At 42.8% G+C, this 72,089-nt stretch overlaps 1 long non-coding RNA gene across 2 annotated transcripts; it reads right to left on the minus strand.

Annotated features, from left to right (window-relative positions):
* Positions 1 to 6,235: 6,235 nt before the first annotated feature.
* LOC123381710 lies at positions 6,236 to 54,102 on the minus strand. Of its 2 annotated transcripts, XR_006589049.1 has the most exons (4): positions 53,902 to 54,102; positions 49,603 to 49,814; positions 18,096 to 18,182; positions 6,236 to 7,516 (listed from the first exon to the last, which is right to left on the minus strand). It is a non-coding gene; the product is annotated as an uncharacterized LOC123381710 (long non-coding RNA). The 2 variants fall into 2 exon arrangements; XR_006589050.1 differs by lacking the exons at positions 6,236 to 7,516; positions 18,096 to 18,182 and adding an exon at positions 46,145 to 46,295.
* Between the last annotated feature and the right edge of the window lie 17,987 nt (positions 54,103 to 72,089).

A 72,089-nucleotide genomic window follows, 5' to 3' on the forward strand; every position in this document is an offset into this window, starting at 1 on the left:
CCTGCTTCGGATTCTGTGTCTCCCTCTTTCTCCGCCCCTCCTCCACTTGTTCTCTCTCTCTCTCTCTCTCTCTCAAAAATAAATAAACATTAAAAAAATAAATTAAATTTATTAATTTATAATTAATAAATTTATATAATACATATATATATATTATATATATATTTATATATATATATAATTAATTTAATTTATAAATTAAATTTATTTAAAATTAAAAAAATAAATGAATAAAGGAGTCCGGTGGTACAGGTTGGGATCGCCTAGCTGGCTCTGTTTCTCAGCGTATGGTCACCACCACATTCGCCAAGAGGCCAGCAGAGAACACGTTGAGGACAATGTTCAGGACAAGGGTGCCACTCGGGGCCCGGGTCACAGGTCACGTGGGGAACTTGCCATTATTCCACGGGTAAACATCCCTGGTTATGTCGGCCCAAGGTGCAGTGGATTTGGATCTCCTCTGATGATCAAAAGTCGATGGCATCAGGCTGCCACAGGTCCCAGTCCCTCCTTAGCATCTGAAATCCTGTTTCTATCCCGGCCCTCTGCCGCAGATGCTCTCTCACTAACTAATCAGTGTACCTAGAAGGCCAAGGCAAGAGCAAGTTTGACATTAAACCCTCAAGCAATTAAACCTTGCTAAAATCCACAGAGAAATGCAAAGAACTTAGAACAGCCACAACACATTTGGAAAATCAGTCAAAAATTCTCAAAGTGTACAGTGTTTTTTAATTTCTTTCAGCTATTTCTCGGGAAAACTTGTTTTTTAATGAGAGAACACAATGTTTGGGTATCATGAACATTCCAGACACAGCCCGCCTGTGCAAAGGCCCGTCCACGGTATCATTTACAACTGTGCCCCTCCCAAGCCCACCCAGCCCCAGAGATTAAGCTCTGGCCTGTGTTTGGTGGTTAGCATCCCCTTGCTAAAATATGCTTACTACAGATGTAGTTTAATGCTGTTGGATTTTGACCTTTGTATAAACCAGGTCACGTTCAACATATTCTTCTGTGACTTGCTATTCTAATTCTACAAATTTTTAGTAATATTTATGCACGATTGTGTGTGTGTCAGTAGTAGAGTACCTTCCAAAATTTTTTTTAATGTTTACTTTTGAGATAGAGAGAGCGCGTGTGAACGCGCACCAGAGAGAGGGCGGGGAAGGGGCAGAGAGAGAGGGGAACGGAGGATCCGAAGCAGGCTCCCTGCTAAAAAGGAGAGCCCAATGCAGGGTCTTGAACCCACGAACCGTGAGATCATGGCCTGAGCCAAAGTCGGACACTCAACCGACTGAGCCACCCAGGCGCCCCCCAAAATGTTTTTATTCACCCAATGGATATTTGTATCCCTTCCAGTGTTTTACGTTTCCAACATTACTGCTATGAATTTCTCCTGAGTATGTACTTAATCATAAACTTCCCAGGCACAGTATATGTGCATCTTTCTTTTTTAAATAATATGAAATTTTTTTTCCAAGTATGCATATAAGAGACCTGGTTGCTTTACATCCTCAACAACACTTGGTATGTTCAGACTTTCTAATGTTACCAATATGGGATATTGGCAACCAATAACATTGCAAGCTGGTCCAGCCTCTGCATTTCCAAAGATGACTTTTTTGCATGTCACTCCTCACTGCCACATATTCAGATGCCGAAAAGCAGGAAGCATACGGAATTCAGCTTCCTGGCTTCTGCACATACCCTTTTCTAGAACACAGGACCAGTTAATGGTGGTGGAGCGAATGATGCTAGCTTGTGAGTTTCCTAGTCTACCAAGGCTCAGAAGGGAACAAAACAGGAAACCACCGGTAGAACAGGGCAGCGAAGGTTGCCTGATCCCTCTCTTGCCAAGTTAGACCTCATAGATGGGGAGAGAAGATACAGGGGAACAGACGCACAGAGTGTGAAAGAAGTACTCTAGCTTCATTCTATTTCTCTTGTCGTTAAATCCTCTGTCGCCCGCACTGGGGTTAAGAGTGGAGGGGAACTGCTCTCCACTTCAGAGAGATTTGCACCCAGAACAAATAGGGATCGCAGGTTCCTCTGCCACCTTGACCAACTTCTTCATGTCAGGACAGTATCTGATGTCTGCCTCTATTCCTCATATAGAGACCAAAGAGGGGCGCCCTCCAGAGCGGGAGTGGCCAGCTGGGCGAATGCTAAGTCCCCTGAGAGCCCGCAATCTGCCATCGGGGGCGCTGGTGCTGGGGGGCTGGTGCTGTCACCCCAGGCTGCACTGTTAGACCTGGTTCCCGCTTGTCCTTCCCAGCCACCGGTGGTGCATTCCTGGCAGCTGCCTCTTTGCAGAAATCTGCACCAAAATTAAACCCATCAAGCTGTCAGCCCCGTTGCCGGGGCTGCTCCCATGTCAGCCCATGTCATGACAACCGATGATAGAAATTCAGGCTTCACGGGGAGCATCTGTTTCCTTTTTAAAATCGCTTTAAAAAGAAGCCTGAGCAAGGCGCCTGCTGCTCAGGGCAGTGCGGGATGCCGAAGCAGGCAGGCAGGCAGGCAGGCTCAGCACCTGCCAGGGGTGGCGCTTCCTCTAGAATTTAGGAAGCCAGTGGGGGAGGGGCGCCGCGTTCCAAAAACAGCAGCCTTGGGACAGAGGCGGGGGAGGAACCGACCGGAGTCACGTCTTCTCCTCTCTGGGGGCCTCCGCTTCTTAGACACCACCCAGCACATGCTTCTTCGTTAAGTCCAGCACTGTGGCCCAGGGTTAAAACGCAGTCTTGCCTTCTCAGGACGGACTTTGTCCCAAGACAACTCCAAAACCTCCAAAATATTGGAGATTCTCTCCTCCGACCACCTATAGAATGGAGAGAGGGCAGAGGAGAGCTGAAGGTTTCTTATCCCAAACGCTGTCTCTCCTTTGATGGGCCTGTGACTCAGGATTGCTCAGCAACATAAAATCTGGGGAGAAAACAGCATTAGTTAAATTCCTGCTGTTTCCCAGTTTACCCTGGCCTCTGCCCAGGATCGCGTGTGCTTGTGTGTGTGTGTGTGTGTGCATGCACACACATACACGCATACGCACGCACACACACACCCCACACACAATGTATATATTCTTGTGTTGACCAAAAAGCCCAAGACACAGATGAAGCACATTCATATTCAGCATCTGAGCATAGATATGGAAAGAATCTTAGCATCCCTCTCTCCCATTTCCCTCAGGAAACTGAAGCCCAGAGAAGTCAGGTGACTCTTCCAAAATTGCCCAGTTGGATACTAACAAACAGAGGAAGAGATCCCAGAATCTTTTGCTCCTGCCTTGCCTTCCCGGGCTGAGTCTGACCAGATAAACGAACAAACAAAAACCAACTGGGAAACTTTTCTCTAGAGAAGCCTATTGAAGCATGGCAGAGGAAAGGTTTGTCTGATATGATTTTGGAAATGAGAAAAGATCAGAGATCACCTACTTGAAAAAACCAGATGTTTTAAAATGTGTATGGGCCAACTTTACCCTACTGCAGACAGGATTAGGGTGAATGGTTGAGGGAATGCTTGTAACACGGGCAGTGAGTGTGGAGGTCTGAGACCTCAGTCTTCAGGGATGCGGAGGCCCCAGAGTTTCTTGGGCAGCTCGCTGCTGGGTGGCTGATCTTCCATGAGCAACTCCTGGGAGATAACCTCTGAGCTGTTGGGATATCCTGATGGACAAAATGTCTCTGTGTGCTTGGAGCCTCGGACCACACTCTATAGTTTGACCTCTGAGGGGCAGGCTGGGCACAGAGCAACTAGGGTCAGTCACTCGGGCGCTACGTGACTCGGTGACTGACTCCCCAGTAATGGCCCTGGCCACCCCGGCTCTAGTGAGCCTCCCTGATTAGCAAGCCTTCACATGTGCTGTCACAGCTTGGAGCCGGGCAAACGAAGCACTGGCGGTTGAGTACGCAGCTACACGGCACGAAAAGCTCACACCTGGCTTTTCCTCAACTCCACCCTCGGATTTGAAATCCGTATCCTTCCACTGTAATAAACTGTAACTGTGAATACAGCCGTGTTTCTAAGTCCTGTGAGTCCTTCTAGTGAACTATCAACCCAGAGTGTAGACTTCGTGAACCCCGACACAAGTCAACTCACCCCTCCAGCCCTCAGTAGCTTCGCATATTAAATAAGGGACTTGACCTACCGCTCTACATGATTTCCAAGCCTTCTTAAGTGCTGTCTTACACCCAGCTTTGCAACTGTCTGGTTTGGGGGGTGTTTTGTTGTTGTTGTTGTTGTTTTTTACTGCCCTGTCTGCGCTAGGGATTTCTCTGCTCCTGGTCCCTGCTATTACTCCCAAACAAATGAACCTTTACAGAGAAGGGGATGTTGTCAGGTCTCCAAGTCTTAAATATGTGTCCAAAAGTCTGCTGGCTAAGTCCCAGTATCCATTCTCCTTTCCTTCCCTACTAAAGGAATTCTATTTTAGCTGGGCACCTGAGAATCTTTATTGAGAATAAATGTTCCAACTAGTATGAACTGAATGTCTGTGTCCTCCCAAAACCCATTTGTTGAAACCCTACCCCTCAGTGTGATCGTATGAGGAGATATCATCTTTGTACCTCCTTCCCAAGGGAGCTTGCTTCCCTTCCCTGCTCTTCTCCGCGGGAGGACACAATAGGAAGTCAGCAACCCAGAAGAGGGTGCTCACCAGAACCTGGCCATGCTGGTACACTGCCCTTGGACTTCCAGCCACCAGAACTGGCAGAAATAAATTTCTGTTGCTAAAAAATCGCCCAGTCTAGGTATTTGTTATGGCAGCCTGAACTAAGATACCAGGATTCCTAACAACTAGATGTGGCCATGTGACTTAGTACTGGTCAATAGTGTGTAAGCAAAAGTGTAACGTGGGGCCCCTGGGAAATGCCTTACAGGAAGCGCGCACTCCCTTCTAATCTGTCCCTCCTCCGGGCTGGTGATGGTGGGGTCCGGATGATGTCTCTATCCGTAGGGAGGGAGCCATGTTCTAAGCATGACAGACTGGGGAGAAGGAGTCTGGTTCTCTGGGGATTTAATGAAGGCACCAATCAGCCATGAACTGTGTCCTCCATATTTCTTATTCACGAAAAACAAATAGCCTCCATCTTGTCTAAGCCATCTTTATTTTGGATTTTCTGCCACGGCGGCTAAGCCTTTCCTAGCCAAACACAGACTGCATCTCCCACCTAATGAGCGACTTAGCAGGGCTCCCCATCTGAGCCCATCTAGTGCCTGTACAAGAAAGCAGTGATGATTCATTTAAAAGCACTCTATTCAGAATACGATCTTCTCCTATTTCCTACAAATCAAATTACCAAGAGGCCAATTGGATTTTTCAAGTCCCTCAAAATGTTCTTTTTAGATGTTCTTGGTATTAAATAGTAAGAGAATTTAAATGGCATCAACAAAACACACAGACGTGACTGTGAGGATAAGTTACATAAATCTGTGACAGAAAGAACCTCACCAGAGCACATGGATGCAGCGGAGATGGGAAAACAATGAGCTGGAGCTCACAGATTTGCTTCTAGCTGCTGCCATCTTTTCACAGGTGACCATCTATTTGGATGGTCACCAGAGGCATCTTCCTCTGGTTTAGGTTTAGGTTTAGGGTGGTTTAGGGTAGCACAAGGCTGAGAACTTCCACACTCATTTCCTGAATACACATTATCTCTGGACCCTGAGCTCTTTGAAAACAGAAGCTGAAGTGGGGTCTCCTTCCTAATGCACATTCCTTGGGCTCAACGCAGTGCTGGCCACGGAATAAGCCCAATGGCAGGGGGCCTGCCCTGGAGCCCCAGCTATGTCAACTCCGAGCAGGTGGTATTAATGGGGTGATAAAACCTGAGCCCTTGCAAACACTCTCCTTTTTGTAACTGTTCACTGATCCCTTACTATGTGCCCAACATTTTATGCTCATCTTCTGTAATCTTCCCAACAACCCTATGAAGTAGGTACCATTATTTTTTTGAAGTAGGCACCCTCACGACCCGCATTTTACAAATGGAACAACTGAGCTGCAAAAGAAGGGAGACCTCTTGCCCACAGGTTTTCAGCAACCAAGGGGCAGACCATGGGTTCAAAGCCAGCAGTCTGACCCCAGAGTCCAGGCATTGACCCCACTGCACCGTGAGCAGAAATCCTGACACACAGGATGTTGTTCTTGTTCTCGTTCTCAATGTTACTCTTGTGATTGTTGCTGTCGCAGACTCAAGAGAGGGGAGGGAACTAACATTGGTGGGAAGTTGGTGTTGGCCTGGGCCCGGACTAGGCTCGATGTTTTATCTATACTGTTTCATTTCATCTACACAGAGGCTTATTCCCAACCTACTGAAGAGGTCATTGAGACACAGGAGGTCTAAATAAAGCCCTCAAGACTCTGCAGCTGTAATGGTAGCATGTGGACTTCTTTTCAGGTCTCCCCGACTTCCAGTCCCGCGCCGTCTTCATTTCTCCGTTCTACCTCCAGGCCCACTCCTCCTGGATGGGCCCTCACCACACAGCCCCTCACCATACCCCTCCCGCCATCTCATCCTCAAGAGCCAACACTCTTCAGTTGTAACAAAATGATTGCCATTGAGTAGAAAGCTTTTTACTTGTACTTACTAAGATCGTTTACACTCCCACCCATCCAAAAAAATATTTGAGGCAACACAAAAGACCATATAGAGATTAATAAAATAATTATTGCTAATGGGGGAACAAAGTGTTGCCGATCTGTCTTAACAAAATCAGCTGGGTCATGATCTGGCATAGTCGTGGTTATGGGTCCAGGTTGGTGGGTAGTCAGATCCCAAGACACAGAGGCTTTGACCTGGTACCATGTTTCTGCAGCTTTATGGAAGGATACAGAGCTGGGGATACCGGTGTAGCATTTTTCGCTCCCCTGGAGGCCCAGCACCCACCCAATGGCACAGCTTCTTCTACCTTCTCACCCACATGGGACATGTATGACAGCCAATGGTGGGAGTCAAGGTGAGTGGGGGTCACCTTGACACAGAGAAGCACAGAGCACCTTGGTCCCCCACCAATCTTTGGTACCACCCTCACCCTGTAGGCTCAGGGCCTGCATGCCCACTCAGCTCCCCCGACCGATGAAGTCTCCCCAGTTGGGGACCTCACAGACTTAACAGTCGCCATCTGTCCACCCTTGGGAGTTTCCACAGAACAATACTGTGAGAAGACCAGCTCTGAGGTCGCCTAGGCCTGATGTCAACTCTTGACTCCCAGGTGTCACACTAAGAGATAAAGACATTCAAAGGAGCCATGTTGTGTTGTGTAAGTTCTACATCAGTAAGAGGAGGGCTGGAGGGAACAAGGAAAGCCAGCTGATGTTTGCTTAACACACAGGGGTTTGTTTTCACACAGCAGAAGTCTCGCGATACAGTCCTGTGCAGCTGCTGGGGGGGGGGGGGTGAATCCTGAGGTGCCGACTCCATCCATGCCTGTTGCCTTATGATTGCGATAGAGATGCTGCACCTTCTGGTCTCCCATCAGCAGGACAAGTAGAAAGAAGGAGGGGGAAGGAAGTGGGTAGAACCTGCAACAGGAAGCAAAGAGTTTCCCCCAAATTCCCAGCAGACATCCTCTCTTATCTCATTGGCTCTAGCTACATCACACAGCTACCATTAGCTGCCAGGGAGTCCGGGAAGTGAATGTTCTTAGCTCAGTGCAGAGTTGCCCCAAACAAAATGGGGCTTTGTTAGTAAGAAAGAAGGATGATCAGGTAGAGGGTCAATGGGCAGGTACTCTGCAATTTCTACCACATATGGCAACCTCGAAAACAGTTTTCAAACCCACCAGGCCCCACATTTTAGGCAGCCTGCTTTCTGCACACGGGCCTCTTCCCGGCAAGCAATACCCCTTCCATCTGGCCCCAGTCTCTTCCTCCGGCCCACCACCCCACCCCTGACAACAGTGTGCTAAACAAACACAGGTCTCTGTCCTCAGCACACCCCTCCTTCTCTCCCCTAGCCCTCTGCCTTTTGGGGAAACCACCAAGGAATTTATATCTCCAGCCTCATTTTTAGAGCTTTAGCAAGGGCATGATTTTTACAACTGGAATTTAGAAAGAATGTTCAAGACCGCCATGGTGGTGGCCACCATTCTCTCAGGCAGGTCCCCGGGTACACATGGTTTTCTTATTTTGCCAACCAGATGCTGGCCCCGCAGACATACTTTAAAGACAAAGTGGCTATGGTGACCTAGATATTTCCTTGGGTATCTTGGAGCTATCCGCAGAGTGTATATTACTGTAGCCCTAGTTAAAGCTGCCTTGGTAGGTAGAGCTCCCAGATAATGAGACAGCCAAGACGTTGGCCAGACACTTCTTAAAGGCCGCAGAGTATGTGTGATATCGGAGAAAGGACGTACATTCCTTCTGACTCCAAAAATCAGTGGTTTGGATCTTTGTGGCTTGCCGTAGTTTCCCTCTTAAAACAGCATCACGCGAAAGTTGTGGGGCTCCCGACAAAGGGGAAGATGAGACATAGAGTTTAAAAATTGGGTTAAGGGAAGCTTGGTGCTAAGCTTGCCTTGTGGTTGGCTTGTGGAATTCTAGATGCTTCTGTGGACACCAATTTAGACATTTGTATTTTTTGTTGTTGCTGTTGTTTTTAATCTCCCGAGAAGAGGTGCCTCACGGTAACTTCATGAGGGTGATGGGTTGGTATCTGGCAGCTGCCACTTGAGGACTCCCCAGCCCGGCTCATATTTTAGAAGTTTTGAATTGAAAAGACAGGAAAATATTGTGATGATTGTTAATTCTAAAACTATCAGAATAAAACTGCCCTCTCCTCTCCTTCAAGTGGGGGAATCTGGGAATGAGAAAATATTGTTGAAGGCAAAAAAAGACAGCCCCGGCATGAAATTTTTTAAATCTTCATCCTGGAGTCTTAGATCCTGAAAGATCTCCGAGGAAGGTATGCAAGTTCCTAATGTTCTGTAGATCAAATCCTGCTGATGTGCTTCCAGATCCTAACGTGCTCTAAATCAAGTCAAAGCTGCTTCTACACAGTGGGTCTCAAGATCACAAAGTATATTTGGAAAGACAGATACATATAATTTTTTATCTACTGGAAAAATATTTAGGAAATAATAATCTATATGTAGTAGACTAATTACAAAAATGGCCTGGATTACTCACCACTCCTTGTACCCACAGTCTTTATCATGTGACTGCAGATCCTACCATTGAGAGGTAAAGTCTAGCCCTCCACCCTGGAGTCTGGGCCAGGACCTTTGGCCAAGAGAATGTGGCAGAAGTGATGTTGATCGGTCAATTCTAAGTCTGGGTCTCAAGAGAACTTGCTCGTTTCTGCTCTCATTCAGAACATTGCCACTGCTGTGTAAACCAACCCAGGCTAACCTGCTGGAGGGTACGAGATTTCACGGATGAGAGCTGAGATGTCCCAGCCAAGGGCATCCTAGATCCACCTACAGCTATCCAACCTCCAAAGATGTGAGAAAGACTGGCCAAGATGAGTGGAGATGCCTACCTGACCCATAGCTAACTTCAAATGCATGAAGGAGGCCATCCAGGAGCTGAAGAACTCATAGACTTGTGGGCAGTCTTAAATGCTTATTGTTTTAAGGCAGGGTCAGCAAACTTTGTCTACTAAGGGCCTAAAATATGGTCTCTTATTTTTGGTTTTTAAACACTTTAAAATATAGGAACCTCTTTAGCTTATAAGTCCAATAAAAACTTGCTATGGGCCAAATTTGGCCCATGGGCCATAGTTTTCCAGCCTGCCTTAAGCCACTGCGGTTTGGGATGGTTTTGTTTGTTTGTTTGTTTGTTTGTTTGTTTGTTTGTTTAATAACAGTGATAGCTGGCTAAGATACCACATGGGGGTTTTGTTGCTCTTAGATCTTGTTCCCCTGCAGATAGAGACTAAACCATGAGGCCTCTTGCCTCTGGGATGAGGAGGTTGGCTACTGTTAGAAACAAAAAGGCCACTGATCAACTCTGAGTCTCAAAGCTGATTTTCTCAGTTCCTTTAATAAAACAATAGCCTGAAAGCCAGGCTTCATGATGAGAAAGATTTCTAAATTTCAGGGACCACTGGCCAAGATAATGGGATTCCAGAGGAGAGTGCCAGCATGCAGTCCCAAAAACTCAGGTAAAACCAGTCTACGTCAGTGGGAACCATTACTAGAGCAAGACCAGAGCTGACATCCTACAGCAGGAGACTGGCAAGGAGCCAGGGTCACAGGAAGTCTGCTTCTTCCTCTAGGACCATGAAGTCATGCCAACCCAATCCTCTAAACTCTAGCTAGCATTTATGGAAATATAAGGAAAAGAAAAAGGAAGTAAGAAAGACTGAGCATCTATCTGAGTCATGCCTGTGGAGAATGAATAGACCATTTAAGTCATTCAATTGGACTGAGTTTACTGGATTGGACTAAATTTAGTTTTTCCTTGCTACTCAGTGGGTTGGAAACTTAAAAAGAAGATAGATCAGTCGCAGGAAATAAGTCTAAGTTGAATTGTGTCCCCAAAAAGATATATTGAAATCCTGACACCCAGTACCTGTGAATGTGAACTTATTTGGAAGAAGTGTCTTTGCAGATGTAATAAATTAAGATAAGGTCATTAGGGTGGGCCCTCATCCGATGTCTGGTGTCCTTACAAGAGAAGGAGATAGACACACAGGAGAAAGCCAAGTGGTGATGGGGGCAGAGACTGAAAGTCTGTAGCTGCAGGCCAAGAACCAGCAAGGATTCCAGTTAAACCAGAAGCTAAAGTTAAGTGAACTTAAAACTAAGCTAAGTGAAAGGCATGAAACAGACTCTCCCCTAGAGCCTGGGAGGGGGGCCCCAGGGGCCAAACGTGGCCCTGCTGACTCCTTGACTTCGGGCTTCTGCCCCCAGAACTCCAAAGGAATAAATTTCTCTTGTTTGAAATCACCCAGTTTCAGCAGCCACAGGAAACTAATACAATGTCCATTTCTTTCTTGGAAAAGCAGCCTCATCTTCTAACTGATAATTATTTCAACATTGTTTTTCTTAAGTCCCACTTCTGAAATTCAAAGTAGTCCTTAAGGGCCCCTCAAATACTGGCAGAGATAAGGGCTTGACCACCCCCCCACCCCCAGAGCAGGTTCAGATGAACTTGGACACCCAGGGTGAAGGCATATTCTCTGAAGACTTCTGTTTTGGTTTGGGCTTGGGTTTGAAGGGAAAAGCTGTGCATTAAAACCATCCAGAAAACAAAGACTTCTGAACCTTAAACTCAGATATTCTGATTCACTTTGTCCAGAGAATGAAATCCAAGAACCTATATCTTTAGCAAACACGTTCAGGGATTCTGGTGACGCAGACAGAAACATCCATGGAGGAACCCCAAAATTCAAAGCGGCATGGAGTTCCCTGCTCACTCAGAAAGCTGTCCCAATGTAGGGATGGGCCAGGGTGGGAGACTTGAACATAGTGGGCTTTTCATCTGTGGACCCCTCAGGGCAGAAAAGGAGCGAGGCAGAAGTAGCCGCCCCCACCCTCCCCGCGCCCCGGCCGGGACTCCCCTCACCCTTCCTAAATTTGGACCCTGCACAAGACTCCGGAGAAAGCCACTCCTGATGGCCAAGTTTAGTTTTCCAGGTACCTAGCAACGGGAACCATCGCCCCCACATAAATGGACGGCACTATATCAGCTACGCAGGGCAATGAAGCAACTTATTGTGATCTTGACTCATATGGCAATAAATATGAAATCGAAACACAGAAGCAGAACATCCACAGGAAATGGCAACAGCATTTTATGGGTCTTAAATTTCATAGCAGAAGAGAAAATCACTACCGGGCTCTGAAAAGCTGCAGCTAGAGTCTTTTTTCATTTTTTTTTTTTTTTTCAAATCCATTTCAGAAGAAAGCAAGACAAAACTGTGGAGTACAGAGTTGAGTTAGGGGGAGGTCAGGCGGAGCCAAGCCATTTGGAAAGAAAATCTCTGTAGTGTTAAGATGGAAAAATGTGAGCAACATAAATCAAAAGAAATTAAGATTCTTAAAACGCATTTGATTTTTTAAAAGCAGCCAAGAACTAGTACAAATAAATTGTGTTTTCTCCTTCCTATCCCATCCCACTGATTAGGTTACAAACCAGGAAAACAGTGAATCTCAAAATTCAGTCCCTATGCCCAGTCGATCCCTATCATTTGCAAGCACTTGATATTTGTGACCATTTCATGAGTTCACTGAACATCTACTATGTGTCCAACCCTTCACATGCATTATCTCTAATCAGCTGAGCAGTCCTGTTGATAGATATTACTTACCACACTTTTCAGATGAACAATTGACATTCCGGGGAGTTAAATAAGCTCACTAGCACTAAGGGGAAAAACTGGGATTCGGACTCAAGCCTTCCTTGACTCCAAAACTCAAGGCTAATCTCACTGCTCTGAAGAACTTGGAATGTCTTAAACCTCCATTTTCTACAATAAAAATAATACTGGAAATGGGGGTTCACATTTACCAGGCATGAGAATCTCACGGGGTTAATGAAGATATTCTAAAACTGGATTGTGGTGATGGCTGCACAACTCAGTAAACTTACTACAAAATCATTGAATTGCACACTAAAATGGGCAAAGTTTCTGATATGTCAATTGTATCTCAATAAAGCAAGAAAAATGCAGTATAAAAAGAATAATATACTGAAACCAAAAGTATAATAATAATAATAATATACAAGTCTAAGGGAGAGAGATTTGTTTCCCCACAAACTTGGGGACAAAACTAAGGATAGATCTGATGGAGTGATAACTGCTCACCACAAAGCAGGCCCAGGGCTTTATCATGAAGACAGACTTGGGCAATTTCAGCTTCCCTCTGTGGCTGAATTTCTCTCTTCAGTGACAACCACTTTTCCATCATATGGGAAATATGTGGCTCCTTGTTTTTTCCTTCCTCTAAAACCTATTTGCAGACCTTTGTTCATACTAAAGTGTAAATGACTGATTTGCGTTTAAAGGCTCTCTTTTCTGAAAAAAAAACCCACATAATTTTAAATTTCGAATCTTCCATCCTCCCTTCTCTGCTGAAGAACACGACAGACCACTTCAGTTGGATGTCCAAGTGACTTCAAAATCAACACACAAAATATAGACCCATTATTATCACGCCACAAATTATCCCACAAGTCAAACTGTCTGCTATGCCAACTTGCCAAAGCCTGCTTGTCGTCCATGTTTCTCTGGCTCCCTCCCTTCCCACCTGCTAACATAGGTCTCAACCCCTCATGATGCCCCCTAACTCCAAGTACTTCTGGGGAGCCCCAGAGAGTATGTCCTGTCAGTTCTCAGATCATCTGCCGCTGTCCCACAGCATCTGCCGTTTTTATCTTCCTCTGCTGCTCCAGCCTCCTCCGTTAGATACATCGCATCCTTGGGACACAAGCACCACTTTGCCATGGACCATCGCTCCCACTGTGCCCTTCCTTGGCCAGCTGGCACGCTGCTCTTGGGTACTTGCACATCCTCTGGACACGGCAGTCCGCCAGGGATCTCTGTCAGCACACGGAAGAGCCAGAGGGCCGGAGGGGCACAGCGTTCTGTGTAGAAGTGGGAGAGTCTCTTCTTCTTTCATGCGCTACACTGTTGGAAGGTCTCAAATCAGTCCTGCCTTCCTCCCATGGGAGGGAATCCAGAATTAAATCAAAGGATGATGTCTGAACAAGATCTTCTACCTGGAATGACCACCAAACACAGTGTCTTTCTTCAACGAATAGAAATACCACCAAAGGGCCATTTTTAATCTTGATGGACAAGTTATCTAAGCCTATTGCAGTGTGTTACCCAGAGCAAAATCACCCTGCAGTCAGCTTTTATAGCTCAGCCTGCAGTGACCCGTCCCTTTCCAGCAAAGCCTCAAGTTACCCCAGAGAAATTATCCGACGTTGTTTTAGGTAACCCCAGCCCAAGGCAGATATCCGAACAGGAGAGAAGGCTGCAAAGCTCCTTATTCATGGGGTGTTGTTTAGAAAAGCCCAGAGCAAAGCTGTAAAGGTATTCTCCAAAGACAATTGACAGACGATTGTGCCAATCAATTGTTTTAGAAAATTAACGTGGGGTGCTTGGGTGGCTGAGCCAGTTAAGGGTCCAACTCTTGATTTTGGCTCAGGTCATGATCTCTTCAAGGGATCGAGGCCTGCACTGAGCACAGAGCCTGCTTGGGATTCTCTCTCTCTCCCTCCCTCCCTCAACATAAACATTAAAAAAAAAAAAAAGAAAATCAAGTATTGGCATGCTGTGAAGCTACACTCCTTGATCTGAATGGATTGAGGGGTTTTGCCTCGGTTTTTCTCCCCTGATTTTAATCCTGGGTAACCCTCTGAGTCTTGCCTTTTCAATAGATCATTCTCCAGCAGCACTTGAAAAAATCAGCCTCACTTTTTTTTTTTCCTTCAGTCAAAAGAAGCAATAAAATCTGTTGATTTCATTTATGTCTCCCAGGGTTCTAAAGACTCTAAAAATATCGGATGCGAGCCCTACCTGTGATCCTGATGCTGGATAGTATGGTCTCGTGGAAGCATTTCTTTATCTGCACTTCCTTCTTGTACTTACTACCTGGTTCCCATACACACTTTCATTCTGGGGATTTCCAGTCCTCTTGTGCACCCCATTAATTGCTCCTTTCCTCATGGACAAGGTTTGCAATGTATTTTCCTAAAAAGCTTTCATGCCTTTGTTTCCATTGTTATTCCGAGAAGGAAACCAGATGAGGTCTTTGGAATTACCTACCATGTCTTAGGGAATGAGAAGAAAGCATGACCCCCAAGCAGCCCTGTCTCGCCCAGATCCCCACCCATCAGGACAGCGGTGAAAGAACTCACCGAATTTTCCTGCCCTGACCCTGGCAATCTGACAGCCTGCCGTATGGAGGCGGGGGCCCAGGCAGCCACAGACTAACACAGTCACCACGAAGGATCTGGCAGGCAGGTGAGACGCACCTAGCACTCTGTACACCATATAGAACACCCTGACACGATCTGTCCGATCTGTCCTCGTAGAAGGCGAAAGCATAGCTGGAGAAGTACAATCAACTTCTGGGAAACAATGAGGGAACAAGGGAGTGAGCACAAACCGATGTGGCAGCTGGTCCGGAGAAAACCAGGAGTTTGGGAAAATGGAGGGGGGTTGGAGGAAGCTTCTGGAAAAGCTGGGCTCTGAATGAGCAAGTTTAAAAGAGGCAGAGGGGGCCAGGGAGAGCATTTTAGGCAGTGTGTGAGCAATTACAGAAACAGTAGAAAGAAAGCTGGTATGGCGTGGAGTGGAATCAGTCAGAGGCCAGGAAAGACAGAGCAAGCCGCTGAAACACACTGTGGAGAGTAGGTTTAATAACCACGTGGTCTGCAGAGGTGGAGGCAGGTGGGGAGTGAGGTTTCCTCGGGCCAGCGACAGCAGGGAGCTGCTGTAGCCATGATCATAAGAGGACAAGGTGAGGGAGTGAGTCCCAGGGCCCAGAGAGGGCAGAACCTGGGTCTTGTAGAGAAAAGCAGCCCCCCCACCGCTGCCAAGGGGGAGCCCGCAGGGATGGGGCCTAGGGATGGCCCAGCCTGACCAACTGCTACCCATCACCATGCTCCAATCTTGTGCTAGTGGCTAAGCAGAGAGCAGAGAGCCACTGATGGCTGTAATGGTGAGCGTGGGACACCTGCTCGGCAAAAGGCAGAAAGTGCTTCTGGAGGGACAAAGGGGTGGGAGCCAGCAGACCAATCATCCCGAGGCAGCAGCACAGGTGAAGTCCTGTGGTTGGATGTGAAATGTAGTAGATGAGGCCCCCAAACAGGTGAACTGGAATTGGCCCTCTTGTCCCCCAAGTCTCTGCTCAGATATTACGTGAGCCCCCAAACCCAAACACATTCTAACACATCAACCCTGTTTTACTTCCCTCACAGCACCATCGAACACGGTCTTGTTCCCCTTTTTGTATCTGTCTGCCGCTGGGAGAGCACACATTTCCCCAAGAACCTCTCTGGTTTGTCACTGATCCACCAGCACTGAGAACAGTGTCTGCTGGGTCCTCACCTGGTGAAATCCACACTATGGTGAAATCCACATGATGATCCCTCAGAGAACAAAACACACAAGCCTGAGGCTCAAACTGTGCTAACAGCAACGTCCCAGCAAGGTCCCATCTACAAAGGGGTTAGGGAGCAGGGCAAAATGGGAAGGAGAGAGGAAGAGGGGGAAACTCCCTTCTGAAGGTCACATGTTCTGCCCCGGTCACAGCAGGTGGCCAGAATGTCTGCCAGTTTGAGTTCTGCGTCACCTCAGATTTCTCTGCCCCTTCTCAATATAGAGCTGGAGAGAGCCACCAATCTGGTGGCCCAGCCCCTGTCTTAGTGGTCCCTCTTGTTTGGCTGAAGCTCCTGGAGCAGGTCACTGAGCCCAGAGAGCCTTTCCGGTTGGAGAGGCCCCAGCCATACATGGATTTATGCCGCACCCGGTTCCTGGGGGAGGAAGGTCTGTTCTGACATCAAACAGTCCGTCAGCATCGCTGTTCCAGAAACTGTTAGCATGATGAGTGGGCCGCACAAAGGTAGCGGGGTAACGGTTAGCTCATCTCTAATTATATGGGATTTACGATTAGGCAGCAAGTTTATTTTGGAACACTGCAATAACAAGACGCACAGCAGTGGCGAGGACGAGGGGGCGGAGTTCTAGCTTGGCCTTTAGAATATAATAGCTTGTCATTGCCATGGAAACCAGCTCCCTGGGAGTTGCAGGCACCTTATTCTATAATTATAAGAGATCTGATAAGGGCTGGGGTTGGGGGTGGGGGGGATGGTGGTGTGTATTTTTTTTTTCTTTATAAATTGTATTTGGTGGCTGAAAATAGAAGAACCTGAGAACAAAGCCTGTTATTAACCACCATCTGCTAAAAGGCGTCTGCACTTCAGCTGCCGGGAGAGGCTCTTCCTGCAAGCTCTATAGAAGCACCCAGAATGCCAGGGGTTGCTCAGGACGCATGCGTGGAAAGGGAGGGTGTGTCCAGGCAGGCATACCACGTGCAAACGTGGCTTCAAGCTGAAATGGCCATTCTGGCTTGTTGGGACGGACTACACCCTGTATGAAAAGGCAGGCTCCTCCTGTCCCTCTTCGGGCCATCGTCAGGGTCTCCTTGTTTCCACTCCACGCCTGCCCCCTCCTTCCCAGATTTCATCTCCGGGTGGAATCAGAGCCATCCCAACCCTGGGCCTTGGGCCTGAGCAAACTTCTTAAGCTTTCTGAGCCTCCCTTCTTTTGTGATTGAAGATTATTTGGAGGATTGAATGAAGATGAGGGGGAAATGTTTGGCAAACTGTGAAGTTTGTTTGCACGCAGCTGGATTCTCTGAAGAACAGAGCCAAACTTGCCTTGGGAGAAAATCACCCTTCATCTAAAAATCAAACCCCCTATTTTCCGGTTGAATGATTTTACCAGTAATGCCACAGTAGATATTAAAGAGAACAGAAGAGCCCCTAATAATGATGATGATAATAATAATACCTTCCATTTGTATAGCATTTTATAGCTTAAAGTTGTCTTCACCGTATTCTGTGGTTGTTCGTTGCCTTGATGGAGTAAGCACTCTCTGTGCTGATTCATTTATCAGGAAGCCCAGGCAATCTAGAAAGCTTCTTTTCTAAAAGGGCTTCTTTTTAAAAAATGGGTCATGGTCATTAAAAACTGAATCCCAACAGCATCAAGTACGGCTGTGTATGTTAAGGGCACAAAGTCAATAAAATCACCAGGAGCTGTTTTCTAAAGCTATCCAAACTCTACAAAGTTCATCCAGTAGCCCTGCAGAAGCAGGAAATGAACGAAAAGAATAGAGAATGCTTCATTCTATTCATGACCATGGTCAGCCTGTTGTCCCACATTAATACTCTTTAAAAGCCAAAGACATATTTGGGGGGAAGCATCACTATTACATTTTGCTTCCCCTACTACACATGACTCCCATGGACTGACCATCACGTCTGGAAGCAGGACGGTGCTCACTGCTCAGTGGCCGCCATCAGGTAGGAACGATGGCTAAAATGAGGTAAAAATATGTCTCAATTAAAGCTCTGGAGGGAGACAGCACAGGGATGATATGGGGGTGCTACTCATCGAGTTCCCAGGGACCTAGCTCACCATTCTGTCATCTCCACGGCCTGGTCTCATCCTCACGGTCCAGAGTGGCAGCCAGAGCACTGGCCCTCACAAGTACATTCCAGAGAGCTGGAGAAGGGGCAAAAAACAAGGGAGAAAGAGTGTAAGCTGCCTACCCTTTAAAGAAGGTTCTTAGAAGCTTCCATATAGCAGTTCTGCTCACAGACCATTGGCTTGAAGTCAGGAGTTCTGGAAGCAGGAGACGTGTATATTAGGGGACAATCAGCAATCTCCGCCCAGATCTTTCACACTTTGACTTTGCTTCCACATCATTTTTTGCCAGGTGACACACTTGAGGTCATCTTCAACTGCAGGTTCAACTACATGGAGCCAGGAGCTAACCTGACGCCCTTGTACTAGGTTCCCAACAAACACCATCTCACACTCGGGGATGCACAGCCATGTTACTCTGAACCTGAAGTGAAGGTGTACTTTGAACCCCACTCCTATCCTCAAGGAGCTTGCCTTCTCTTAGGGTTCCTCCCCTAATTTCTCATGAGCAGACATCCCAACCTCAAAGCCCAGGTTGACAGTAGCCAGAAACTTACCCCAATCTGGTCTAAGCAAAAAAGGGGACTTTACTAGAAAGATGATGGGTTATCTGACTGAAGACAGACATAGGAGAAGGGGGGGTCTCAGGAGGACTGGAATCAGGTTCTGCAAAGCCATGCAGGCTCTCGTTCTTTCTCTGCCTGTGTATCTTTCTTGCTGATGGCCTGCTTCTTCCATGGAGGGAACAATTGGTCTGCTAACCACTTCTAAGCTTTCCGTATTACAGCTTCAGCCACTTACAAAAGAGAGAAACCAGATATTCTCTCTGGTGCAAAGTCAGGAAACGCCCCTTGGTCCAACTGAGTCAGGTGTTAAGCCTGGGTTAATCAGGTATGTCCAGGAGGGCATGGCCAGCTGAACCACATGGACAGAGCAGGAAAAGGGCAGTTCCTAAAAACAGGGAGCTTGTCAGACTAGGTAAGCCAATAGGTATTCATGAGAAGAGTCATTGTCTAAGTTCCAATAATTGATTTTCACCACAGGTCAAAATTCTCTGGGAAACAGCTACCGCGCAGTTGTCACGGAGTGCTCACTCGTGTACCTTTGCTCACACAGTTTCCAGAGCCCCAGGGCACCTCTATGTTTATGTTATGTTCCCAGATGAAAATAGGATCTCTGGGGGCCCCTGGGTGGCGCAGTCGGTTGAGCGTCCGACCTCAGCCAGGTCACGATCTCGCGGTCCGTGAGTTCGAGCCCCGCGTCAGGCTCTGGGCTGATGGCTCAGAGCCTGGAGCCTGTTTCCGATTCTGTGTCTCCCTCTCTCTCTGCCCCTCCCCCGTTCATGCTCTGTCTCTCTCTGTCCCAAAAATAAATAAACGTTGAAAAAAAAATTTAAGAAAATAGGATCTCTGGGCACAGCTCCAAAGGGTAGACACGGGTGCCCTCCAGGAAATGCTGGCCTTGCCCCGGGAAGTGTGCACCCTCCCAATCAGCAGCACATCAAATACCCGGGAAAGTATCAGACTAGATTGTTTGTCCCCGCCATATGGTTTAAAACAGACACAAGAAAAAGGACTGTTGAACAGTGAGCCCAAGTACAGTCACATCTACCCAGGAGAAAGTGGTACCTGGGCACTCAGACATCTCAGGAAACTGATTAACCCCCTGAAGGGATTCTGAAAATCCTCTGCGTTTCCACCTCACCATGGAGCAATGAAGCATCATGGAAAGCAGGTCAAATGAGTCACTCATGAACATTTTTAAAAACTGTATCCCCTGTCAGAAAAGGTTGACCCTGTAGCTCCTGGCTCAATACACTGCCTTAAATGGCCTCCCTCCACCCCCACCGAGGCCTGCCGGCCAGGATCATTTTTCCCATCTCCCGCCATTTTTCTCTCAGGTGTGAGAAAAACAAAAAGACTAACCTTGGCAGTTCAGCCACCCAAGTCATTATGAAGCCATAGTCATTATTCATTAATAGGCCGTAGTCAACTGTCACTAGACTATCCCTGCTTTCCCATGAGTGGCTCCCTTGAGAAAAACTTAGTTGTTATTTCTCAAATCACAGAAGAGCGTTCTCTGAAGAGCTGATTCACCGGCTGACAGAGCAGCAAGGGACCCAGAGCCCCACATGGACGTCTTACCCAGGCTACACTGTGTGGTCCTCAGGAGCTAACGGGGGAGCCTTCCTCCACCAGAGAGTGTCATGGCCGCTAGCATGGTGGAAACAATACTGGCTTAGGATTCAAGCCACACCTCCATTACTCTGAAGGAGACCTCAAGTCACATCACCTTTTTCATCCTTGCTGACTGCCAAAATAGAATAATACCTACCTCAGGGGTGACATGTGTGTATATGAAAGTATTTTGGAACTGTAGGTTTTTAACTGCAGATAACATGAAGCGTGTCGGCATCATAAGCACAGGTATTAACAATAGAGCTGTTGAAATGGAGAAATTCATACCAGAAGACCTCTGGAAGAAACGATAACTTATATGGGTTTTCCAGGTGCTAATGAGAGTAAAAACCGCATCAGAAATGGGGCCAGGGTCAGATCCCCAAATCTCATCTTCTTCATTCTCTTCCTGGGGAAGCTATGTCACAGAGCTCCTGCAAAGGCATATCCAGCTTCGTTTATGAATTAAACTTGTACTTTTTTATTTAAAAACAAATAAAAGAGCCCCTTTTCACTTTATATCAGTGCTGCCTACTCCTAATGTATAAATTCTCATGATAAAATCCATTTCACTGCCATTTGTAAGAATTCATTTTATCTGCCTTGTCTCTAGCCTTTGAAAGCGCCTGCCAGGTCTCTGAGCCAAGGTCACACAACACACAGGCGAGCTGCAGGTATCCCCATTCATCCACAGTAAATGCTTGAAGTGTCTCTTTGTCCCTCATCCACTTTCTCCTCAGACTCTCATCTTCACCTGTCAGTGACCTCCTGGCTCTTCAATTCCAACTGCAATCTTGCCTCTGGACTTTGAGACATATTTATTCAGAAAACAGTGAATGCCTGCTGTGTGCCAGGCACTATTTGTTCACAGTGAACAAAACCATCAAAAACCTGTGGCTTCCCGGAGTTCATGGTCTAGTTTACTCCTGATTCCTAATGTTAGAATCGTGGTTTCCTCGAATGGGTTCTGATGTGTCTGGACCTGGCACGGTAAACCCTTGGGCACCAAATTTCAATTGTCAATTCCAGCATCAAGAAAAGGAGAACTTGAACTCAACGGCACATGGAACTTTCTGGAAAGCAAGCTCAATAAAACCAAATAAACTACGATAGGGCACACTGGGGCATCTGGGTGGCTCAGTCTGGTTGAGCGTCCAACTTCAGCTCAGGTCATGATCTCACAGTTCGTGGGTTGGAGCCCTGCATCGGGCTCTGTGCTGACAGCTCGGAGCCTGGAGCCTGCCTCTGATTCTGTGTCTCCCTCTCTCTCTCTGCCCATCCCCTGCTCACGCTGTCTCTCTCTGTCTCTCAAAAATAAATAAATGTAAAAAAAATTCTTTTTAAATAATAAACTACAATAGGGCACACAAATCCAAAACATAAGCCTCCTTTTGTGGATTTTCAACAGAAAATGGCCAAGGTAACTTTCGCTCCTTTACATCCCCTCTTCTAGACGGATATGCTGGGCTGGGTCCCTTTCCCTCTATAATTACCTTGGATGTGTCCATTATGTTTCACAGGGCTGTCTCTCTCCGGAACCATTTAGAAAGTTAAGGAAGGGAAATAAAACAAAATACCTTCTTTAAAAATTTTTTTTCAACGTTTTTTATTTATTTTTGGGACAGAGAGAGACAGAGCATAAACGGGGGAGGGGCAGAGAGAGAGAGGGAGACACAGAATTGGAAACAGGCTCCAGGCTCCCAGCCATCAGCCCAGAGCCTGACGCGGGGCTCGAACTCACGGACCGCGAGATCGTGACCTGGCTGAAGGACGCTTAACCGACTGCGCCACCCAGGCGCCCCCAAAATACCTTCTTTAAAACAGGAGTTCTAAGTAATAGAAACACCAAATTTACTCATGTTCCATTCCTGGCAAACTTGATGCTCTGTCTCTGTTCTTGAATAAGAGTTTGGGTTAAAAACTAAGTAAAGAGCTTTATTTCCAGCTAATATTCCAGTCTGAATATTAGCCACTGGGTGATGGGTTTTGTTGGTTTGCTTTTTCATAAATTTTAAAATGTTATTCATTTGGCACATGTAGAGTTTAAAAGAATAGCAGAGTTTTCTAGTTAAGTTGGAGGCCAGCTCAGTGCCTCTGGATCCACATGTCCCAAGCAGCACACCAGATACTTAAGAAACCAGAAAGATGTCAAATTGCAATAATGCTGGAAACAAAGGAAATTAATATTCCAGTGTTCTCTGGGAGAAATTTACACTAACCAAACCATAGATGAAGCCCTGGGACAGAAGAACAGAAATGTACCCCTCATTGGACTCAAAAACTCTGGCTCAGAGACATCAAGTCTTTGCTGCCCATACAGCTGGTAACCACTGTCCTACTGTAATGAAACCACTTTCTAAAACAACTGTTGTTTGTTTCATACTGGACGAGTCATTAGTGCTGCCTACAAGGATCTCTCTCTTTCCTCCTGTGTATATGATAGGATTGAATTTCCTCGATTCCTTGATTACATATAGACACATGGCTCACTTTTGCCTCAGAAAGGTGATGTATGTCACTTCTGAATGGAGGCTTTAACTCCCAGAGCACGTTAGCCACACTCCTTTGTCTTCTGGTAAGGGGACCAAAAGCTCTCCAGATAGTGGCTGCTCCAACAGCCTGGAGTGAGAAACTAACCTATTGTGTCAAGGCACTGAGAGTCAGGGACTCTTTGTTACTGCAACATGACCTAGCCCATCTGACTTCTACTCATATATCTTAAACAAGGGCCTGCCAGATATTCCTAACAAAATATCAGAACCCAGTGGATGCAAGAGTGAAAAATATGCGGGCGTCTGAGTGGCTCAGTAGGTTGAGTGTCTGACATTGGCTCAGGTCATGATCTTGCTGTTCGGGGGTTCGAGCCCAGCGTCAGGTGCTGGGCTGAGTGCTCAGAGCCTGGAGCCTGCTTCGGATTCTGCCTTCCTGTCTCTGCCCCTCCCCCACTCACACTCTGTCTCTCTCTGTCTCTCAAAAATGAATACACGTTTAAAAAAAATTAAAAAGAGTGAAAAATATGCATTTAATTTTTTACTTAATCAAAAGTATTTACTTTTTTTTATAAAAGTTGCATTTTCAAAACTGCTCTTTTGTTTTATAATACCTAGACAGATCAGGGTTGGCAAGTTTTTCTGTAAAAGACAAGATAGTAAATACCTTACTTAGCCTTTGTGGGCCATATGTGTGGTCTTTATTGCAATACTCAACCCTGCTGTGGTAGCACAACAGTCATAGACATTGTACAAGTGAATGTCCATAGCTGTGTTTCGTTAAAACTTTATTTACAAAAATAGATGGTGGGCTACACTTGACCCACATGGCATGATTTGCCAACCCCTGATAGAGATCACTGAAATAGGAACAGTAAAAACTTTGTACTGACTTCCTCCACCATTTTGCTTCATTTATTGACTTGGCCATTGTTCATTACACTGAAAGATCTTTCCACAACTACATTTGGGAAAGGAATCAAAGCCTGAAAATGAATTAATCTCAAAAGTTTTAGAGCTTCTGTTAATTAAATAACCATGCTGGGCCCACGAGGAGAGAAATGGTATAGTTAAAGAAAGAACTTAATCATAAAGGGAATTAGGAAAGAGATGTTTTTTTCCTAAGTGAAAGCCATTAAAATTTTCTGATTTCATCATGGTTGGATATTTTCTACAGGAAACGCAGCATGTGTGGAGGCCACAAAATGCAATATACAGAATTACTCAAAGGACACATTTCCCTAGGTAACTTGCATAAACATTTAAGGCTTCTTTTTGTAAAATTTTCAACTAAATATACTGGAAAACAATTGCTTATACAATGCAAATGTAACTCTTTTCTTAAAAAGCAATTATTTTTATCAAGGAATTGAATTTTCTCAAAATGAAAGAAAGCACCAATTTATTTCTTATTTTGAGCAGTGAATATAATGAGTACAGAAATAAGTGAATAAAATAGAGACAAGCTTCTGGAACTGTTGGCTATTGTAGTAGGGTGTATTATTGGCTCATAGTTCTTGCTGCCTCCCTGATCCTTGCTGACATCTTCCACAGTTTACCTCCCACCCCATTGATATTGTGTGCAGCCAAGTAACTTGTTTTGGCCAGTGGAGTGTCAACAGAAATGACAGTGTGGTATTTCAGAACAGAGCCCTGTAACAACCTCTCACAAATTTGTTTCCTCTCTTGCCCTCTGCATCTTCCATGGGGAAAGATGGCCCTTTGTAGTTGCTGTCTCTAATCTAGAACACACAGAACAGATTGGAACTTAAACTTGAACCCAACACTTAGCCCAAAACAGAACCATTCCAACCAATCTACAGATCTGTGGGTGACAAAATTTTGTTGTTGTATGCCACCAAAATTCTGAAGTTTTTGTTATGCAGTATTATTACATTAATAGTTGATTAATAGAATTATTACTTACCATTTTATATTAGCTACCATTTTACTTTAAAATTTTTTCTTGCTTAATCAGAAACTATTTTGGGGGTGCCTGGGTGGCTCAGTCTTTTGATTTCAGCTCAGATCATGATCCCAGGGTTGCAGGACTGATCCCTGCAATTGGGCTCCACACTGAGTGTGGAACCTGCTTAAGACTCTCTCTCTCTCCCTCTGCCCCTCTCCCTGACTCATGCTCTTTATCTCTCTCTAAAATAAAAAAAAAAGTGTTAAAATATTCTTTACATTCCCTTATAAAAAATCATGACTTGTAAATAAATTGTCATCAGTTGAGTAAAAATGTCTCAACTCTCTTAATAAACCCGGCTATCAAGTGTGATTAAACCTAATAATTTCATGGAAATTTTCAAAGACGTCTTAACCTTACTAATCTTTACATGGTGCAGCAGGGTAGTTTTTTGAAATACTAACAAACGTGTCCTCAACTATTCCCTATGTCTCATTGAATTATTCCCTGTAGGACCTTTACCCAACCCAAGGGCTAGAAAAGAGACACCTATTAACTTAAGAGCTAATGCTTCAACTATGGATTGCAAATCATTAATAGAGCACCAAATGTATTAAGTAGGTCATAACCAAGATATTTTAAATGAAAAATAGATTAGAAAACATCCAGTTGTATCACACATAAAAGGTTAATATTATTTTGCAAATATATAGGAGAAAAAGAGAGACTGCAATGTGATGAAAGTCCAAACAAAAATAACAGGGAGCCACTGTCATAAAGAAAGGTTATTTTAAAAGAATTAGAGGCACCAAATATTTGGTTCTAGTCAATACTAGAACCTTCTCCCAACTGCAATTGCCACTTGACTCTCCGCATTATTCTGGGTCTATAACTACATATAAGGTAAAATAGAAAGACATCATTTACAACATGGAAAAGACCACAACAAATAGTATACTAAACAATGAATAACTAAAGTCATTTCCACAGGACCACAATAGGAATGTGGTCTATATGACCTCTAACTTTAAAAAATCTTTAGAAAGTTTTAGCTAATGCACTAAGCAAAAATAAACAGAAAAAAAAGAAATATCTTTCTTTCCTTATTGCCTTATTGATGACATTATTGGATTCCTAGAAAACTTAAAATGTAAGAGAAGGCAGAATTAATTTGGTAATGGGACTAAATACAAATAAATACATAAAATTAACATCTTTATTCAGATTAACAATAACCAATTATAAATATATGTGAAAAATTGTGATGAAAACTATATATTATATAGGAACAAGTGTGATTTTTTTTTTTAAGTTTTAGGACCTAAGTGATAAGACAAGTGTAAAAGATATTCACAAAGAACATATCCAACAAAAGAACTTATATCCAGAATATATTTTTTCAGACTCTTTCAAATCAATAAGAAAATGGCACCCAGTGCATTTAAAAAAAATCAAAAGGCAAGGGGTGAATAAAGCATCCAACTTCAGCTCACATCATGATCTCACGGCTTGTGAGATCAAGCCCCGCATCAGGCTCTGTGCTGACAGCTCAGAGCCTGAAGCCTGCTTCAGATTCTGTGTCTCCCTCTCTGTCTGGCCCTCCCCAGCTTGCTCTCTGTCTTTCTCTCTTTCTCTCAAAAATAAATAAGCATTTTTCAAAAAGGCAGAAAACTTAAACCAGACACTCTATAAAAGAGGCTATCCAAGTGATAAATAAGCTTGTGAAAAATATTTAACATCATTGGTCACAATGAGATACTATGTACTCATCAGAATGGCTAGCATTCTAACAACTGACAACCTAGGTTGGCAAGAATGGGGACATCTGGTCTGTCACAAAGTTGGCCGTATTGTCAGTTGGCAAGGGAACTTTGCAGAACTCTGGCATTCTCTGTTAGAGGTGAACATCTGCATACACTCTGCCCAGTAATTCCATTCCTGGCATATACTCAATGGAAGTGTGTGTGTAAGTGGACCAACACACATGTATAAGAACGGTTTATCATGTATAACAGCCAAAACTTTAAACAACCCAGATGTCCACCAAAAGGAGAATGGAGGAATAGAAACATAAAACGATGCAGCCACTGTGGAAATGGTATGATGATTCCTCAAAAAATTAATCATATGGTCCAGCAATTCCACTTGTGGGTACATACTCAAAAGAGTGGAAAGCAGAGATTTGAATGGATACTTGTACACCCATATTCCCACCAGCATTATTCACAATAGAAAGTGGAAGCAACTGAGGGCCCATCAACAAATAAATGGATAAACATGGAGAAAATAAAATGAGGGGAAAAACAAAAATATTCCACACGATGGAATATTTAGCCTTAAAAAGAAAAGAACATCTGACTCATGCTATAACAGATGATGGACCTTGAAGACATTACACTATGTGAAATAAACCACACACGAAGGACTGATATTATAGGATCCCACTTAATGAGGTACCTAGAGTAGCCAGACTCTCAGAGGCAGAAAGTGGAATGAGGGTTGCAAGGGGCTGGGGGAGGATACATGGGGTGTTTAGTTTCATGAACATAGATTTTAGTTTGGGGATGACAAAAAAGTTTCTGGAGATGGATGGTGGCGAGTGTTGCACAACGTAAATATACTTAATGCCACCGAAAGGTACACTTAAAAATGATTAAAATGGGGGCGCCTGGGTGGCGCAGTCGGTTAACCATCCGACTTCAGCCAGGTCACGATCTCGCGGTCCATGAGTTCGAGCCCCGCGTGGGGCTCTGGGCTGATGGCTCAGAGCCTGGAGCCTGTTTCCGATTCTGTGTCTCCCTCTCTCTCTGCCCCTGCCCCGTTCATGCTCTGTCTCTCTCTGTCCCAAAAATAAATAAACGTTGGGAAAAAAATGATTAAAATGGTCAATTTAATGTTATTTTTATTTTACCACAATAAAAAAATTTAACAGAAGTGATAAATTGTCATATAGTCATATAATGAGATAACATATAGCAACAAAAATGAAGACACTACCTTCATACAACATAGACTTTAATTTTTTTAAATCAAATAGCTAAAAAAAAGGGGGATGTCTGTGTTTGTATATAAACAGTGACAAAAAATAAATGCAAAAAGATACCTTTACATCCTTAGAAATGGAGAAAACACATTTTTAGCCATTTTAGAGTTGCATTGTGTTCCAGCTTTATCCCTAAAGCCTTCTGAAAACGGAGGCCAAGAAAATTTCAAATGATCAAGGCAAATATTATGTAACTTTTACTCATTTAAAAAAAATTTTTTTTCAACGTTTATTTATTTTTGGGACAGAGAGAGACAGAGCATGAACGGGGCAGGGGCAGAGAGAGAGGGAGACACAGAATCGGAAACAGGCTCCAGGCTCTGAGCCATCAGCCCAGAGCCCGACGCGGGGCTCGAACTCACGGACCGCAAGATCGTGACCTGACTGAAGTCGGACACTTAACCTACTGCGCCACCCAGGCGCCCCGTCATTTTTAATGAATATACAAGAAGCAGAAATGCCAATGTATCTAATTCCATCCTGGACCCTGACATCCCTTCCCCAGCTGCCCTGACAGTTCCCCCCTGCACCATTCTGGGATTAGAAGTACCTGGCTAGGAGCTGAAGGAGAAACCGCCGTGAATGTTTGTGTCTCAGGATGAGATTCGGAGCAAGGAGGGACAGAGTCAGGAATGGCCTGGGAGAGGTTTCTTGCAAAGACTGTCATTTTTTATTTACTGACTCTGATGCAGGCAGAATGATAGATTGTTTCAAGTGGCCAAGAAATACAATCCCTTCCAACTAGTCAACAGCCCTTTGGGTGAGAGAAGGTTCCTGTGCAATTCGTATGGGGGTCCCATCAAAAGTGAACCAAGTGGGATACGCAAGGTACTCATCCTGTCCCCTTAAGATCTGAGATGAGGACACTGACAGCATGGGTAGGCAGTTTGGGGGGCCAAGACCAACTCAGACCCGGAGCCAGGTCTTGGTCAGGCTTGACTAGCCGTCCACTGCTTCAATGTCAAGTGAGCAGAATAAAGCAAGGAAGGTCCAGAAAAAAGGCAACAATCCACTCAGGCTACCAAGGAAAATCCACGATGTTCATTTTTCTAAAAGAATGAGAAACACTCAAATAGGGAGAAAAATTATTCGTGAAACACGTAGCCCTATACTACTCTCCTAGGATTCTCTCCCAGAGCCTTTGGAAGGAGTGTGGCCCTGCCCACACCTTGATTTAGCTGCCAGAAGTGTGAGGATAAATTTCTGTTGTTAAAATGTGATGTTTTTATCTTTGTGATGTTTCATTATAGCAGCTCTAGGAAACTAACACAATGAGATACAGAAAAAAAAAAGTAGATATGGTATAAATGGACAGTTCAAAATCGGAAACAATAAAACACCCATTTATCCATGACCTAGCTTATGAAAGAAAAGTTACTGGTAGCTTCAAAGCCCTTCCGGAGTGCCCTTCCCCAATCACACCTTCCCACCCTTATCTCCACCGTCTGAAATTTTGTGTTAAACATTCCTTCCCTTTTCTTGTAATTTCTTCCTATATATCCCAAACAACATAGTATTTAGTTTTGACTGTTTTGAGCTTTTGTATACACTGAGTCATACTTTATATATTCTTCTTTATGTGCTCTTTACACAAAATTTTGTTTTTGAGAGTAATTCATGATGTTGTGTAATATTTGATATACCATCTATTTATTCATTTTGCTATGAATAACACTTCAATGGTGTCCTTTATTTTTGTTATTATAAACAATATTACCATGAAAATTCTTGCATATGTCTCCTAATGCACATGAGCATTATCTCAGAACTATAAAAACCTGAATTGCAATAGGCTTAGCATTGAAATAGAATATCTACCTATTCAGCAATTCTACCTAGGAGAATTGCTAGGGTATGTTTTGTTCAACTTTATGAAAAGTATTTTAAATACATAGGTAAGAGAATTAAGAGGGTCTTTTTAGATGTCAAAATCACAGACTGGAAACTAGAAAAGATGAGATAGCTTTAAGCCGGGTAGTCTGCTATCATTGTATTGGAGTTTCTTTATGTTTGTGATTAACTGATTTATATATCTGGGTGTTTTCCAGTGGGGGGCATAAATATTTACAACTGTTGGCACTTCTTGGTGGATAGATTCCTTAATTATGATATAACAACCTTCTTCATCTCTTGTTACAGTCTTTGTTTTAAAATCTAGTTTGTCTGTTATAAGCATGGCTACTCCGGATTTCTTTTGACATCCATCAGCATGGCGAATGGTTCTCCATCCCCTTACTTTCAATCTACTGGTGTCTTTAGGTCTAAAATGAGTCTATTATAGACAGCAGATAGATGGATATTGTTTTGTTTATCCATTCTGATATTCTATGTCTTTTGATTGGAGCATGTAGTCCATTTACATTTGGAATGATTATTGAAATATGAATTTAGTACCATTGTGCTGCCTGTGGAATTAGTGTTTCTGGTGACATTCTCTGGTACTTTGTAGTCTTGTTGCTTTTGGTCTTGTTGGTTTGGTTTTTTTCTCCACTTCCGCATTCAGAGTCCCCCTTAGAATTTCTTGCAAGGCTGGCTACTTTAGTAGTCACCAACTCCTTTAGTTTTTGTTTTTCTGGGGACCTCTTTTTCTCCCCTTCTATTCTGAATGGCAGCCTTACTGGATAAGGAATTCTTAGCTGAATATTTTTCTGATTCAGTATGTTGACTACAGCCTGCCACTCTTTTCTGGCCTGCCAAGTTTCTGTGGACAGATCTGCTGTGAACCTGATCTGTCTTCCCTTGTAGGTTCAAGACTTTAAAAAAACAATCAGTTAATAATTCAAAACATCTGACAAGGATAGGAAAAAAACACAGAAAAATCTCACTTATGAACATAAATGTGAAAATCATAAGTAAATATAAGCAATTCAAATTTAAAAGTACATTATAATAATATACCAAGTTGACTGTACTCCAGGAATGCATTCATGACTAAATATTATGAAAAATTCATATAATTTATAAAATGAGTCTAACTATGAGACATAAAAGTATACAGTCATCTCCATCAGTATTAAAAAGATATTTGATAATATTCAGAATCTATTTAACTTTTTTAAAAGACTCATTATGAATCAATACTAGAAAAACAGATTCTTAACGTGATGAAAAACATCAACATTAAATTAAGAACAAAGATAAAATGCTTTCACATCCATTACTCAAACGAAACTTTCTAGTCTATGTATTAATAAAGAGAAAGTGGGTATAAATATTATATAGGAGACAAAAATTAGAGGGGAGAAAACTTATTATTCAGAGATGATGTATGATGTGCAAGTGATTTTTTTCACCTAGATAACACAAGACTAAAAATCTTGTATTGTAAAATTACCATTGAAAAATCTCACCATAAAGGAGACAAACACTCCTAGTGGATACCACTAGGATACCTCTCACTAGTGTGTCCAGCAAAGACAATCTGTCCTACAGTATTGGCACGTTTTTAGTGGACCAACAGATTAAGTAGAAGACTGGTATTAATGATCCAGGTTATAGGAAAATTATTAACTACTGACACAGGCATCATGAAAAAATGGCCATATCCTTAGAAGAAATAGCCAGTTCACATCCCTTTTCACTCTCAGACATAACTTTATTGGATGGAATAGGGGATGAAATTGTCTAACATTTATATCATTATCTCTTTTCTCCCTTTCTTTCTCTGTGGTTTTTCTGACAGAGCAGACATTTGAATTCATGCACTTCAAATGCATATATAATCTAACATCATTATAATAAATAAAGCCTTGATATCCAGTTGTGCCCATTTGTAGAGTCTGCATTTGCTTTATACCAAGCATGATGCAAAATTCAGCTCGGCTCCAAATCCTATCTATCAACAAATAATCCTCTCACACCAAAAATACTATTGAAAAACTAGAATTTGCTAAGATATGGGTAGTGAGGGAGGCTTTGCATGTGTGGGGACTCGGGTATATAGGAAATCTCTGTACTTTTCATTCGATTTTGCTATGAACCTAAAACTGCTCTGAAAAATAAATTTTATTAATTAAAAAATTAGAATTTGCTAATTCTGTTGCAAAATTAAAAAGCTCACGTCACATAGCACATGCTATTTCCATCAGTCAATTCCTGTGGGCAACCACGACCCCAGTTCTTGGCCCCAGAATTAAGAGGCCCAATTCTGGCTTCTTCCAGCTGAACCCATGCCCATGACTCCAGGTCTAAGGAGTCAAAAAGCTGTGCTCTCTGGAGCCCATGTCCTCAAACTGTCCTTTGGTCCTTCACCTACTCTCTGTCTTCTTTTCTGTCCATACAACCTTGCCTTCCCTCTCTCATTTTGTTTTTTATTATCTTCATAAAAGTTTCTTTTTATTTTTATAAAACCCCCAAACCAGCCACACAATCATATTTACCCTCAGGCTTCTTTTTTTTTTTTTAAGTTTTTACTATTTTTTTTATTTGAGAGAGAGAGAGAGAGTTGGGGAGAGAAGCAGAGGGGGAGAGAGAGAGAGAGAGAGAGAGAGAGAGAGAGAGAGAGAGAATCCCAAGCAGGCTCCATGCTCAGTGAGGAACCAGACACGGGGCTGGATCCCACGACCCTGGGAATCATGACCTGAGCCAAAGTCAAGACTAGGATGTTCAAATGACTAAGCCACGCACGCGCCCCCTACCCTCAGCCTTCACAGAGCCTTTTTGCAGTGAAAACAAGCTCTACATATGAATAAAAGTTAACTTCAGCAGCCAAGATGCTAAAATAATCTTCACCTCATTTACATATACGACAATCAATTCTTTCTACATATCAGCATTAATTTGTTAGAAGTATTAAGGAAAAATTGTCCTCTTATATAGCAACCAAGACAAAATAACCTGAAGTCAAATCAAGAGAAAATGTGCAGGATTTATATGAAAAGAATTGCAAAGCTTTATTGAGGTACCTAAAGCTACAAAAGTAAAGAAATATACTGTGGTTCAGATTATAAGCGTCCCATATTCTAAGGATGACAATTATCACCAAATTAACATCCAATAGAATGAAATTCCAATCAAATTCTCGACTGGGTTTTTTCAAATTTTAAACAATGAAGATAAATAGGATAATAAAATATGTGCATTATCGTGTAGTGAAGAAGGCCCCAGAAGCACAGAATAAAATCCAAAAGCCATCTAGAAACTCTCAATAGACCGCACACATAAAAATTTAGAATTTTTGCATGGAAAAAAAAAAGCTATGACAAAGTAAGAAAATGAAAAGGCAGATGACAAGCTAAAATAAGTTTACAACATTTAGGACAGAAATAAGTTGACATATTTGGAAGAAGTATTTTTAATCAATAAAATATTAAGTAACTGAAAATAAAACAAAAAACAAAAAACAAGTGAAGAACATGACACAAATGGCCAGTAAAAATATGAAGTACTGTCCAACATCAATAGTCACCGAAGAATGCAAAGCATTCTTAAGATAATTATCCTTTATCACTAGGCAAAGATTTTTTTTTAAGTATTCTTAAAGATTCAGGAATTGCACATTCTCATACACCATCAGTGGGTGTAAACCTATATAACTTAAAAAGTGATTTGTCAGCACTCATAAAATCCATAAAATGTGCATAACATTTGACTTAATAGTCTTTCTTTCTTTCTGGAATTTATTCCATGGAAATAGTCATACAAAGGGTCTAACTATGTGAGCAAAAGAATGATTGTCTTGACCTGTATGAAAAGTGAAAATTTAGGAAAAGCTTGCATGTCCATCATCTGCCCAAGCCTGCTACAGTAAAGCATGGCAGGGTAGACTCCTGCACAGCCGTGAGAACTGATGCTACAGGTCCTGGAACCAGGCACCTGCCCTCTCCACCGCAGGCACCCCCACCTCCAAGATGCCCGGGAGTCAAGGGGATTCAGCCCAAAGGCGGTAAAGGAACCCCAAGCAATCAGCAAAATGGTCCACCGAACTTGTTTCTGCAAAAGTTGCAAAGAGCAACAGGGGGCACTCAATCTTCAGAGTGCAAACAAAACAGAAAAAAAAGGAGAAGAGGCTGAACTGGGTCACAAAAGAACTGTAGACTGAACTGCCAAAAACAGAACAAACAGGAGCATCCAGCCTCTGATGAAGCAGGAGCAAAAGAAGCCAAGTCTGGTGATGAATATCACATCCCAAGGCTTCTCCATGACCCCCACACTTCCTGGATTGTCCGACTGTTTTGTAAAGGCAAAAGTTTTAGAAGCCCTGGAAATAACTGAAGTAACTGTTAAGAGGTTATTATTTTTCTTTTTACATATTTAGATAAGTGCAAATGCTTTTTCTTAAAAAGTTAAATTAGCCCCTGTTGTTTAGCATTTCCGCACAACCAGGAATTACAGGAATATTGGATTAAGGAAGTCTTTGCCGTCTTGTGAACCAATCTGCCATTCTCCAGGCTGGTGGCAGGAAAGCCTATAGCCTATAATACAAAGCATAATTAAAAGCAATGCAGGGGCGCCTGGGTGGCTCAGTCGGTTGGGCGTCCGACTTCGGCTCAGGTCATGATCTCGCGGTTCGTGAGTTGGAGCCCCGCGTCGGGCTCTGTGCTGACAGCTCAGAGCCTGGAGCCTGTTTCAGATTCTGTGTCTCCCTCTCTCTGACCCTCCCCCATTCATGCTCTGTCTCTCTCTGTCTCAAAAATAAACGTTAAAAAAAATTTTTTTTTAAAAGCAATGCACACTCATCATCATGCACCTAGCATGTCTCAAACATTTCAAATTGCTAATCTTCTGTTCCCCTGTTCTTTGGTGGAACTATTTTCTCAAGGCAACTACTCCCTGACCTTGGCCCTCCCAGTGAGACTTGAGTGCCATCTGTGACGTCTTTGCTGGCAGTTGTCCAGTTTATCCTCGAGTTTTGCTAATACGCTGCTACAGATTGGATTTTTTTAGAATGTTCCAAGTATGATATTAAGTCATGGATTAGTGGAATGTTAGACTTTAACTGAAGTAACTGGGTAATTTTTTAGAAAAAGATGTCAACCATTTTGTTTAGATTGTTAGTGTACAATTAAAACCTTGGTTTGCGAGCATAATTTGTTCCAGAAACATGCTTTTAATCCAAAGCACTTGTATATCAAAGCAAATGTCAAGAAACCCTGGCTCTGTTGTGATCATGTAACGTTTGGTGTCACATACTACTCATATTGTAAGACATCGCTCATTTATCAAGTTAAAATTTATTAGAAATGTTTGCTCGTCTAATGGAACACTCGCAGAACAAGTTACTCACAATCCAAGGTTTTACTCTACTTGTATAAGAATTATGTATAGATTCTTATGTGTACAGATTCTTATATGTAAGGATTATATATAGATTGCTTATACTGTCTGTGAACAAATCAGGCAGAAGCCAATAATATCTCAATTATTAAAAAAAAAAAAAAAAAACCAACTCAAACACCTACATTTTTCACATAGGTGAAAATGCTAACTTCCTAACCGTCCGGAAATGCATGAACCCCAGCAAAGCTTCCATATAGTTATCATTTCAAATTCAGTTATGCACTTCATCGGTAGTAGATCCACCAAGTTTAATTGTTTTTTTTAAACACCTTTCAAAAGATTTCGCCATAACAGGCATTGGAACAAATTTACATAATGTATGCAGAAAGATAAGGAAACAAAAAAGCAAGGCACAAATTTAATATTACTGAAGCAAATAATCTTCAATGGAAGGATGAATACAATTTCATATTTGTTTTCTGGAGAAGACACAACCAAATGCTTAAGGGGACCCAAGAAAGAAAATACCCAGAAGTGGCTGAAGATAAGAAAATGCAAGAAGATTGCTTTCACACACCGTGCAATACAGCTGAAGTGTGGAGAAACTGGCCAAACTCAGAATAGATGAAGGAAATGTTAAAGCATCAAGAAGCTGGTTCTATCAGACAGAGAAACACAAATACCATATTGATCTCACTTATATGTGGAATTTAAAAAACCAAAAGTCCAAACTCATGGGTACAGAAAACAGATAGGTGGGTGGCCAGTGGTGGGGACGGGGAGTAGGCAAAATAGGTGAATGGGGTCACAAGGTACAAACTTCCAGTTATAAAATAACCAAATCCTTGGGATGTAATGTACAGCATAGTGACTATAATTAATACTATATTGTAGGGACCCCTGGTGGATCAGTCAGTTGAGCATTCGACTCTTGGTTTAGGTCCAGGTCATCATCTCGTGGTTTCGTGGGTTCGAGCCCCAGGTCAGTCTCCACTCTGAGAGTACAGAACTTGCTGGGGATTCTCTGTCTCCCTCTCTCTCTGCCCCTCCCAATTCACACTGCCTCTGTCTCTCTCAAAATGAATACAAAACTTTAAAAAGTAATACTGTCTTGTATATTTAAAAGTTACTAAGAGAGGAGATCTTAAAAGTTCTCATCACAAGGGAAAGAATGTTCACTATGTGTGCTGATGAATGTCACCTAGATTATCATGGTGATCAGCTCACAATACATACAAATATCAACTCATATTGTACACTAGAAACTGATATAATGCTATACACGTCAATTATACCTCAATTGAAAAAAAAATAAGCAGCAGGTTATGACACAGGACTAACAAAGCATTGTCCCACAATTTAATTGGCAGATTTTTTTTCTTTCTCAGCAGTACATAAAATAAGACTCTAACAATCAATGATACCTTACATTCAGTGAAATGTAGTTTCTTGGTTAACATGGAAAGAAATCCTTGGTACATTGTAAGTTTTCCTTTTAGAAGCACGCATGCTAAAATTAGAATGATCCAGGGTAGGACAGCACCTGAATAAGGGCAACATACAACCATGAAGTGTTTGTTCCACAGTCGTTCTATTTCTTAATCTAGGTGTTTATTTGTGAACATTCATCCATCTGTACACTTACGTTTTGTGCACATTTCACTAGGTGTGCCATGCTTTAATGTAAGTTTTCTTGAAATATCAGCATATAACACAGTTTCTATAGTATGGATCCCATTTTTTGTAACTGGGTGCAGGTGCCCGCACAGTCTCCCATTTGCGTGCATATCTGCGTATGTAGGCATAGAATCTAAATATCAGGAGGAATTATCAAAAGACAGGTAACTTTTACTTTCTTCTTTATGCTTTTATGTGTCTGAATATTTTTTACAATGCTTATTATTTCTCTTACAATCAGGAGAAAAAGACAGAAAGGCCTATGAGGACTTTAAAAACACGTGTATATAAAACAAAACCTGCATATGCTTTGAACAGCAATTGTGCTTCACAGAATTTGTGCACAGACATAATTAAAGATGTGTGCAATTTAGCTATTAGAATATTCATCACATTTCGTATTTTCTACCCAGTATATTCATCTCTGAAAATTTAGCCTACAAAAGATTAGAGATGTCGATAAATAGTTATTTATAAAATTTTTCATCATAGTGTTCTATAAAATGTCAAACACTTCCAATAACCTAAGAATAGTTAAATAAATTAATGTACATCACGCGATGAGTGTAACCAACCACTAATATGGGTGTGGATTTTGAAGAAAATGTGATGACATGTGAGATGTTTATTAACACTGTCAAATGAAAGTGTGCAATACAAAACTAAATGCAGCATAAACCAAATCTTGTGAAAAATGCATAAAATAAGTATATGAAATATATACATAAATTAAAAAGTGAGGAACATATATAAATGTTTATAACGGTTATCCCTAACTGAAATTGTAATTTTTTAATTCTCTTTTTATACCTTTCTGCATTTTCCAAATTCTATAAATTGAGTACTACATATTCCGTAATTTTTAGAAAGTTAATTTTTAAATCCCTGAAGTCAGAGACATTTATCCAGAGAGCAAACATCCACAGCAAAACAAAATGCTAATTCTACAAAGAAGCACATAAGGTGCCTCGAGCTCTGCTTTGCAGCCTTGCACTCAGCATAATTGAAGGATGGCCTATTAAAGCCTATTGAGTTCATTTAAATGCAGTCCTATTACACCTGCTCATCTCATTTTCTTGCTCAAAATAAACTATAAATACTGATGGAGGAAGGCAGAGGAAATTAGTTGTCAAGAGACATAAGGGGCACCTGGGTGGCTCAGTTGGTTAAGCACCCAGATTCGGCTCAGGTCCTGATCTCCTGGCTCATGAGTTCAAGCCCCACATCAGGCTCTCTGCTCTCAGGACAGAGCCAACTTCAGATCCCCCATCTGTCTCCTTCTCTCTTTTTCTCTCTCTCACAAAAATAAATAAACGTTTAAAAAAGAGCGAGACATAAAAATTCATGTAAAAGTCGGGAAGAAGAAAACAAAAAGTAATACTAGGCATTGCCATAATGTAGGGTGTTTAGTCACAGGACATAGAATCTTATAGACTTGAGGGCAACAGTGAATTAAAAACATCCACATCCAATTCCAGAACATGAGTCAAGTCATTAAAAACTTTTATATGCAGCGCTTCTCTATTAAAACACTCAAGTTATAAAATTTCATAGAAATGAGTAGAGTTACAAAAGATAGACCAAAGAGTTTTGTAATTCTCCTGAGTGTGCAAAAATAAGTATTTTAATAGGTTAATATTGCACTGCCATATTTATATAAAGAGAGAAACGTAAAAATATAATTTTTGAAGGATCAAACTTTGAAATATGTGTTTTACATCATAAGTGGGTCATCTTGGGCACTGATTTGGTTCAGAACTCAGCAAAGTAATGTCTATGATTTTTTTATTCACTCTTTTTACTACCGAACACTTCTTAAAACACAAGATAAATACAGAGAATCATTTTATTTACATTTTTACTGAGATTTCCCTATTTTTAAAAAGAAGGAGGAGGTAGAAATCACCGCGTGGTCAATAGTTAATTTATTTGTTACCTTATGATCTTCCTGACAATCTTATAAGAGATCAGAAGAACAGACCATACGCCTAGTCTAATACTATTGGATGAATAAATCAGGCAACATTTTGATACATAACAAAGCATCTCTTTACCTGATAGGCTTAAGAAAAATGAAAAGCAGAATAGATCATCTTCATAATATCTATACTGTTACATGTTATACGGGGAAAGAGGAGTATCTTTACTTATGTCTGCTCATGTCTTCTATAGGTCACAAATTTTTCTCAATGTAAGCATCTAGGATTTGGGACAAAGGAAAGCAATTTTTGTAATCATAACAACAATAATCATATATATGGATCTATCTATCTACCTATTATCTATATGAGTTATGCTAATATGTGAGCCCTATGTTACATAGTAAAGGGTATTTACACCTAGAAGTGATTATGGGCAAAGATGAATTAGAAATAAGAACTGTGCCAATAATTTACAATAGCATTTTTACCAACAGTAGCTGGCAAATTATGGGGGAAAGTATTCTAGTTAAGAGATATTTGCTTATTTTTTTAAATATTACATGAACAGCTGACTAGTTAATGGTTATCACTTACTAATATTTGTAAAAAATGTTTACATATTATGTATTTTATCCCAGTGTTTACAAAAGCATGAGAGATGCAACAAAGAGAGCCACTGTAGACAACAGGATCAAAGGCAAATGTGGCTCGGCCACAACAGTAGGGCACATGCAACACACGTAGGAAACACTCCTGAAGTACCAGATTCTGGTCAACAAGGGACATTGCACTGCAGGGTACTACGGAACCTCTTCTTCAAAAGTTCACTACTTTCAATGGGAAACACAGTGGACTTTCCTAACACATAGAAACAGACACAAGCAGTTAGACAAAATGAGAAGACAGAGGAATGTGTCCCAAATGAAAGAACAGGACAAAATCCCAGCAAGAGAGCTAATGAAACAGAAATAAGTAATATGCCTGCACAGATTTTAAAGCAATGGTCATAAAGATACTCACTGGATATGAGAAAAGAGTAGAGGATCTCAATGAGGCCCCAACAAAGAGATGGGAAACATACAAAAGAATCCATCAGAGATGAAGAACTCAATAACTAATATTAACAATACACCACAGGGAATAAATAGTAGACAAAAGGAAGAAGAAGAATAGATCAGTAGTCAGGAAGACAGAATAAGGGAAAGCAATCAAGCTAAACAGGAGAAAGAAAAAAAGAATAATTAAAACTGAGAACAGATTAAGGGAATTTGCCGATACCATCAAACATAATAGGGATCCCAGAAGGGGAAGAGAAAGTAAAGGATGCAGAAAATTTATTTGAAGAAATAATAGCTGAAAATTTCCCAAATCTAGAAAAGGAAACAGAAATCTAGATCCAGGAGGCACAGAGAGCCCCTAATAAAATCAACCTAAGACACACAGTAATTAAAATGGCAAAAAGTAGTAATAGAGAGAGAATTTTAAAAGCAGTGAGCAAAAAGAAAACATTTACATACAAGGGAAACCCGATAAGGTCATCAGCTTATTTTTCAGCAGAAACTTTGCAAGCCAGCGGGAATGGCATGATATATTCAAAGGGCTGAAAGAAAAAAAAACTGCAACCAAGAATACTCTATCCAGCAAGATTATCATTCAGAATAGAAGGAGAGATAAAGAAGTTCCCAGACAAACAAAAGTTAAAGGAATTTATCACTCTAAACCAGCCTTACAAGAAATGTTGTAAGGGATTCTTTGAGTGGAAAGGAAAGACCATAAGCAGGAGTAAGAAAAGTAGGAAGCACAAAATCAATAAAATTATGTATATCTATAAAAATCAGTTAAGGAATTCACAAAATAAAAATAATGTGAAGTACGACATTATTTGTCTAAAACATGGTGGGAAGGAAGAGTAAAAATTTAGTGCTTTTGGAGTGGATTCAAATTTGAGAAACCATGTATAGACTGCTATATACATAAGATATTATATGGCCATAAATTAAAAACTAGTAATATATATGCAAAATATAAGAGAAAGGAATCCAAGTATATCACTAAAGAAAGCCAACAAACACCAAGAGAGGAGAGCAAGAGAAGAAAGGAACAGAGAAGGACTACAAAAAGAACCATAAAACAAGGAACAAAATGGTGACAAGTACATGCATATCAATAATTACTTTGAATGTAAATGGACTAAATGCTCTAATCAAAAGATACACAGTGATGGAATGGATAAAAAAAAAACCCACAAGATCCATCTGTACATGCAGATTGAAAGTGAAGGGATGAAAGGTATTTATCATGCAAGTGGAAGCGAAAAGAAAGCTGAGTAGCAATACTTAGACAAAATAGACTTTAAAACAAAGACCGTAGCAAGAGACAAAGAAGGACAGTATATTATCATAAAGGGAACAATCCAGCAAGAAGATATAAAATTGTAAATATTTATGCACCCAACATAAAAGCACCCAAATGTATAAAACAGCTATTAACAAACATAAAAGAAGTAATTGATAATAATATAATAATAGTAGGGGACTTTAACACCCCACTTACATCAATGAATAAACTATCCAAACAGAATATCAGCAAGGAAAAAGTGGCTTTGGGGGCACCTGGGTGACTCAGTCAGTTAAAAGCGTCTGACTTGGGCTCAGGTCATGATCTCGCAGTTCATGAGTTTGAGCCCCAGATCAGGCTCACTGCTGTTAGCCTGTCAGCACAGAGCCCACTTCAGATCTTCTCGGCCCCCTTTCTCAGCCATTCCCCCACTTGCACTCTCCCAAAAATAAATAATTTTTTAAGTGGTTTTGAATGACACACTGGAGCATTAGAGCGATGGATGTAATGGGTATATTCAGAACACTCCATCCTAAAACAGAATACACATTCTTTTCAACTTACGGAGAACATACACCATATGCCACAAAACAAGTCTCAACAACTTCAAAAAGTCTGAAGTCCCACCAGTCATCTTTTCTGACCACAATGCTATGAAACTAGAAATCAACCACAAGAAAAAAACACAAAAAACTCATGGAAGTTAAATAACACGCTACTAAACAATGAATGGGACAACCAAGAAATCAAAGAGGAAGTCAAACAATACATGGAGACAAATGAAAATAAAAACACACTGGTCCAAAATCTGGGATGCAGCAAAAGCTGTTCTAAAAGGGAAGTTTATTGCAATATAGGCCTACTTCAAGAAGCAAGAAGAATTGCAAATAAACAACCTAACCTTACACATAAAGGAGCTAGAAAAAAAAAAAGAAGAAGAACAAACAAAACCCCAAACCAGTAGAAGGAAGGGAACAATAAAGATTAAAGCCTAAATAAATGAAACAAAAACTTTAAAAAAGCAATAGAACAAATCAATGAAACCAGGAGCTGGCTTTGAAAAGATCAACAAGTTGAGAAACCTTTAGCCAGAGGCTCACACACACACACACACACACACACACACACACACACACAAAAGAGAGAAAGAGAGAAAGAGAGGGAGGGGGGATTCAAACAAACAAAATCAGAAATGTAAGAGGAGTAAAAACCAATACCACAGAAATACAAAGGATTACAAGAGGACATTATGAAAAATTATATGCCAACAAATTGGACAATCTAGAAGAAATGGATGAATTTCTAGAAACATATAATCCCCCAAAACTGAATCAGGAAGAAATAGATAATTTGAACAGACCAATATTGAGCAATGAAATTGAATCAGTAATCAAAAAACTCCCAAGAAACATAAGTCCAGGACCAGACAGTTTCACAGGTGAATTCTACCAAACATTTAAAGAAGAGTTAATCCCTATTCTTCTCAAACTAGTCTTTAAAAAAAGTAGAAGAGGAAGGAAAGCTTCCATATTCATTCTCTGAGGCCAACATTACCCTCATACCAAAACCAGATAAAGACACTACAAAAAAAGAGAACTGCAGGCCAATATCTCTGATGAGCATACATGTAAATATCTTCAATAAAATATTAGTGAGCATATCCAACAATACATTTTAAAATCATACACCATGACCAAGTGAAATTTATTCCTAGGATGGAAGGATTGGTCAATATTCACAAATCATGAAATTTATTCCTAGGATGGAAGGATTGGTCAATATTCACAAATCAATCAATGTGATACATCATATCAAGAAGAGAAAGGATAAACACATATGATGATTTCAATAGATGTAGAAAAAGCATTTGACAAAGTACAACATTCATTCATGATAAACACCTTTAACGAATTAGGTTTAGAGGTAACACACTTCAACATAATAAAAGCCATATATGAAAAGCCCACAGTTAATGTCATACTCAAGGTGAAAAGCTGAAAACTTTTCCCCTAAGATCAGAGAAAAGACAATGATGTCCCCTCTCACCACTTTTATTTGACATAGTACTGAAATTCCTAATCACAACAATCAGACAAGTAAAGGAAAAAAGGCACCCAAATTGATAAGAAAGAAGTAAAACTTTCACTATTTGCAGATGGCATGATACTATATATAGAAACCCCAAAAGACTCCACCAAAAAAATACTAGAACTGATAAATGAATTCAGTAAAGTCACAGGATACAAAATTAATATACAGAAATCTGTTGCATTTCTGTACACTAATAATGAAATAACAGAAAGAGACATTTAGAAAACAATCCCATTTACACCAAAAATAATAAAATACCTAAGAATAAACTTAATGAAAGAGGTGAAAGTCCTGTATTTTGAAAACTATAAAACACTGATGAAAGAAATTGAAGATGACACAAAAAAATGGAAAGAAATTCTATGCTCATGGACTGGGAGAACTAACATTGTCAAAATGTCCATAGTAGCCAAAGCAATCTACACAATTAACACAATCCCTATCAAAACACCAAGAGCATTTTCACAGAACTAGAACAAAGAATCCTAAAATTAGGTTGGAACCACAAAAGACCCTGAATAGCCAAAGCAGTCTTAAAAAAGAGGAACAAAACTGAATATATCACAATCCCAGATTTCACAACAAAGCTAGAGTAATCAAAACGATATGATCTGGCACAAAAAAAGACACATAGATCAATGGAGCAGAATAAAGAGCCCAGAAAAAACTCACAATTATATGATCAATTAATCTACAACAAAGGAGGCAAGAATCTGCAATGGGAAAAAGACAGTCTCAATAGATGGTATTGGGAAAACTAGACAGCTACATGCAAAAGAAACTGGACCATTTCCTTACACAATACACAAAAATAAATTCAAGTGGATTAAGGACCTAATGTGAGGTCTGAAACCATAAAAATCCTGGAAGTGAGCACAAGCAATAATTTCTCTGACATTGGCTGTAGCAACATTTTTCTAGATATGTCTCCTAAGGCAAGAAAAACAAAAGCCAAAATAAACTTTTGGGACTACATCAAAATTAAAATCCTCTGCCTACCAAAGGAAACCATCAAGAAAACTAAAAGACTACCTACTGAATGGGAGAAGATACATGCAAATGATATATCCAATAAGAAGCTAGTATCCAAAATACATAAAGAAGTTATATAACTCAACACCCAAAAAACAAACAATCTAATTCAAAATGGGCAGAAGACATGAACAGACATTTTTACAAAGAAGACATACAAATGGCCAACAGACACACGAAAATGTGTTCAACATCACTCATCATCAGGGAAATACAAATCAAAACCACAATGAGACATCACCTCACATCTGTCAGAATGGCTAAAATCAAAAAACAACAAGTGTTGATGAAGATGTGGAGAAAAAGAAACCCTGTGCAGTGTTGGTGGGGATGTAAACTGGTGCAGCCACTGTGGAAAACAGTATGGAGATTCCTCAAAAAGTTAAAAATAGAATTACCATATGATCCAGTAATTCCATTATTGGGTATTTACCCAAAGAATATGAAAACACTAATTTGAAAAGATACATGAACCCCTATGTTTATTGCAGCATTATTACAATATGTAGATATTGTAATATATATGTACAATACGTATACATATTATAATATATATATATATATGCAGCATTATTTACAATAGCCAAATTATGGAAGCAACCCAAGTGTCCATCAATAGATTAATGGATGAAGATACACACATACATATACATACCCGTAATGGAATATTACTTGGCCATAAAAAAGAAAATATTGCCATTTGCAATGACATGGATGGATCTAGAGAGCATAATGCTAAGTGAGCTAAGTCAGAGAAAGACAAATATCACATAATTTCACTCATGTGGAATTTAAGGAACAAAATAAATACACAAAATAAAAAAGAGACAAACCAAAAAAACAGACTCTTAACCATAGAGAACAAACTGGTGGTTGTCAGAGAGTAACTGGATGTGTTGCTGGAAGGAGGTAGGTGGGGAGATGGGTGAAATAGGCAAAATGGAGTAAGGAGTACACTTATCATGATGAGCACTGGCTGTTGTATGGAAATGCTGAATCACTATATTGTACACCTGAAGCTAATATAACAGTGTATGTTAATTACACTGGAATTTTAAAAATTAAAAAAATAATAATAAAATAAAAGCATGAGAAACACTCTTTGACAAAGCAGTTCTGTGATGAAGTAAGTTTAGGAAATTCTACATCTTTCTTGGAAACTGACAGTGTCTTTAACATATCAAAGGCTCTGAGAAGGCCGATGGTAAATATTTAATCTAATCGAGAACTGTCTAACATGGAATTTCTCAAATGTATTTGACCACAAAACCCTTTTCGTGTGTGTGCCATCTACTAATATCTCATGGAACTAGTGTTCCTGGGACTCTACTAGAGAAACTTTATCGTCAGTTTCCAATAATGAAATTAGCCATGGAGAAGTTGAACAACCTGCCCAAGATTTCACAGCAAAAAGAGTTAACACTAGAATAAGTGTCCAGTCTTCTTGCCACATCCACAGTCTTCCCCTGACAATTTGTCCCTCACTCACTTTATGATTAATAAAAAAGAAGCCTGGCAGAGAAGAAATGTACCAATTCTCATTTAAAATACATTCTCCTTGTTTTATAATCTTGTTTTGTGATTTCTCAGTTAAAAATGAGTCTGCTCGCGGGGCGCCTGGGTGGCTCAGTCGGTTGAGCGTCCGACTTCGCTCAGGTCACGATCTCACGGTCCGTGAGTTCGAGGTCCGCATCAGGCTCTGTGCTGACAGCTCAGAGCCTGGAGCCTGTTTCAGATTCTGCGTCTCCTTCTCTCTCTCTCTGGCCCTTCCCCCATTCATGCTCTGTCTCTCTCTGTCTCAAAAATAAATAAATGTTAAAAAAAAATTTAAAAATGAGTCTGCTCTTGCCAATAGTCTTGTCAATTATTAATGAAAAAATGAGGGACTTGTAGTAGAAAAATAAATGCCTTGTGGAAACTGAAAAAGAAATGAGGGAGTACTTTATTCTGAACAAGATTAGGTTTTCTTTCCTTCAAAAACAAAAAAAAAACATTGAATGGTGAGCTTTCATTCAAATAAATTACAATTATACTTTATGCTCCAAAAACCGATTCTTGAAAGTATACAATGCAAAGAACTATAAGAACAATCACTATGCAGATCTTTTTCACGTATTGCTTTCTAAATGGCTCAAATAGCATTAACATTGTATTTCTTGTGTTAAAAAAAAGAAAAAAATAACTTTAGATACTAAGAACACTCTTACTGAGTTCCTGTGATATGCCAAGTACTTCATGTACATTATCTCCTTTAATTCTCAGTGGCACCCTGCAAGGTACATGCTCATATTCCCATCTGAAAGATAGGAAAATAAATGTTCAGGAAGTTAGCACAGAGATTAGGAGCTCAGAACTCCGGAACCCATGTGCCTCAGTTTAAATCCTCCCTGTCCCATATATGTTACCTCAGCAAGGCCCTGGGCTTCTCTGTGCCTCAGTGTCTTTATCAGTTAAATGGGAGCAATAATCCTCAAAGTTGTCATGACTAAATAAGCCTCAGAAAAAGTATGTTATTCCTGTTTCTAAGTAAGTTTCACAAGCTCATCAAGTGGAGGCTTGTTTTCTCTCATGAACCAGCTCCTCCCATCCTCTGAATTTATTATCCTGTAAATACTTTGAGTCTCAATTCCAAAGCAGTAATGTGAGTGGTACTGAATACAGTGCATCTAGGTCACAGAATGAGCACCCACATTTGGCATTCTATGCCCATCACTTTTTCTTTTCTTTTCTTTTTTTAAAAAAATTTTTAACTTAATTTTTTTTAACTTGTGAAAGGAGAGAGAACGTGAGTGAGGGAGAGAGAATCTTAAGCAGCTCCATGTTCAGCACAGAGCCCCATGTGGGGCTTGATCCCAAAACACTGGGATCATGCACGGCCTGAGCCAAAATCAAGAGTCGGACACTGAACCGACTGAGCCACCCAGGAGCCCCTCCATGCCCATCACTTTTATACACCACAGGAAACCATGGAGCCCAGAGTCCTGGTGCTGAAATGGAGGCTGGATGCCATAGGGCATAACCCCTGAGACAATGGACAAGCAAGGTCCCAAAACCACTGGCCTCCTGACTGCTGCAGATCCTTCCATGTTCGGTGAAGATGTGAATCAACAGAGCACACACCGGAAAACGTGGCCAATCCAAAAATAACAACAAAAATCTAGCAAGAAACGATGGAGAAGCTTGCATTTAACACGCTCAACTTTAATTTTCTCAAGTTTGTGAAGGTGGTGAGGAAGACACATCAGAAAAGCATTCAGACAGCTGACTGTGACCACGAGGAAAATTCACTTCAGCTGAGCAAATATTTATTGAGAGTCTATTTTCTCGGGCCCTGGAGGATGCAAAGGAGTGTAGGACTGGAATGTTAAGCAGTTTATAATTGGGCTTCCTATTAAATATGGCAGGTTGAACACCTGTGTTCCATCCTGAATCCCTCTAAAATGACTGTAAAAGAATTTTTCAAAAAGAAAAAGTTTAAACTCACCCCCCTCAGCTTACCCTCATCCTCACTCTCAGCTAATGACCTCACCTTGTGTTCCATGAAAACCCTGAAGCAATCAGAAAAAAACTCCCCCGGCCCCATCACAACTACCCCTCCAGCTGCCGCAATCTCTGCACGCATGCATTTTTCCATCCTGTGGATGGAACATGAGCTGAGCATGGGCACCTAAGGCCACATTCCAGTCATAAAGCTCCCCATGCTGTCAGCTAGTTCAGGGAACCACTCCAAAGTTCTCCCTGTCCTGCGTCACCCTCTCTGGGACCATCCTGCCAGCATACAAACCAGCTGGAATTCTCCTTCCTCCTTCAGCTCCCTCCATATTTCTCCATACAACAAGTCTGCAAAGCCATCTTACATACTATCTTATTCTAATTCTTCTCCCTTCTTAGGCCCACCCCAATCAGTCAAGTTTTCCACCCCACAATGACTACCAATGACATCCACATCACTTATTCAAACAGTCCTTTCCTTACTTGGCACAATCCATCACTCCATCCGACTTAACACACTTCTCTCCCTTCGCTCCTCTAACAAACACACTCTTCTGACTGCCCTGCCTAACTGATCACATCCCTTTCGGTAACCCTCTGTTCTCTCTTCCTGTTCCAGGGGAAACTTGGAGGCCACATGTTGAAGATGGTGGCATCAAGAGCTGGAAGGAACTTGAGTTCCTTGAAGGTGTGGAGAACAACTCTTTACTTCCCTGATGACCTACACTGGGAAAGAAATAAATCTTAATTGTGTCAAGCTAGCATGATGGGGAGGTTGTCTATTACAGGAGCTAGTATTATGTGGCCTGAATAATATTCTCAACCACTGTAATGAGAAGGCAATGAAAAAGATGATAAATCAAGAAACCGACATTGAAGAAATTACTTAGATATATGGATGTACACAGCAAAAAAAAAAAAAAAAAAAAACAGGTAAAAGTGGTACATCTGAGGACTGGAACTAGGGTGGGGTGGGACAGGTGACTGTTGGATTTCATTATAAGCCTAAGAGTAATACCTAAATTTTAACTATATGTATGTATAATTTAAATAAAAATATAAATTATTGATTTAAAAGAGGTTTACAAGTTTCTAGGAGTAGATATGAACTTAGACAATTATAGAATACATACTATAAATACCCAAAGTAAAGCATGACATGTTATGAGTAAACCACAGAAAAGTTCTTAAAATGAATCAAACACACTTGAATGCAATAAAAGTTGTGTTCAATTCAGTTAGGTTGTTTTGTTGTAGATTTGGGGTATGGCTTCACAGAGGTAAAAAACTTGGCAGTGTTTTCTTTCTTTTTTCTTCCTTTTTTTTTTTTTTCTTTTTGGTGGTAGGGGTGGTGTAAGAGGAAGATATTTTAAACAATAAGTGGAAGAAGGCTGAAAATCAGGAGTTTGCTACTACACGCTTCCCTTTATGCAAATCTTTTTAAAGTGCCCCTTCCTCATGATACTTTCATCTGTTGGAAAATTGCCTCTAACATACTTATGTTGTCAGAATGAGACACTTTACTGACATCTGGTGGATAAGCATCATAATAAATACTCAAGTTCAAATACCCATACCTGCAAAGTGAATTGCCCTCCTTACATGTGTAACTTGTTCCGTGCACAAACTGTATGGCTCATTCCTTGAGTGTTGTTGTTCCTAAAATATCTGTCGACTGCCCCAGGCCTTGTAGACTCTGGCCCCTCAAAAGATTCAATTGCTAGCTCCCCTCTTTCCCCTTCTCCTCTCCCTCCTCTCCTTTCTCTCTGGCCTCCTGGTGAAGAGTGCCTCTCCCCTCCAAACTACCACCTTCTTCTTTGGTTTCAGCAAACAAGACCTTTAAAGCTTCACATTCTATCCAGAGCTCTATCGGAAACTAAGATGTAAATCCAGAGTCTGTTGTTAATAAAACAAGTTCTTTTCTACCCCAATATACACGCAGGCCACAATTCAGTATGTGTTTTAATTTAATGCCCATGTACCAGGTAAATGAAGTCAGGGCGGGGGGGTGGGGTGGGGGAGGGGGTTACTCCCAGCAGAATCTTGCCCTGAGGCTCCCCACCTCCACCACAAGGACCAGGAACACCACTTTCTTGGAAGGGAGTATTTACCATGCCCACTCCAGTCATCTTCTAGGGTTCAACTCAACCAGTGTCCAGGAGGGCAAGAGTGTGCTTTCTTGACTTCTCTTAGGAATCCAAGTTGGTTTTGCTGATGCTTGCATATAGCCTCTGCCTGATTCAGCTCAGTTGATTAAAAGGAAAGCCTTCCTCATTTTCCTCTGCTTTCTCCTGGTTTACTCAAGGGATTGGCTGATACACACCTGCAGAAAAAACATACTTCATCCTTTCCGGGCCTAACTTCCCTCGTTCTCTGTGAGGAATTGAATGAAGAGGACTATGATCTGATAATGTAGAGTGGCCCGGTCCCTTTTACCCACGTGCATGGTTCATGCCACCAATTCTCTATATTACTTCCTAAAACCCATAATCCCAAATTGGATTAAAAGATTTATTGTCAGTGAATCCCTTTCTTGCCTTCCATCTCCCCTAACACTAGTAAAGGGAAATGAAGTGCCTTCAAGCAGGCAACCCGATCTCAGTGACTAGCTTCTGAATCATTTTGGTTCTTTTTTTTTTTAATAGATTTTTTTAATGTTTACTTATTTTTTGAGACAGAGACAGAGCACAAGCAGGGGAAAGGCAGAGAGAAAGGGAGAGAGAGAATCCCAGGCAGGCTCTGTGCCATCAGTGTGGAGCCCGATGCGGGGCTCGAACTCATGAACTGTGAGATTGTGACCTCAGCTGAAGTCAGACACTTAACTGACTGAGCCACCCAGGGGACCCTGAATCATTTTGGTTCTTAAACATGCTGAACTCTAGGAAACATTGTCTCTAAATCAGGTGCAGTATAAATTCAAACATTTTTGACCAATTTCAATCATAATCTGAGGGTAAGTCTTAGATAAATTTTAAGAAATTGGGTTAATTTCGTTTAGAAAGAAAAAACAAGTGAAAGAAGCCAGGGAAGGTATGAATACCTTCAGATATAAAAAGAGTTATTTTTGGGGGGTGCCTGGGTGGTTCAGTGGGTTAAGCACCTGACTTCAGCTCAGGTCATGATCTATCTCATGGTTCATGGGTTCGAGCCCCCCATCGGGCTCTGTGCTGACAGCTCAGAGCCTGGAGCCTGCTTCGGATTCTGTGTCTCCCTCTTTCTGCCCCTCTGCCACTCACACCCTGTCTCTCTCTGTCTCTCAAAAATAAATAAAATGTTAGAAAAAAATTTAAGAAGAGTTATTTTTTTATGTTTATTTTTGAGAGAGAGAGAGCAAGTGGCGGAGGGCAGAGAAGGAGGGAGACAGAATCAGAAGCAGGCTCCAGGCTCTGAGCTGTCGGCACAGAGCCCGATGGGGGACACAAACCCGTGGATTGCCGGATCATGACCAGAGCCGAAGTCGGATGCTTAACCAACTGAGCCACCTAGGCTCCCCTGCAAAGAGGTATTATAGGAATCTTACCATTCATTTTTATTTATGTCCAATAAGATTAGCTTAAGTGGCAATTCTATGGCATTCAGTTAGAGAAAGATTTTAAACGTGTGGGTGAACAATGTTTGGAAGACCCTCCTCACCCACACTGGAGAGCTTTTTGCTTTGAGGTACACCCACTGGAGGCAGGGGGATGAAGAGATGGCGTCCTGAGCTCCCTGGAGCCGTAAGTCTACACTGCTCATTCAACAAGCAGTAAGTGGGTGTCTCTATTTGCGAGACATTGACGAGACGAGGAGGACAGAGTAAATCCACTAAAATCCTTGCCCTAAGCAGCTCACGATCTGCCAGTGGAATCCAGTTTGCACGATTTTGAAACAGCTCAGTTTGTCCAACAGGTAAGAGGAAGTCACTCCCTGGAACTAAATTCCTGCCGATCTGAGCATCTCTCAGACCCACCTGCCAGTGTAAATGCAGCTGTAACTCAGCCCAAATCACTGAACACCAGGAATCCATGCCCTCCCTGAGAAGACCCTTTGGCTCTCTGTGAGCCAGCCAGCATGGGAGGAAAGAGGGTTTTGTACGTGTCCCAGAAGTACCTTTAGTTGTATTATACATTAGGGATGATTTAGGAGTAGCGGAGGGAAGAATTCTGACCCCAAATTGGAAAATTCAGCGCTGATCTGGATTTTCTGCAGCTTGACTGTCCAGGCTTACAAGGTTTGTAAGAAATCAGAGCAAGCCTAAAATCAAGACTGCACACACTGAAATCCGGACATGTTGTATTACCTGTTATAGTAACTACCCTTCTTAATCCTCTTACAATTAGGTCATCATTATCATGCTTAATTCATGATAATTTTTCATACGTCCTATTATCAGTTAGGATTCTGGCAGGAAAGACATGACACATTCAAATGAGCATACTTTAAGAAATATTAAACAAAAGAACAATTTTCAGGCACAGAGGGAAACCACAAGGAAGAGTGCAGTCCCTGGACTAATGGAACTGGTACTAGACATCTGAGACTCAGGATGGGAGGGGATGGAGTGGTCACCCACAAGAAGGTGTAGGTGGTAGAGAGGACGTTATTCGAAGAGGAGCTGTGACCTTTTGTGAAAGGGCACAGGCATCCAAGCCCAGCCCACAGGGAGCAGAGATCCGAGAGAACAAAGACCCCCACCTGTCCACCCTCCTTCCTTCCAGTCCTCCCCAGGTGGGAGATGGAGGGCAAGGAAGCCCATTGGTTCCATCAGGATTGTCAACAAAATGCAGAGAGCAGGATAGAGTAGAGGCGGACGGGCAAAGAAAACATCTAGCCCAGACTGCAAGGTGTGAAACTGATATCCACTTCCCTAGAGTTCCCCAAACAACCTTAAAATTAATTCAGTCCACCCCCAGTGATTAGAAAACAGATGTAGCAAATCCTCAGTCCAAACTGGACCATTCTTCTGACCCGCCCTCCTACCCACCATGCACTGTTTCTAACCGTGTATCATCAGATGCCGATGGACATTCTTAATAGGTCACCTGAACGTGTTCATTAACTTCCCGGGGGAGACCCTTTCCTAATGCATGCATCTATGAAATCATCATGTGGTACACTTTGAATGCCTAACAATTTATGTCTCGATAAAGCTGAAAGAAATAATAAAATAAAAATTTTTAAAGTACAAAAATAATAATAAGGCACCTGAAAAGATAAAGATATTGGCAACAATTTAATAAATGTATTTAATATTTAGGATTCAGGGTCAGAAGCATGATGAAGGAGCACCGGTAAAAACCTAAAAAGCTTCCACTACTTTTTCTTCTCATTGTTCTATATAATCTATATTGTTCCATCTGTATCTATAGATACATATTCTAAAATAATAGAATGAGACTTTACATTCAAAATAACCAAAGCATTGACTTTTTCTGTCAACCAAATCCCACGGAAATAATATAAGAAATACTAATAATTAAAATAAATCCATAGCAATTCCCATAAGCCAGGGCAGTGCCACCAGAAGACCAGACAGTGGCAAATTTAGAGGTAAAACAGAAGGGAAACAGCAGATGCCACACTCCATGGACCTGAGGAGCTCATAAATGCAGAGTCAGCAGAGAGGAGCATCCAACAATGGTGAGGAAGGCTATTCAGAACCTCTGTATAAACCCAAGTCAGCAATAAGGGCCTGGAGAAGGAGCCATCAGGATGCGAAAATCTAATCATGGGGCACCTGGGTGGCTCAATCAGTTGGGCATCCGGCTTCAGCTCAGGTCATGATCTCACAGTTCGTGAGTTCAAGTCCCACATCAGGCTCTGTGCTGACAGCTCAGAGCCTGGAGCCTGCTTCCGATTCTGTGTCTCCCTCTCTCTCTGCCCCTCCCCGACTCATCTCTTTCTGTCTCTCAAAAATGAATAAACACGCTACCAAAAAAAAAAAAAAAATTAAAATCTGATCATTGGCTCTAGCTTTCTGAAAACACTCTTCTGGTGTGGCAGCGACCCGGGGTGGTGGGTGGGGCCACCCGAGCTGATGTTTATAAGGAACAGGGTTGGAGTCCAGAAAACAAGTTACCAGCATGCCTGCCTAGCCACACACCTGGCCAAAAGAAGGAGCTCACCATGAGGGCTGCGGCACTGGCACCCACACTGGGACACTCTGGAGGGACTCGAAGACTCCAGGCCCAAACCAGCGGATGCCAGAACTTTCCCTAAGCCCAGGGAGTTCAGGAGGGGAGCAGAGGGTGAATGTAAACCACTGTAACATTCCACTTTCTAGCTGGCTGGCAGGGGTGGAAACATAGTTTTTGTTTTATGACTTACACTTCTTGCGTGTGTAAATACCTCATCATTTTTAAAGAACTGTAATTTTAAAAGAATTGTTTAAAAGAGTTGTAAAGAACTCTGGTGATTGAAAAAACATTTACCTGGGCACGTCCCTCAGTTTCCTTTCAGCTCCCTTTTCTAACAACTTCAAATGATATTAATCTCCATATCTATTGTTTTTAAAAATGCAACCCGTGGTATAATTGAGAAGGAAAACTGGTAAAAAGCAGATAAAAGGGGCCAGTCATATGTTCTGGCTGATACTCCCCTGGCATGCTCTTGGCTTCTGTAGTCTTGTTTGCCCCTTGGATCAGCCAGCAACCCGGAACCAGAAGCTTGACTGTACTAGCCCCGCCCATCCCGGAAGCTCGTATGTATAAAAGATCCGGTAAAACCTGAGCGGGATGCTCATGCTTTGGAGGTGACTCCACTGGGCCGGCACCGGTGCGAAGTCAAGTCTTTTCTGATTCCCGGAGTGCGTGTGGCTTGTCTCTTCCTGGGTGTCGAGTATTTGCTGCAACATAATCCCACCCTTCTGAAATTGTGTCTATACGCATGTGTGGGCACACACCCATGTGGATGCACAGAAATGTATCTTTTCATTCAGAAAATATGAACGCGGGTGTGTTGGGGATAGTTGGACCTAGTGTGATTGGCCATTTTCATTTTGTAGTTTTAAAACGTCACGTTAAATTTTTAAAGTGTTTTTTTTTTTTTTAATGTTTGTTATTGAGAGAGAGACAGACAGACAGACAGAGTGTGAGCAGGGGAGGGGCAGAGAGAGAGGGAGACACAGAATCGGAAGCAGGCTCCGGGCTCCGAGCTGTCAGCACAGAGCCCGAAGAGGGGCTCCAACTCACAAGCTGTGAGATGATGACCTGAGCCAGTCAGACACTTAACCAACTGAGCCACCCAGGAGCCCCGATCACGTTAATTTTTTATAATGAGCATATGTCATTTGTGGAGAACAACAATCATTAGACCAAGGAGCTGAAATCCTTGAGATCTGGACCACTTGCCCTTGAACATAATGCAGAGGGAAGGAACGTTCTCCCATTTTTTGAGGAATGACCAAGGCTGGTCAGGACACCAAACCTCTGCTAGTTCACTGAGAGAGGTATCACTTCAGTCAACATGGGAGTGCAGATATCTTTTTGTGATAATGATTTAGTTTCTTTCAGATAAATACCCCAAAGTGGAATTTCTGGATCATACAATTAAAAATACAGTTCTATTTTTAATTTCCTGGGGGAAACTCCATACCATTTTCTGTAGTGACTGCACCAATGTATAGCCTTACCAACTGTGCACAAGGACTGCCTTTTCTCCTTATCTTTGTCAAAACTTGCTATTTCTTATCTTTGCGATGATAGCTATTCCAAAAGGCGTGAGGTGCTCGTTGTGGTTCTGATTTGCGTTTCCCTGATGACTAGTGATGTTAAGCATCTTTCCAGGGACCTGTTAGCGGCTATTTGTATGTCTTGTTTGGAAAAATGTGTATTCGGTCCTGTGTTCGGTTCCCATTTTAAAATCTGATTGTTTCTTTTCTACTGAGTTGTAGGTCTTCTTTATATATTTAGATAATAACCCTTGTCAGATATGATTGATTTGCAAATATTTTTTCCCATTCCTTAGGCTGCCTTTTCAACGTGTGGATCCTTTGCTGTGCTGACGTTTTGGTTGCAGGTTTTTTTTTTTTAGTCTTTTTTAGTTTTGGGGGGTTTTTGTGTGTTCGTTTGGTTTGTTTTTTTATGTAGTCCTGCTTGTTTTTGCCCATGCTGCCTGTGCTTTTAGTGTCAGATCCTAAAAATCATTGCCAAGACTGATGTCAAAGGTTCTGGGGTTTCCAGTATTTAGTTCTCTGGTCTAATTAGAGTAAAAGGCATTAGTAAGTCTGCTTCTAGTGGTAACGAGAGGACCCGTCTTTAGTTGAGCAATAAAACAAAACAAAGCACTGTTTGCAACACACTCTCTTCTTTAGCGCTGCTCTGTGTCAACTGTTCCGTCTCTTGAAAAGTTCGCTCCAGACGTAAGATTGGAAATTAGATATAACGTTACTCTTCCAATTAGCTGTGCCTGAAAACTAGAGGTTATACATTTTAAAACATATGACTTTCATGTTTTTATTTGATTTCTTAAAGCCTAATTTACCCTTTCTCTTTATAAAATACATTCTATTTTATACATTTTATATTAAGTTTTTGTTACTTTCCTCATTGGTTCATGCTCTTGATTAACCCTATTATTCTATGTCATTTGGTATCTATTCACGCAGAGCCCTCCTATGGAAAATCACTCTATCCATAGCCCCTGTGGCCTAGTTTTAGAGCACTTGACCCTTTTACCCCCTAGCCTTGGCCTAGTGGATCAGAAAGAACCACTTAATCCAAGGGCACCCAATCCATAAACTTGCCAGCATACCGTAAGAGGAACTAGACTGAGCAGACTTTCTCTGTAATTCAAATTGGGAAAATCAGAGAGAGTGATAGTCACCTGCAAATTAGAGTCATGTGTAGGTAGAGCAAGCCTGTCCACAAATTTCATGGAATAAAGCAGGACACACAGAAAGCTACAGGGATCTTGGGAGCAGACTGGTGGCTCTTGAGACAGACTAACCGAATCCTGGGTGATGTTCAGTCTTTGCCACTTTTCCTTGTGTGCCTGTCCTTGTGTGCCTGTCCTTTTCCTTCCTTGCCTGTCCTTGTGTGCCATTCTCCTGAGTCATTTTCCTCAGATAATAGCCATCCAAGGTTTATCACAGATCACTATTTTCACTACTAATTAATAAACTTAAAAGACAAGCGACAAACAGAACTGTCACAAAAATGACAACGTGAAGATCAGGTGATCTGTAAATAGCTCTTACAAATCAAGGACAGAAACGCCAACACCCCAGCAGAAATATGGGCGAAAGAGAACAGACACTTCAGAAACAAAGAAGTACAAATTGTTAACGGACATAAGAAAATAATCAAACTCAATTGTAAAAGGAAAAACGAGTACACGATTTTTAATGTATCCAATAGCAACATTTAAAAATGAATGACAGAGAGAGGGGAGGTCCAGGGTTGGGGCAATCAGTGCAAAGTGTGCATGTGGGTGGAGGAGATTGCTCACTGAGGGAGTGGTGACGGAACGGAGGTGGTCGCCCAGAAGGACAGGCCCCTCAAGAGCAGATTATGCTGTAGAGGGGCCAGGCTCATCTCTCCTGGTGTCCTGGGGCAGAGCCCTCGGGACACCATTTCCCCAGAGTCCTGTTTGGAGTGGTTCCTGATAGTCCCCACCCATCTGCACATTCTCACCTCCTCTCTATCCTGGTGATGAGGGAGCGTAAGGCAGGCGGGGGCAAAATATAAGCTAGCACACACCGTGCCCCCAGGTGGGACACGTATGATATCCTTCGGGCACTCCCGGCTGCCCAAGGACAAAGGAAAGGAAAGAAAACAAATGGTTAACTGGTAGAGATCACAGTCATACACAACAGGAGTCTTCATCGGTTTGCAAATATCGTAGAAAATTACAAGAGGCACTCTTATCAATAGCCTAATCTTCAGAAACCTGTAGACTCCATTGCCTGGAGCCCCAGCATCACCCCCCTGTAGTGATGTGGGAAACAAAGGCGGAAGGAAATGGCAGACAGAATGAAATTTCCTTGTAACCTGCAGCCCATTGACAAGTATAGGAGGCAGGCAGAGCAGAACGTTTCTCCAGGAACTCCCTACTGTCTTAATGTTGATGCTTTGCTAGAGGGAAGAACAACCTTAGCTTGACAATAGCCAGGCCTCAGGTACCTTAGGAGTCCTCTTTAGCAAACCAAAGCCCCTCTGGAGGCCTCCCTTAGGCTTTCCCTCCCCACCTTCATAGTATATAACCAGCCACTCTTCACAACCCCAATGCTCCTCTTTCTGCCCACGGGCCCTGTCCCCGTGCTTTAATAAAATCACCTTTTTGCACCAAAGACGTCTTCAAGAATTCTTTCTTGGTCATTGGCTCCGGACCACCCCCTCATCACCCCAAAACTTCATCACTGGGACATGAAATCTTTTGAAAGTTGGAAGCAAAGTAGCTGTCCATACTTAAGAATCTGTTTGTTTGTTCATTTGTGTTTTAGATGCCACACGGAAGTGAAATCATATGGTATTTGTCTTTGTCTGACTTATTTCACTTAGCATAATCCCCTCAGGTCCATCTGTTGTCACAAATGCATGATCTCATCCTTCTTTCGGCTGAGTAATATTCCATTGTATATATGTACCACATCTTATCCATTTGGCTGCCAGCGGGAAGGTGGGGGGGGGGGGATGGGTGAAATAGATAAAGAAGATTAAGAGGTACAAATTTCTAGTTATAAAATAAATAAGTCACCAGATGAAAAGCGCAGCGTCAGGAATATAGTCCACAATACTGTAATAATGTCGTTTGGTAGCAAATGGTGACTACACTTGCCATGGTGCACCTTGAGTCATGTGTAGAATTGTTGAATCAATATGTTGTGCACCTGAAACTAATATAACATTGCATGTTAACAATACTTGTAAACAGACAAACAAACGAATGAATAAATAAAGCAAAGTTGCTATAAGCCTCCTATGAACAAACGAATGCAGGACATCAGTAGATTATGGACCTTGCCAGTCAATCGTCAACTTACTCTATCCTTCCTTGTCTGATTCTCTTTCTCAAATGGTGGAGACACCTTTCTTTTCAAGTTGTTTTGTAATAACATTAAGCAAGTGACTGTTAGAGGGTTGGTTGGAAAAATCCATCAAATGCCCTGAGTGTTGCTAGCTCTCCGAACTCACGAGCTTTGTAAATGTTTTTGAGACACAAAGCTTTCTCCCATTTTGGGGGTAGACACATCGGATACATCCAGCATTGGATTCAGAATTTACGGTTTCACCGGAGAGGAAAAAAGGAAAAAGGAAAAAGAAAAAATTACCCGCAAAGACATTGCCTCTGGGGAAGATCTGGTAAATATTTAAGACTCTAATCTCAGCACAAGTTGACATCCTCTCCCCTAATCCCACCCTGTGGGGCCTTGTCAGCTAATTCATCACCCTTCCAACCGTGAAAAGAACATTCTTTCTCTCAGAAGAGCTCCCAAGAACCTCCAAGGCAGGGAGGAAAAAAACATCTCCACAACAATAGTTTCAGGGGAAATTTACGGAAGGAAAATCTGCTCAGAGGAAGAGGAGCAATGGAGCTGCTCTTCAGCAAATCTGTAAGAATTTGGAAGAATACTGGGAGGAGGGAAATTTGAAGTGGTCCCCCAGGCTGCAAACAAGGAAATGGAAACTGAGCGGGCAAGGAACGAGGCTGGAAACTCCCCTGTGAAGTTACTTGGAGGGGGGTGAGCATCACAAAGAGTGGAAGATCGGAACACGTTTCAGGTCTTGAAGCAAGTGTTTGAGACACCCAAGTGAGTCATCCAAGTGGCGGAGCTTTGTGAGGAGGGAGAACTCAGATTCTGAGAATGCGTCAAGGTGGTTCATCCAGAGCCTTGCTCACACCAGCTGGAAGGTATCTTCACAACAGGGTACGCTGAGATCTGAAACAGGAGGGCACAATGGTTTAAAGCAGCTTTATGATGCTAACAACTTCAACATAAAGGTAATTTACGCTTAGCTGTGGGGAAGCCACGCTGTGCCTCACTGCGGGCCTCCTGCAGCTATCAATGCCCATGGCCACAGCCAGCAGTGTGACATCGGGGCATAGGTGCATAAGGACACATTCTCATGTGGAACCTATCCTTTATGGCAAGCTCAGAAGAGAAGTTTTTGAATGAATAAAAAAAAGGGGGAGCTACATTTTGAAGAGCCACTTTGGGATTGTATAAGCGACAGTGCTGAAAGCATTTCCAAACAACTTCTAACAGTGGATCTTGCTCCCAGAATCACATCTGAGGAACTGTTGGATAACCAGTGGCTAGCAGGCAATCCGCTTTCTTGGGCAAGATCGGCCAAGGGGCTAGAAATGACCTAAGAATGGAAAACCAGCCCAGGGACTGATGAGGAAAACAGCAGACCAGTCCTTCCATTTAAGGACCGCTGAAAGTTACCAACCCAGGAGACGTGTCCCTGGTTCATAAGACTGCAATTGAAGTAGAGGAAAACCAGCCCTCTACTTGTGAAAATGGTCTCCTATGACCCGGAAGGAAGGCCCAAATGGACAGTGTGGACGTGTTCTCTCCAGGCTCCATATCTAGGAAACTCCTTTCCAGCTGGTTTGAGGAAGCAATAGAGAAACCCTCTGTGACTTCGAGCCAAGGAAGAGCAAACAAAGGCAATACGTTTGATGCCCTGCGGAGAACCGAAAAGAAAGGTTACCGTTTCCTCCCCTGCTAACCGGCTGCTCTTTCTGGCCCTAAAATGGGAGGGCAGGAGGGGGAAAGGAGAGACCGTGCCAAACCCGTTAGTGCTGCTGACCCCCATATCTGCTTGCATCCGTAGAAAACTAAAGCTAGTCATCTCCAAAGCAGCGTGACCTGCACAGGGGGCGCTGAAGGATAGACACCACCTGGCTTGATGGCGGACTGCAATGGGAATCCAGTGAAGCCAGATCCACATTTGTCTAGACAGACACCTTCAAGGCAGCAAAGCCAGGTGGGGAGGCTTCAGAAAGCACCCGCTCAGTTTTACGTAGATTTATTTTACATGGAGTCACAATGATCTGTAGGTGAATCCGAGCGGCCAGAGATGGTCTTGGAGGTCACAGATGAGGTGCACTTCACATTCCAGGACTTTGTTAGAAAATTGCCAGTACCCTTGCTGCAGTCATTACACAGGCAAGTGCTTTGCCACTTACATGTGTTCTCATGGTTTGGGGTTGCCAGAGATTGCTCGAGGCGCCATATTTCAAATTTAGAAGACTAGGAGAATTTACAACCGCTTGATATTAACCTGCCGCTAAATTAAACAGTATGGTGATTAAATCAATCAAAACTACACGGTATCTATATCACCCCCCCCCAAAAGGAATGCTGCAAGGGTGTGGTGAGACTCACCACTGGTCATAACGCAACGCAGAGCAAATTTTCTGAAAAGTAATGGAATGTGCAGCAAAACCCTTAAAAGCATGCGTATTCTTTGCACAATCTCCCTCGACCTCAGGTTTCTCACTGTAAGGTGAGGACAATGACGCCCCCTCCTCGGATTGCTGGGCCAGCTGAAAGTCTGTGTTCAGATCAAGTGAAAGGGACAGCTGTTCAATAAACGCCACTTCATTTCTCCCTTCCCTCTGTTAAAACCCCATCTTGTTCACCACCCGTGTCCCTTTGCTGAGGTCCCACACGTGCATAGCAATCCAGTGGGTACATGATTAGCTGTGTTAGCACGTGAGACCTGGGGCCATGTGGCATAAGTTTTGAGATGGCTTTTCTTTATTTATTTTTAATTTAATTTATTTTTTTAATTTACATCCAAATTAGCATACAGTGTAACAATGATTTCAGGAGTAGATTCCTTAGTGCCCCTTCCCCACTTAGCCCATCTCCCCTCCCACAACCCCTCCAGCAACCCTCTGTTTGTTCTCCATGTTTATGAGTCTCTTCTGTTTTGTCCCCCTCCCTGTTTTTATATTATTTTGGCTTCCCTTCCCTTATGTTCATCTGTTTTGTATCTTAAAGTCCTCATGTGAGTGAAGTTACATGATATTTGTCTTTTTCTGACTGACTAACTTTGCTTACCATAATATACTCTAGTTCCATCCATGTAGTTGCAAATGGCAAGATTTCATTCTTTTTGATTGCCGAGAAATACTCCATTGTATATATACACCACATTGAGATGGCTTTTTTTTTTAACATTTATTCATTTTTGAGAGGCAGAGAGAGAGTGTGATCAGGAGAGGGGCAGAGAGAGAGGGAGACACAGAATCCGAAGCAGGCTCCAGCCTCCGAGCTGTCAGCACAGAGCCCGATGCAGGGTTCAAACTCATGAACCACAAGATCATGACCTAAACGGTAGTCAGATGCTTAACCAACTGAGCCACTCAGGTGCCCTGAGATGGCTTTTGAATAGGGAAGATGACCAGTTTAAGTCTGAGGCCAAGAAGTCGGTTGCAACCAGCTGATGAAACATGAAATTAGTGATGCCCCCCCCCCCCCATGTTAGCTTTAAGTTCTGAACAAATAAACCAAGGGGAATAGAAAACACACTGTGAACATTTTTTACATACCCGGTACTGTCCCATGTATTACCTTATTTAATCTACAACAACAACCTGAAATAAAGCATTCACTCCACTGCACAGATGAGGAATCTGCAGCTCAGAGCAAAGAGGTGGCTCCCACATAGTGGTCAGAGGCATATCCAGAATTTGGACCTAGGTCTTCTGACTCTTGAGACGCATCCAGGGTATTTCCTCCCCCATGCCACCTCAGTGATGCTCCTGATTCCATCTGACTCCACTGACCCTACATGCTGTGCCGTGGTGTTGCAGAGAGGGCAGTGGCCTGTCTTCTTCCATCTTTCATCAGATACTAATTGAGCATCTTCTATGTGGGCGCCATGATAGTTACTGGGAATGCAGAGGTCAATGAGCCAAAGCCCCTATTCAGCACATGGACTTATATTTCTATTGGGGAATCGGCTTGTGGGGAACTGGGAATGGGGTGAGGGAGGCACTTGGGATGACACAGCTACAGGATCCAATGGGGGCATGTGTGAAATGAGATCCAGAAGATTTGACCCTGTAAAGCTCTGTAAAGGTGGAGAGGTCCAGGCAGAAAAGTAGAAACTGCAAACGCACTGGGGTGGGTGGCCGGTGAACAAGGAGAGGATCAAGAGGATGCTGGTGTAGCCGGAGTACAGGAAGGAGGAGAGTGATGTGAGAGAGGGCAGGAGGTGAGCAAAGTCTCATCAGCCACAGCCTTGTGGGCCACAGTTGGATCATGCTCTAACATATGGGGGGAAGCCACTAAAGGGTTTTGGGCAGGGAAGTTACACCACGTGATTCATATTTTTAAACAACATTTCTGGCTTTTTGTGTGGAGAACGGAATGAGAGTAGTAAGACCACCTAGAGGGTCATTATAGTTCTTCCTGAGTGAGCTAACAGCAGTCAAGACAGAAGCAGTAAAGACGCAGGAAAGCGGACCATTTTGATACCTACGTTAGAGATAGCACTGAGGTCATGTGCTAATAAACTGAGTCTGTGACTATTGGGAGTGAGGTAGGGGCAGGGGAAAGAAAGAACTTGAGCAAGGTGGATGGTGAAGCCATTAACTGAGGCAGGGAGGCCTAGGGGAGAGGCAGATTGGAAGCTGGAAACAGGGAATTCTATTTTGGCCATTTGAGATGCCTCTTAGAAATCCAAATGAACATGAAAAGTAGGCAAGGGAATTAGCCTTTTGCCCTGAAGACTGGTCATCGTTGAACTGGATCAACTAGGAAGTGAGTATAGAGAAGAGAGGGAGTCTGGGTCCTTGTTTACAAAGTTGGAACAACGATTCCTATCCAGCCTACCTTAAAGATGGTCTTCACTAGGGCTGCATGGGGGGAGGGAAGATCTCTGTTGCAATGCTGGGAGTCATCACTGAGTTGTAAACACCACCTTCACAGAGGTACAGTGGCTGATGAGGATTTTCCAATATGGAAAAGCCCTCCAATAGTGAAGAGATTAGAACGGGAGCTGGAGTGACCTCACCGCCCCTCCAGGGCCTGCTGGCTTCTCTGAGCCTTAGCTTCATCTCAGTGACCCTGGAACAACTTAGAATGAGCCCACGTTCTTCCCCATCCCATCCTTGTTTCAGGGACACCTGTCATCACTGCAGTGAAATATGTAGCACAACAGAGCCCATCATGATGTTGAGATGCCCACGGAGACATTGGGCAGTTGGTCTGAGAAGTTTGAGTAAAGCCAGTGCTTGCTTTTTTCAAACTTTTAGAGGCACATTTTGTTTCATGGACAACTGAACATATGGAAGGTTCCATTCTGTAATTGCCAGATGTTCTTCTGTTATCTGTGAGGAAGACAGATCCTTTCTATTTTCTTTGCTTGCGTGTCTCACACACACACACACGCACACACACACACGCACGCACGCACCCTTCCTCCCACCTAGCTGCAAAGCAGAGAACATCTTTTTCTTTGGTTTTTCATCTCCTGTCCCTGTGAACGAAGACCCAGCATGGCAAATTTCCAGCCAAAGGAGTGATTCTTCCCCAAGCCGTGATGCGAGCAAGGACAGGGTGGTAACGAACGAGCGGCACGACGTACACCTGCACGCACTGCTGCGGGCTCATTGCTCATCCTTGCTGCGGGGCGAGCACTGGTCTGGGTCTGCTCTGTAGTCACACCTCCGCAACTTGTCCAGCCTTTTGGCGGCCCGGGGCCTCACTTCCCACCCTTCTGGCGAAAAGGATGAAAGCATTTGCTTCCTCCCCAGGGATGCTGTGGAAAATGCATGGGAGAATCCACAATGTGTGGTTGTGTGGGCTGAGTCACTCAACGACGACGGAAAAAAAGGGAAGTATAAAATAAATGCGTTAGGGAAGTCTTCTTTGATCTTGGTGATTAAATACGTCAGTATCACTCACTCAATACAAGGTTCTCCTCATGCCCTCAAAAACACTACATTCAAATACATAGTGCGTGTATATGTACATCTATTTACATAGACACACTGCTACATTTACTCCTTTGTTAAATTTTCTTTTAATGTCTATTTTTTAGAGAGAGAGAGTGCGAACAGGGGAGGGGCAGGGAGAAAGGGAGACACAGAACCTGAAGCCGGCTCCAGGCTCTGAGCTGTCAGCACAGAGCACGACACGGGGCTCGAACCCACGAACCGCGAGATCATGACCAGAGCCGAAGTTGGACGCCCCGCTGACTGAGTCACCCAGGCGCCCCCACACTTGCTTCTTGCGCGCAATTACACACAAGGGGCTACAGCTTACATGAATATGTTACACGAAGCCCTACCCTATGTCAGGGTCTATGCTGGAGAACTACTGATTCAAAAATGAATAATGCACAAAGTCCCTTTTCTTTTTTTTCCCCCCAATGTCTTTTTTTTTCCAATATATGAAATTTATTGTCAAATTGGTTTCCATACAACACCCAGTGCTCATCCCAAAAGGTGCCCTCCTCAATACCCATCACCCACCCTCCCCTCCCTCCCACCCCCCATCAACCCTCAGTTTGTTCTCAGTTTTTAAGAGTCTCTTATGACAAAGTCCCTTTTCTTGTGGGGTTCACGTCTGATAGCAGGTACAGACTTCTAAACAATCTTGGTCTGTTTATCAAATACAGCATGAGGATTTTTTTCAGATTTAGAGGACGTTCAGAGGACAGACAGGGCAATGCAATCTGGCAGAAAAATAGGCTGAATAAAGGCCCCCAAATATATCCACATCCTAATCCCTGAAGCCTGTGAATATGTTACCTTACATGGACCTTGCAGATGGGATTAAGGATCTTGACGTGGGGAGATTATCTTGGATTATCCAAGTGAGCCCGATGTCATTACAAGGGGCCTTAAAAGAGGGCAGCACAGAGGATCAGAGTCAGAAAAAGACGTGAGGACAGAGGCAGAAGGCAGAGGGCCTTCTTTCTAGATGGGCCACAAGCTGAGGGCGTGGCAGCCTCCAGAAACTGGAAAAGCCAGAGAATGGACTCTTCCCCTGACGCCTCCCAAAGGAGCACAGCCTTGCTCTCATCTTGAGTTTAGACTTTGAAACTCCAGACCTGAGACAGAATAAATGTGTGTTGTTTTAAGCCGCTAAATGTGTAGTAACTGGTTAAAGCAGCAATAGGGAACTAATGCAGAAGGCTAGGAAGGGGTACCTGGAGGGGACCGGAAACTAAGTGGGATGTTTCCGGAAGCCAACGCAGGGGTGACACGTTGCGGCGGCTGGGCAGAGGACCATGGGCCGAGGTTTGGCTTTCATTTTAAATTTGGTTCTGCTGGTAAAGGTAGTAGGGAGGGGGATGAGGTGACACTAAGCGGGCAGAATGGCCCCGAATTAGGACTATCAGTTACCTATGGCCACAGTGAGGTTAGGTAAAAAGCCACCCCAAAATTGTGCTTCCCAACACCATCCACTCATCATTTCTCACAAATCACCGGGTCATCTGGGTGGTTCTACTGATCTGAGCAGACAAGGCTGTTCTAGCTGGACTCGCTCATGTGTGTGCAGACAGGTCGGCTGTGGGCTGGTTGGTGCAGCCTGGCCCCAGCTGGGAGGCCGTGGCTCTCCTCCACCTGGGTCTCACAGCCTTCCAGGGGCTAGCCTCGGTATGCTCTCTTAGTAGTCGCCGGGGTCGAAAGAGAAGAAGCACGGGGCACCTGGGTGGCTCAGTCGGTTAAGTGTCCGACTTCGGCTTCGTGGGTTCGAGCCCCGCGTCAGGCCCCCGTGCTGACAGCTCGGGGCCTGGAGCCTGCTTCTGATTCTGTGTCTCCCTCTCTCTCTACCCCTCCCCCTCTCACACTCTGTCTCTCTCTCTCTCTCAAAAATAAACATTAAAAAAAAATTTTTTTTTAAAGAGAGAAGAAGCAGAGGGGTGCCTGGGTGGCTCAGTCAGTGGAGCATCTGTCTCTTGATTTTGGCTCAGGTCATGATCTCACACTTTGTGACTCGGGGCCCCACATCAGGCTGTGCGCTGACAGTGCTGAGCCTGCTTAGGATTCTCTCTCTGCCCCTCCCCGGCCCCCCTCAAAAGTAAATAAATAAGTCTTTAAATAGAGAGGGAAGAAGGATAAACTCACAAAAACCTTCTCAATCTTCTGTCCGCATGAAGATTGCTACTGCACCATTGGTGAAAGCAAGTCACGTGGTATATCAGTTTGCTACGGCTGCCATAACAAAGTATCACAGATTGGCTGGCTGAAACAGCAGAAATAGATTTCTTCACTATTCTGGAGGCTAGACGTCTAAGGTCAAAACGTTGGCACAGTGATTCCTTCTGAGCTCTCTCTCCTTGGTTTCTGGGTGGCTGTCTTCTTCCTGTGTCTTCACGTGGTCTTCCCTCCGTAGGACCTCCATGGGGTCCTAATTTCTTCATCTTATAAGGACACCAGTCCTATTGCCTTAGGGCCCACCCTAATGGCCTCATTTTGACTTACCTTTTTAAAGGCTGTACCTCCAAATATGATCACATTCTGAGGTACTAAGAGTTAAGACTTCAACATACGAATTTGGGGGAGGGGGCGCGATTCAGCCCACGACACATGGCCAAATCCAGGGTCATTGTCGTGAAGGGAGAGTATCATAGGGCACGGACCCAGGGGAAACATGCAAATGTGGGGCCATTAAAGTAATCAATGCACCACATGGAGAACTGAGAATTTTTATTTAGATCCATGAAATGATTAGAAGTCTGCAAATTATTAACTGGGAAGTATAATGATGTTTTTAAATGTTTTTAAAGAGATTATAGTTCCAAATATATTTTTGTTATACAGAACACTATTTACAGAACATTAGTAAGAATGGATTCTAAATGTCATGGCTCTTATCCAACATACTGATTTCAGTTATCTATTGCAAAACAGCCCCACGCTTAGGGGGCTAAACAACCATTTTTCTTAGGTTTCACAATTTTATGGGTTCGGAACTTGGGCTAGACCTAGCTAGGCACCTCAGAACACCCGGGGAGAGCATTCCAAGAGAGAGAAGGTGGAAGCTTGCGGTCTTTTAAGGACTGTGCCCAGGAACAGGGATGATTCCACTGCACTCTATTGGTCTAAAAAGTCACAAACAAAATCAGTCTCTTTATTTCTAAAGTCCTGTTGCTTCCTGAGGACAACAGGGTCTGAGTAGCTGGGTTTACATGTGATCCTTTTGCACGTGTTTGAGAAGGACTCTGCAAGAACATGAGCAGTGTTTCACTCCTGGGTAGGACAGTAGTGCATCTGCAAGGTGGGTTGGGAGCCCGTTCTCAGTCCTGCTGTGTGCGATTCAGTCTGGAGAACAGAGCCCATTGCATTGCATCCGGACCCAACTGGTGACAATTGAGGCTCACTCTAGCTGGGGGCCCCTGGGGCTCTTGTAGAGCGTGGTTCAGAGTGGCCCCGTCCGCAAGGCGGGAGCCGGGATATTTACCTTCCAGCCCCCATCCCTTATGGTGAGGACTGCCCTCGGAACACCAGCTCCCCTGCATATTCAGCCTGCCCCATGCACGGGCTTAGCAGCCAAAGTGGCCTCAGGCAGAGAACAGGTGCTCGCGGTAGGAAGCTGCCGGCACGAGCTGGGTAGGAACAGTAAGTGTCAAGGGAGTAAGGATGGGGCACCAATAGGATCTACCAGAAACTCAAACCCAGGGACCCACATTAGACCTCATATCATGGCCATTTTTACCGATTACATCGCTGAAAATTTTTTTTATCAAATAAGAAAAAAAAGCAAAATTCGACTGACATACATGTCTTGGCAAAATAAAATACACTGAAATAAGATGGAACATGACAGAAATACACGCAATCAAAAATAAAAGTGCCTCTCATCTCTTTGTTCCTGAACCGCATTCCACAGGGCTGTCCACTGTCTTAACTGTTTCTGTTGTGATTGGTTGGTTACAATCATCCCTCTAAATCATATATAGACAGGATCCTCATTATCCAAGTATAGTTGGCACCGGAAAAAAAAAAAAGCCACTTAAAGTGAATCCATTTGAAACAGAGATCAAAATTTCACAGTAAATGGTGATTAGGAGATTATCTTGAAAACTGAAACTAAAATTATAAAAATAAATGTGTTTTTATTTAATAAAACTTACGTTATAATGGCAGCGGGGCCCTAGTTCTTAGAAAGAGTAAAAAAAAAAATCAAGCATTTCAAGGGTCGGGAGAGTCATTTTTCGGACAAATTGTACAATAAATAGTAGGATACAACCTCCTTTGATTCCTATTTGACTTTCACGGTTCAATCATAGGATAGTCATTTTTGCCAAGAGCCTTCGAAGATTTCATAAGTGTTCCAAAGGACTTCTCTTTCTCCTGAGATATTAAAATTCATTTTGGGGCAACTGTACTGTTGCCATTCTGGTCAGGTTTTCCCTTCACAGTTGTTAACCTGCCTCATTCTGCCCGGCCCTCATTTGTCATTGACTGAGTTCAGGGGCACCTGGTGGCTCAGTCGGCTAAGTGTCCGACTTCAGCTCAGGTCACAGTCTCATGGTTCATAAGTTCGAACCCTGCCTCAGGCTGTGCACTGACAGTGTGGAGCCCACTTGGGATTCTCTCTCTCCCTCTCGCTCTGCCCCTCCCCACCCACTCATGCATGTGCGCACGCTCTCTTTCTCTCTCCCTCTCAAAAATAAATAAAATATTATAAATAAGTAAATAAATACATAAATACATGGATAAATAATAAATAAATAAATAATTTTTAAGAAGGGAGGGTGTCGGTGGGATCTAATGAATCGATATTCATATAATTTTTAAATACACGCATACAGGGGCGCCTGGGTGGCTCAGTCGGTTAAGCATCCGACTTCGGCTCAGGTCGTGATCTCGCGGTCCGTGAGTTTGAGCCCCGCGTCGGGCTCTGTGCTGACTGCTCAGAGCCTGGAGCCTGTTTCGGATTCTGTGTCTCCCTCTCTCTCTGCCCCTCCCCCGTTCATGCTCTGTCTCTCTCTGTCTCAAAAATAAATAAACGTTAAAAAAATTTTTTTTTTAAATACACGCATACTTTGACCACTTTTGACTTTGTACAACCTCATAACCACAGAGATCGCGTAACAAATACTCAGATAACAGGGCCACGATACCTCCATGTCTTACCAGCTTTAGGCATATCTACTGACATTCCCACCATGAATGATGGGAAATTGTTGCCCATAAATTGCCTGCTGCATCCCTACCCTATACCTCTTGATTTCTGCTGTATAATCTTTTAGTTCTTCCAGGTTCACCTTCACATTTTCAAGCACACTTCAACTTGTACCTCCTGGCCCAGAGATAGCAACCTGCATCTGTTGGCCCTGACCCGAGAACCACCATATTAAGCCACCAGCCCAGCCTGCCCAGTGGACCGACCAGAGAGCATGGAGACAAACGTAGGAAGTCAGGACACGGAGCTGCTGAGAAAAGGTCACACTGCACAGGGGTGCTGACCCCGGGGAAGGGCAGTCCTGAACCCCAAGGCAGTTGAAATGGAACTTGACTCAATCTGGATCTCTAGATCTGGTCTATCCTCAGTTTCCCCTGGAAGCTGACTCCACTAAAAAGATACATGCATGTGCGGGAGAGAAAAACATCTTTCATATAACGATCTGTCAAAAAACAAACAAAACAGAAGCTAATGTGGATGAGAATTTTCAAGCCATACCCTTGTACCTGTATCTAAAAGCACAGTAACTTCCTGGACAGCGGTCCCCAACCTGGCGATACATCCCAAACACACGAGGAGTCCGATTCCCAGGCCCCACTTCTGGTCTCTGGGAGTGGGGCCTGGAAATTCGAGCTTTTCCTCAGGAGCCCCAGGTTTCTGATCTTTCTGGGGACACTCCAAGGCATTTAGTGACAGCGTCTGCAGAGGTGGTCACTTATCCTGGCTGAGCCACAGCACGGGGAAGTGGGGGTGGGGTGAAGAAAAAGAGGCCACCCGTGTTTAGTGTGGGCCTCCCACACCTGGCACAGGGCCAGGCTCTCTACATACACGATCCCCTTTAATCCTGACACCATGAAGTGTGAATGTTCCCATTTCACAGGTTAAATCTGAAGCTCAGAGAGGTCAGGTAAGTCGTCGGGTCATTTGGCTTATAAATGGCACAACTAAGATTGGAATCCATGTCACTTGATTCAGCAAGACCATTTCTGAGGACAGAAGTGGAGAAGAGGGTGTTATGGGCTGAACTGTGTCCCCTGAAAATTTATATATCGGAGCCCTAACCCCCAACACCTTAGGACATATTTGGAGATAGGACGTTTTTTAAGGTAATTAAGGTTAAATGAGGTCACAAAGGTACGCCCTAATTCAGTAGGACTGATGTCCTTACAAGAAGAAGAAGATATACCCGGGATGCGCAGGTACAGAGGAAAGACCAAGAGAGGACACCGTGAGAAGGTGGCCGTCCACAAGCCAAGAAGAGAGACCTCAGGAGAAACCAAACCGGCCAGCACCTTGATCTTGGACATCCAGGTTCCAGAACTATAAGAAATAAGTTTCTGTTGCTTAAGCCACCCAGTCTGATATGTTGTTACGGCAGCCCTAGGAAATGAATCCAAAGGGGCAATGGAAAAGGAATGGCGGAAGAAGCAGGGGCAGGGAAAATAAAAGAAAGGCAAGCAGAGTAAGTGAGGAGAGAGGGTTCCTTGCTGGTTTCACTTGCGCTGGGGGAGAAGCCTGCATCATGAATCAGTGGGAGAGCAAGGAACAAAACTTCGAGGGACACTCCCTTAACCATTGACAGGGAAGCTTCTAGAATGAGCTGGGCACAGACACGCCCTCCACACACACTTTCTCATCCCTCCAAAGTGTCTGTTGATGCTAACAAGAATGGCCTTTGTTCTACCGTCTCCTGCACCCCTGACGTAACACGATGCCCTCAAAGGGAGGTACCGAAAGGAAATCACACTGAATTCCTACTAAACAGTCAGATGCTGTTTTTCAGACGGGTTTCCAAATTCATGGAGGGATGGTTCAGATCTGCATGTTTTTCCTAACCTTGGAGCCCCTATTTTTCCCCCCGCCCTCACTGCTTCTAGTTCTGACTTCAAAGCCCCAGGGAGATTTAAAGAAGCAAATTGAAGACAAGCTCCTTTGTCTCCAACAAAAGCCGATTCCACAAAGCACAGCAGTGCTCTCCACAGAGCGTGCCATCGGTCCACGGTTAACAGCATGCCAGCCGGAAAGGGGTCCGCGCCGGGGGCCCGAGGCACCTGCCAAGGTGTGTTCGCGGCAGAGGCTTAGAACTTGCTTTAATGTCGTGTAATCACTAGAGGGAGCAAAGCTTGAAAGCGATCCCGTCCGAGGACGCAAAGGGCTGAGCACCTGCCGCTGAGAAAGCAATGTCTTCAAAGATGCGATAAATCCATGACCCCAGAGAAGTGCCGTTAGTGTTGAAAAGGGAGGAATTTTTTTTTAACTTTTCATTAGAGGTTCTCAAGATAATAGACAGGACATATTTGGCATATTTATAAACAACAGGAATTTCTTTCTCACAGTTCGAAGGCTGGAAGTCCAAGTTCAGGGTCCTGGTAGGGTCAGGTTCTGGTGAGACCCCTCTTCCAGGGTGTAGACGGCCAACTTCTCACTGTGTCCTCAGATGGCGGAAGGGGGGAGGAAGCCCTCTGGGGTCTCTTTTGTAGGGACATGAATCCTAATTGTGAGGGCTCTACCCTCATG

Source organism: Felis catus, chromosome D4 (assembly GCF_018350175.1).
Source record: "Felis catus isolate Fca126 chromosome D4, F.catus_Fca126_mat1.0, whole genome shotgun sequence".
Lineage (NCBI taxonomy): Eukaryota > Metazoa > Chordata > Mammalia > Carnivora > Felidae > Felis > Felis catus.